We start from the raw sequence: 60,948 nt of genomic DNA, 5'->3' as shown, positions 1-60,948 counted from the left end.
AATTGAAATAAACCTTCGCAGTGCATAATTTCTTTAAAAAAGTGGAAATAAATGATATTTATTACGAAGAAATATTATGTAGGCTAAACAAACCGGAGATAAAGACATTTCTCTTAATTACCACTGTTTGAATTAAAAAGTATACTGTAGCCTATATTTATTTACTTATTTATGTTTTCTTTCTGTAATATTAGCATGAAAACTAAACTGGTGTACGCACGCTTGAATTCATCTGCCATTGTCAGTGGACTCAAACAGTTAAGAGCTGCCGTGAGTCAAACAGTTAAGAGCTACCGTGAGGTAATTGCAAATCGATAACGAATTAAAATGAAGTTATAGCTATGAAAACACGGTCGTAAATGTCGAACCCTGAACCTCTGAGCTTTCGAATGGCATATTGTCATTTCAATAAACACTTTAATATTAAAATAATTTAGTTAATGCAAACAAACAAACATTGGAACCATCGATGGTCTCGAGCAAGTTAATGGATTAAACAGCGCTGACTCGAGATGGAGTAACATTCATCTGAATAATGAGACCGGAGATCTCACCATCAGAATCATCCGAATGAAACAGTCTGGAGTTTATAAGGTGGAGATCAATACCATCCGTTTGATCTTGCATAGGAAATTCGAAATTACTGTTGGTGAGTAGCTTCAATTTTCTGTAAGGTTGTAAGATTTTATTAGAAATTATGTACTATTTTGACTTTATCGTTTAGTAGCCTAGTTTAGTTGCTCAAATGAACACTTACATTTGTACATTTATACTTAATAAAAAAAATAACGTTAAAGAGTCTTTAGCCAACTGATGTCTAGTAAACGGACAACGTGCCTCGACTTGACATTTATTAAAAAATCTCCCTGAGAATTTCACTCTTTCAGATCCTGAGTCTTGGCGAATAATTAGAGAATACAATAAAGTTTTTTATAAAGTATTCTACTAATCTCGCACGAGAAACAACCACGTTCAGTTTTAGAAACTCGTTCATAAGTTGTTTATGCAGTCAGTCTAGGAAAAAAAAAAAAAAATGTACAACCAAACAAAACAAACACTATATATATATAAATATTCAAAATTTAGCATTTTTCTCAAGCACTCCTGTGTAGGTTTAGTAATTTCACTTTAAAGGGATACTCCACCCTAAAATGAAAATGTTTTCATTAATCACTAACCCCCATATCATTTCAAACCCATAAAAGCTTGGTTCATCTTCAGAACACAATTTAAGATATTTTGAAAAATGATTTCTTCATACGGTTGAACCACTGATGGCAGATGGACTATTCTGATGATGTCTTTCATACTTTTACTTGTTAGTTACTTGGCAGTCTATGGGACAGTCACAAGCAGGGCCAGATTAACACTTTGTTGTACCCTGGGCAACAATATTCAAGGGCCCCATCATCACGACCCCAGGATCACCATAATATGGTCATATACAGAATATATTACTTTAATATACAGTAAATATACTCAAAACTTCAAATTCTAACTGTAACCCGGTGTATTTTGATTTACAAATATTGAAATGCTCATAGAACTACAAATGCACTACTATGTCCCCTATCAAAGTCATTCACTCACATATGATGCAATGAAAACAAAACACATCAGCATCTGTATAATCTGGTAAAATTGACCCACTACATTGAGGGTGAAGGAAATATTTCCTCCATTTTCCCCAAAATGAATAAATAAGCAACCACTTTCAAACCATTGTTTATTTAACAACATTTATTCCCAATAGAAATGTATTGAATTGATAGAGCTATAACAGAAGACCACAGACAACACATCAAGAAACATTTTGGTCCTCAGCTCATTTTAAGCAGACCCTGACAGGGTGACCCTGTTTCCTCAGAATTCAACAAGGCAATCAAGTTATTAGTCCAACACAAACAATTTGAAATCTGCCAGTTATCCCTCCACAACAATTTACAGCATTTTAATGAAGCTGGCACCTCAAGGAAAAAGCTAATAGAACAACAACCTATCACAGCACAATTAACCAGTTAAACATTTTAGTGCTACATAAACATTTAGAAATCTGTCAATTTCTCTGAAGAAGACAAGACAGAAATAAATGCTACATAATCTGGCAAAACACATAATTTTAGTCCTAAATAAGGACGAAGTGCATGTTTGAATTTGAAATGCTCTTCGCTCTCTGGGCTGTAAACGTAAGCTGGCGGTGTAGAAAAGTCCTGGCTAGCTGAGTTGTCCTCGTCGTTGACGGAAGCTGACTTAGCATCGTAACATTTGACCCACCTCATGCGGACTGACCGATGAGGAGAGGGTCTTAACTTGAGGCCCTCTCTTCATTGGTCAGTCTGCATGAGACTCTCAGCCGCTCTCAACTCAAGTTCAAAGTCATAGGCAGCGCAGCGTCTCTATGTGCAGCGCAAATTCCCGTGTTGACAGTTTGTTTAATATAAAGCGGGAGATTACCAGATACAGTATTTTGCTTGTGCCCTTGCTGCCCTGGGCCCTTTAGAGGTCTTGGGCCCCTGGGCAATTGCCCAGTTGCCCGTATGGTTAATCCGGCCCTGGTCACAAGCCTCCCGGTTTCCATCCAAAATATCTTAAACTGTGTTCCGAAGACGTAAGTGATACTGTAAGTGAAACTGACTTATTCATTTTCATTCAAATTAAATCAACATAAATATAGGATTCTTAGAAAAATGCTAATTTTGAAGAAATTAACTTTTTTGTTAATGAACTTTAAGAATTACAGCGCAAATTCCAGGCTATAAGATCTGTTGGACAACAGGTATCCTGAGGTCAAAAACATATGACCAACTGCTATAATAAGAGCTAAGAATGCATACGAATGACACAGGACTTGTTGAGAGTGTATCTAAAATATTCCCAAATGAATCAGTGTTGAATGCTCTGTGATATGAATTTAATATCTGAGTCATATGTTTGTTGCTTTGGCAGATGGTATAAAGAACATATCAGTAAAGAAGGGAGAATCTGTCACTCTACGCACTGGTCTTATTGACATACAAAGATGTGATCGAATTTTGTGGAAGTTTGAAGACCATCTCATTGCTGAAATGAATAAAGAGACGAATCAATTCATATTATATGACAGTAGTGATAAGAGATTCAAAGACAGGCTGCAACCAAATGAAAAAACTGGATCTCTCACCATCAGCGACTCTGAAACAACGGATTCTGGACATTATCATCTACACATGAGCAGCAGCACATACACCTTGCAGAGGATCATTAGTGTTACTGTCAATGGTGAGTAGATATATATATATATATATATATATATATATATATATATATATAATATATATATATTTATATATTTTTTTTTGCATGGGTTGGGTTGTTTTGACCCATCAAGTTGGGTTATATGTTTAACCCAACATTTTTAATCTTTACTTACCATAAACTTTCGCTCGCTTCCATCTGAAAAGAGAAAATGGCATGCAGCTTCTCGCACTGGTGTCTTCTGATATAAACGTGACGTGGGTGCTCTCTTTCACGTCTGCTTTCCCAACCCAGCACCGCTGGGTTAAATAAAACAAGACCAACTCAGCAGTTTTAGTGTAGTGCGTTTCTTTGTAGATTTACACATTTACACAAATTACTTTTTTCTTTATCATTGGAAATCCAGGTCTGTCTTCAGTTGTTATAGCAGTGATATCTGTCAGCGTTGCTCTGGTGGTTGCTGTTGCCCTTATGATTTACTGTTGGTGCAGGTCAAGGCAAAGGCGTGAGTATTAGCTGCAATGTTTCTGTTTTTTTAGTTTTACCGGCATTTTAGACATGTTTGTATGTGCTGTGATTTATTTATGGTTGTTCACAAGCATTATTATAAAGAAACACAATTCATATAGAATCATTAAAGACAGTACTGAACATAGTTTAGATTGAACAAAGGTTGAAAAAAGAAAAAGAAAAGTTAAATGAACTATAAGTATAAAACTTAAGAAAACTATTTTTCTGCTTATGTAATTTCAGGATTTACAATGGATTTAAATCTGTGTTTGCTTCCAGGTGACAGAGTTTTGTGATTAGGAGGATCAGTGTGGGTTCGATGAAGATCAGTTGAATCAATATCAGGATCAGCATGAATCCATCTATCCAATGACAGTATAACCACAGTAACAATATACACATAGCTACTGTAAGCTGTATAAATGAACAAGAGCTGTATTTGCTATATGAAGACACTGATCACTGTATTCTTAATCTGTATTTGAAAGACACAGTTTACAGATCTTTGACTCAGACAGTATAATGTGCAGCACTACATGTATGAAAACTTTGCTTTTTTGACCTTTTTTAAGATATTCTTGCATTTCCATTTGTACTTCGTCCCATTTTGGTAGCATAATAATTATATACTGCCATTCAAAAGTTTGGGAACAGTTATTATTATTTTTTTTATATAAAGGAGTCTATTAGACTTATCAAGGCTGCATTTATTTGAACAAAAAAAAATTATATTGTGAAATATTATTGCAATTTCTAATATTGGTTTTCTATTTTAATAAACTTGAATTTAATATACTGAATTTTAATCAGCATCATTGCTCCAGTCTTCAGTGTCACATGATCTTCAGAAACCATTCTAATATGCTGAATGAATTATTATCAGTGCTGTATCTGTTGTGCTGCCTAATATATATATATATATATATATATATATATATATATATATATGTTTAGCATTTGTTTAGCATTGTTTGCTAATTAAATCTGACCCTTTTGCTGTAAATCTGAAATAATAAATCTGAACTGAATGTATACAGATATACTTCTGTTCTACTCTCTGATCATTTCTGCACTCTAGTGAAAAAAAAACACTGCTTAAAATGCATCAAAATCAAATAATATAGTTATTTTTCATTCAGTCTTTATCTTTAAACACAATTCCTGGAGGGCCTGGATCTCTGTAGAGTTTTGTTCTAATCCTGCTCCAACAGACATACCGTTTATTTTTTTTTTATTTTTTTAAATAAGCCTGAAGGACTTAATTAGTTGATTAGTTGGATCAGGTGTGTTTCATTATGGTTTTATCTAAACTTTGCAGGGCTCTGGCCCTCCAGGAATTGAGTTTGACACCCCTGATTTCAACAAAATATGAACACGTAAAGAAAACATATTATTAGTAATCTGAAATTATATATGAATTTCTGTCTTCACAATGTTGATTTAAATGGTTCTTATTTGTTTATTTTGTTTATTATGTATTTGTTATTTGTTAAGCTGTTTACATGGGGATTTTTTATTGGTCTTTTAGTTGCAAAGGGTCACTTCTTTGCCACTAATAATAACATCTTCAGAAGTCTTCAGTATGTCCCAGAGTGTCCAGCGAGCGCCAGTATGTCTCCTCCCGAGGACTCAGCTACAGAATCTTGTCTCCAGCAGTCAGAGCTTGCTCAAGAATAGCAGCAGGTTGGCGTGAGAGCATCAGCATGCACAGTGAGGCCAAGACTTTTGGACAACAGCCTGGTGTCAAGAAGGGGAGCAAAGAAGCCACTTCTCTCCAAGAAAAATGTCAAGGACAGAAATTCTTCAGGAAGTACAAGGATTGTACAAAGTTATTTTCTCTGACGAAGCTCCCTTTTGACTGTTTGGGACAGCTGGAAAATGTATGCTACCATGAGTCCTGTGTTGCGCTAACAGGGAAGCATCCTGAGACCATCCATGTGTGGGGTTGCTTTTCAACCAAGGGAGGGGGCTCTCTCATAATTCTGCTAGAGTAATTAGTTAATTTACTTTCCTTACAAATGGGTGCATAGTACTTTATTATTATTTTTATGATAATTATGCTTTAAAAGTTGTCCATATGATGGCGAAATATGATTTGTCTTTTGAGTTCACCCTTCAGATTAGGCTACTGCCCAGCCGGCATTTCAACGTTGAAACAACATCAGGTACCATGGTTGAATCAACGTTGAATAATTTCGATTTTGCAAATTGGATCAACGTTGAAATCACGACGGGGATTCACCGTTGAAATCGCGACGCTGTTTCACCGTCTTCCCTGCATTATGGGTGAATTAGGGTCGTGCTGCAGTCCTGGGAAGAAAGCTGAATGAGCTGTTGATTTTGAAAAGTTAATCAGCGTTGATAACACGACGTTGTTTCCCCGTCGTACCTTGCACCGTGTATAAATACACCTAGATCCTAGTTGGCATTTAGATCAACATGGTACATGCAAGGCTAAAAATCTAATGACTGGCAGCAATGGCTTTACAAACAACTTCAATAAACTACCACATGCTCAAAATTGTCAAACAGCAGTTACATTTTGGAAACATACTGTATAAAACAGATGAAAATAATCCCACACTTTATTATGCAGAGTATGCATGGAGGTAATGCTAAAAACATGTAGTAGAACAATCCAAATACAATAATATTTAAAGGTTTTTGTAAAATAATTTGGCACAAAAATGCATATTTTTTGCAGCACTTACAAGACAAACCCTTGTACCTTTATGACTGAAACCAGTGGATCTTTCATTTTGGTGGAAAGCTACAGTTTCTGTCAAAAACATGTTTGAGTAATGTGTCTCATTACAAGTTGTGCACATTTGTGCAGTGAAAATTTAATATAAATAATTTAAAAGCTTGTTAACCTTTTTCTACCATTTAGCATTAAACATTTTTAACGTTGTTTCATTAAAACAACTGGCCTTATTTCAACCATATTTCAATGTTGAAAGTTGGTCATGTGCTGGAAGTTTTTCAACAGTTCATCTTTAATCGTTGAATCAACGTTGTTTCAACGTTGAAACCACAACTGACCTTATTTCAACCATATTTCAACATTGAAAGTTAGTCATGTGCTGGATGTTTTTCAACCATTCAGCTTTAAACATTGAGTCAACGTTGTTTCAACGTTGAAACCACAACTGACCTTATTTCAACCATATTTCAACGTTGAAGGTCGGTCATGTGCCGGCTGGGTGTAGTGTTAGCCTACTTGTTTAGGATTCAAAATGTTATTTGCTTTTAATTTATGTCATTTATGTCCTTTTTGAGCAATCTTCTTGTATATAATGAAATGTAAAGTTTGTCAGTTAATCTTTTTTGTATCTTATAGCATTTTATTGTTTGTAGTGTGATCAACGTTTGCGTAAGTACTAGATGTGTTGGGGAACTAACACGTAACATTTTAATTACATTTTGCTAAAATGAACGAAATAACTTGGGAAAAAAAGATTCGTTCATTTTGCTGAACGTGACTCAAAAGTCCGAGTCGGTATAATGATCCGAACTTCCCACTACACTGTAAGTTGCTTTGAATAAAAGTGTCTGCTAAATTAATACATGTACATTTGGTGATTATATGTGACTTGTCCGTCATGATGGAGCACCATGTCACAAAGCCAGAGTCATAAAGAAAAGGCTCAAAGATCATTACATTGAAATTTTGGATGTGTGACCTGGCAACTCCCCGGATCTCGATCCCTTAGAGAACCTGTGACCAGTCCTCAAAAAGCAAGTGGACAAGCAGAAGCCCACAAATTGTGATCAACTCATAAGACAAGAATGATCGCCATTAGTCATAATTTGGCCCAGGAGCTCATATCCAGCATCATGCTACAAATACTAAAGCAGCAAACTTTGCAAAACACAACATTTATGTCACTGCCAAAACTTTTGGCCATGACTGTATGCTTACTGGAGTGCTTCCATTGTGTATTGACTGGAATTTTCTGAAATTGCCAGAAGCATAAAGAAAGATTAGACTGGTGTTTACATGTCTTACCACTAGTATTTGCTCTTTTACCTATACTTTTTTAATATAATCTAAATAGCACAATGTTTGCATTATACTATAACACTGACATAAATCATAAAAAAATACTGAGGCAGTAAGGAAAAGAAACAGACTGTTTATTATTGCTGTACAATATGAAGTACATCAGCGTTTCATTGTCTGTGTTCTTCCGGTTCTTCTGATGTCATTAACCAGGAGAACAACAGCGGTCACAGCAGCTACACTTATCAAAGCAGTGACGACCAGTCGGATCACAGCTTCAGGAGCGTCGAAACAAAGGTCGCAGTCTGAGGAAACACACTAAATCAAGCACTAAAGAAAATGCATTGTTAAATCTATTTCACAAAAATGCACAAAACTGGATTTAGACTACCTGAATGTATTTGACAGAGTTCGCTGATGTCCAGATGTGTGGTCAGGTTTGTGATGGGATTGTTGATCACACAGCTGTAGGTGTTTATATCCTGATACTCCACCTCCAGAGGTAGAGAGAGACTGATACTGAGATCAGACACACTGATGCTGGACAATAAACTGTTTCCTTTGTACCAGGAGAGAGTCACGTGACTCACATTGAACACTGAACACAGGAAGATCCTCGAAGATCTTTCAGATGATAAAGCACATTGCCAAATATCACTGAAGATTACAGGAATTGGCACAGGAGCTGGGAAACAAAGGGGACACATAAACAAAACTAGAATTTTTTAATTTATATTATTTACAACATCTACATCTCCATCTCACCGTAAACACTGACAGCGAATCGCTTGGTTGACTTCTTATTCCTGATAATGATGCTCAGCTGATAAACTCCAGTGTGTCCATTACTGATGTTTGTGATGGTGAGATCTCCAGTCTGTCTGTCGAGCTGCAGTCTGTCTCTGAATTTCTCCTCACTGTATGTTGTAATGTTTCCTGCTGTTATTCTGCTTAAACGAGTTCTGCTCGATCCAAACCTCCACTCGATCTCATCATCTCTCAGTATTTCTGTGAGACCGGTTCTGAGAGTGAAAGAATCTCCCTCCATCGCTGACACGATCTCATCGGTCTCGGCGCCAAACACTTCTGGGGATGCACGACGCAAGACGTAAACATGTAGATCTTCTAAATGCTTTAAATGCTAAAAATCGCAACCCTTCATGCTACAGACAGGTCAAAAGTTTATTAGCTACTTACCAATCAGAGGAACAAAACATAAAACGAACACAACGAGCGTGTGAATCATTTTCTTCAATCGTCTGAGATAGAAAATGATTGTGTGTGTATGTGTGTGCGTGTCTCTCTGCGTGTGTGTGTGTGTGTGTGAATGCACCTTTTATATAGAGGAGATAAATGCATCTAAGTACAATTAATAACAACTTTCATGCAACAAGTCGCGTCCTGAATATGGGCCCATTATCTTAGTTGTGTCTAGATAACTTTAGAGCCAAGAAGAAAAAGTCTTCAGGTAGGCTATCAAGAAAAAAAACTCTTCATTCTGCGCGTCTCCGCGAAGCGCGTCTCGAGATGATGTAGGCTAATACATGAACGCGCAGCTACCAAAATACTGATGTTGCGACTCAGTTTCGAATCCTAGTTTTAATTCCTCGGCTCTTAATAAGATCACAAGAAAGTAACCTCTGTAAACGTTTATCAGTTGTTTTCGTGGATATGGGTATTTAACTACAATCAGTTCCAGGGAGTGGAAATCTGACTTAAAGGAATATGTCCATTTACCCATCACATCAGTCAACCGCACACATGCAATTGTGAACAGGTGCAAGACGTTTGACAACAGATACCACATTTTTTGGGGTCATTCTGCCATTAATCTGGTCTGAATTAAAGTCAGACCACAGCGGCTTTCACTATGACTCAGCAAGAGTCACAGAATCAAACAGTGGAAACAAGACGTTCCTTACATTAGAAAAAATACACCTTTATTTAGGCTTACTGTTTATATTTTTGAGCTGTTTTGGGAAGTCTTACCTTTAGATCCATGCCAACGCTCACACTTTTCTTGTTCTTGTGTGTCTTTTCCGCTTCTTCATTTGGCTTCTCATTTAAACAATCATTACAAACTTGAATGCAATCCACTGAAGAACTGACTTGACTCATGTGTGCACAAGTGGTTGGGTTTTTTTTTTCCCACTGCTTGATTTTTTATTCATTTCGTTTATTATTCTGTCACTTTGAGCTCCTTTGACCACATCCTGTAGACATTATCTCAGCAGACTCAAATTGACCATTAATATTGTTATTGTGCATTTAGTGAGATTTTAATGTTTGGATAGTGTATTTATTCCCTAATTATATTAAAATCACTTAGTCATAATATTCTGCACTATTTTTTTATTTTTGTTGAACTGAATTATTATGATCTAGGCCTATATTTCCGAGGGGACAACACTGTTGTTATAGTTTTATTGTGGTTTAAAATTTTATGAAACTACATTTGGTATTTTTACTTCTGCATTAAGACCATTGATTCAGACACTTTTTTCCTTTTTCTTTTTTTATACCTTGACTGGACGCTGACCTCGCTCCTGGAGCGTCCCCTAGTGACTAAACATGAAAACATATTTTCTGCAAAGTCATTTTTTTAAGTGCCATGTTGCTTTTGATTCCTGTAGAATGTGCCCCGTTTAGAGACATTTTCACTTTCATTTTAAAACCAGTCATCTGCCCTCTCATTTGCCCTCAATACCTGTGTGCGCCGGAACCCAAGTGAACTGTAATATTAGATTCTGTATAGCTATCCCGAAAATCATCTGATGAACTTCATCTAAAAGATCCTGTCTCCGTGCAGATTTCCCAGTCTGAATGCTAGTTAGGAAGGACATAGAGTTCAAACAAAATTTGGTTTCACTTCTTAGGTATACTTGGGGGTTTTACCTGCAGGTTCTTTGTATGCATCTGTAAATATCTGTACTGTGTCATTATACATCACTTCTAGATACTGCTGTACACTTCGATACAATCCTGTCTTGATTATATTTTTTGCTTTCAGGTTAACTACAGGATAGCAGAAAAACCAAGGTGGAATTGTGCTCAAGTTAACATTTTTTTGCTGCAATAATACTGATTCCCATGTCATCTGCCGCTTTATTGCTGTTCCATCCAAAACTGGTGTTCACAGTGCGACCATATTCCCAGCATTCTTCTAACACCAGTTTTGTAGGATGTGTAGTTTCATGCCCTTGTAAGTTTACCCAATATGCTAGGGAAAGTTTTAACCTCCTAAGATTTAAAGGCATCCCCCCTGCTTCTACTTGCAGTGCTGGGACAGGTGATGTTCGGAAGGCTCCACTACACAGCCGGAGAGCTTTGGCCTGCACCTTGTCCAGTTCAGCTAATGTAGCTTTTACTGCTGTTTTGTATACTGTACATCCATAGTCAAACACTGATCGGATTATTGCAATATAAATTCTTTTCAAAGAAGAGCCTGACACCCCCCTGTCGCTGAAAGGACAAGTGAGTGTGTTTAGCTGTGTCTCAATTGTCTCCATCCCTAATCAAACACACCTGAACATAATCAGGGTCTTCCAGATCACTTCTTGTAGACAGGTGAGTTTCATCAGATCCTTGGATCCTTAAAAACACATTTCAATAAGTGTCTTTAAATTCTCCAGATCCACTAAATCAGTGTGTTTTTCTGCAGTGTATTGTGAGATCACGGGTTGAGAAGATGAACGCTCGAGTGTGCTGCTCGTTGATCGCTGTCTTGTTGTGTCTCTCTGTGTGCTTGAGCACAAAAGATGCCCAAAAATGTGCCATAGGTGAGTTCTTTTAACTTCATCACACAGTATGAGTGTATATAAGAACTTATAAAAATAGATTTGAGGCACGTATCAGAAATGTACATTAGCCTACCAGACGTCCAGTGAAAGTTAAGCTTTGTGTTGTAGATTAAATGCTGATTTATTTTTATTTTTATTTTTTTTATATATATTTAGTTTGCTTGCAAATTAGCATCAGGGGCTGATCATGATTTGTGAGCCTCTTATGCGTGGTGCTCATGGTATAATTACTTTGTGTGTGTGTATAATATTGAATTAAAATGGACTAATGTCCATGTTTTGTTAGCATTACTAGACACAACCAGTAATGTCACTCCTTGCTACTTTGGTTTGATACAGATGAATAAGTATGTTTTACACTTAAGTTTGATACATGCAAGGCATTCAGTGATGTGTGTTCTCCATCTTGTGGTTCTGTAACAGAAAAGCCAGGATCTTGTCCTAAACCCACTGGAGTAGGACTATGTGCTGAGATGTGTTCTGGTGACGGTAGCTGTCCAAACAACCAGAAATGCTGCAGCAATGGATGTGGACATCAGTGTATGGATCCATATCAAGGTATTTATATTGTTATAATAGTGTGCATTAAATGAGCCTATATCTTCTTGTACAGCGAGGCATTCAGTGATCCGGTTTCTCTATCATGTGTTTGTGTAGCAGTAAAGCCAGGATCCTGTCCAAAACCTGTTGGAGCCGGACTGTGTGTTGAGAAGTGTTCTGGTGACGGTAGCTGTCCAAACAATCAGAAATGCTGCAGCAATGGATGTGGACATCAGTGTATGGCTCCATGTACTGGTGGTATGTTGTGTTAGTGTGGGTCCGCTTGCTTTCTGTGTGGAGGGGGGTATTTTTATTTTTATCTTCAGTCAGTATAGATGTTCTGTCATGTTTTGTGTGTCCGCTGGACCAGCAAAGCCAGGAGTGTGTCCTAGAAACAATGGTAAAAAAACAATGGTAGGAGTGTGTGCCGAGATGTGTTCCTATGACTGTGACTGTCCGGATGATCAGAAATGCTGCAGCAATGGATGTGGACACCAGTGTACGGCTGTATCTAAAGGTATGATATTAATGCATTGTCTGCTTTTTTGGAGTCATTCAGTCATCTGGTTTCCCTGTTGTGTGTTTGTACGACAGATAAGCCAGGAGTGTGTCCAATGAGTTTCCTTGGAAAAGGATTGTGTAAAGAGTTGTGTATCAATGACGGTGACTGTCCGAATGAAGAGAAATGCTGCAGCACTAAATGTGGGCATGAATGTACATCTCTACCTAAAGGTATTTGTTATATTGATGCGTGTTTCCCCATGCACAGACTTTACCATTAAAAACAATAGAATGTTTAAGTACATTCATTTGGCCCATAGGACCATTTCAAGCATATGGTTTTTCAAAATCCTAGTGAAACTTGGAATGTAATCGTCTGTAAAAGACTTGTGGTTCATGCTTCGTTTTGTGCTGTTTGTCACTAAATCTGTTTTCATGCAGTGAGGCCTGGTCCATGTCTCAAACCAAGTGTATGATGATCCGTAACCTGCCAGACAGAAGTGTTGCCCAACCACCTGTGCATGCAGCAGACCATGCCAGTTTAACCATTGGGGCTGGGGGAAAGCTATTATACCATGTTTGAGGTCTTCTACATTCACCAAATAAATATCATAGTTTAGCAAAACTTGTGTATAAATTATGATGGATACATTGATACTTTTGACTCATCCCTTTTCTCAAATATTCTAATAAATATATATTCTACACTTCAGTCTTTAAATCTTATTTTAAGTAAAATATTTGAAACTGGAAACCGTGACACAAGTGGACGAGTAGAAACCATACAATACTTGTGAAATGTGACGCATATGGAAAAAGCTAGATTTCTATTAATTTAAGCTTTTTGCAAATAATTTTGTCACTCCAGGTTTCTTTATTACAAGATCAATTTTTTTTTTTACACATTTCCCAACTTCCCAGTAATAACTCCACCGTCCTATCCACTTTAAGGTAAACCGATCTGATTCCCTTAAATATTAAAGTCAAGACTGAACATTGTGTGGAGGAATCAAGCTGTAAATATGAAAATAATAAACGAGACACCGAACATAATCAGTGACCAAGGGAACAGAAACTAATGCAAAGCAACAGACTGTAATGTATACACGGTAAAAGGGAATCTATTTAGTGGGTCACATAGTTTGTCAATGAGTCTGTGCTCAAAGCTGCAGATTGTAGCATTTGGTGGAAAAGGTTTAGAAATGTGATCGAATCTTCGCTCATCAGAAACCTATGGGTGATGTCACAGACACTATCCATGTATGTATGCGCTCTCTCTTTATACAGTTACATAAAGACATGTGATAAAATGTATCCATTTTTTGTATGTGCATGTTTTTGGACTAAAGCCCATGTTTTGTGCTGTATTATAAATCTGCTGCTATATATTATAAATATATACATCTGCTGTGTGTGTGCGCGCATTTGGATGGGTTAAAGGCCGAGCACCAATTCGGTGTATGGGTCAGCATACTTGGCAGATGTCACGATTTTCACTCACTAAATAAGCATTAATACTTGGGGTTTTAAATCTTTATGATCAGTGGTAGGCAGTAATGGAGTAGCTTTACCTCGTTATTATACTTAAGTACAATGTTTGCATAAAAGTGTAATTTTCCCTTAAACTTAAGGGTGTTGTTGAAAATTAACCATAAAAAGCTTTCCAGACTGACTTTCTCCAGTGTGGATACTCTCATGTACCTTTAGATGTCCTGATTGTTTAAATCTCTTTTCACAGTGTGAACACTTGTAAGGTTTTTCTCCAGTGTGGATTCTCTGATGCAGTTTCAGTACGGCAAGAGTAGCAAACGCCTTCCCACAATCAAAGCACACGTGATCCTTCTCACCGCTGTGTGTTTTCTGGTGTAATTTAAGAGCTTCTGCTTGTATAAAACTCTTCCCACATTCGTCACATGTGTATGGTTTCTCTCCAGTATGAGTTTTCATGTGATACGTAACACCTTTCTTGGACAAGAAACTCTTTCCACATTGAGAGCAGCTGAAAGATTTTTTCCACATTTTTAAAAGGAAATTTTAAAAACACTGTACAAGTTAATAAAATCAACTAATATATTGTTTTGAGACTGCATTTAAGAGAAAACACATTTAAAACAAAGAAGTTTAATGGTACTGTATTTGAATGCATTATCCCAAAATAGCACATGTACATAAATTATATTTTAAAGCCTACTTGATCTAGAAAATCTGAAACATTAAGAGGAATTTAGTTTTGGGTGTTGAAAGTTGGATGGCAATTTTTCAATGTCAATTCAGTGGATTCTGGGATCCGGAAGTTGAATTCCTGTTTTTGAGGGACAGTTAATCATTCGCAGTAACACACAAATGCACACAGACCTTTAAACAGATTTATTTGTGGAAGACAAAAAAGACCTGAAGTACAAGATTGGGGGTGGCTTTTTCCAATGGTTAAATTGTCATGTTCTCTGCGTGTCCACCGGTGTCTGGGACACTTCTGTCTGGAAGAACATTAAATCATGGAAGAGTTATCAGCACACATTTGGTTTGAGACACAGACCAGGTTTCACTGCACAGAATTAGTCCCTTCATTTAGAGGCATTCAAACCCACTACAGAAAACCACGCACGCAACAAACTTTACTTTTCAAAATCGATTCATAATACTTGGAACACAAAAGCCATGCAATTAAAATGGTGCAACAGTCCAAATTCAGTTACTTCGTTCTGTTGATGCTTTGGTCACACACACCGTATTTTTATCAATTGAAATGTCAAATACCTTAAGATGCAGGTGTACACATACGTCCTCCACAAAAAGAGCTGCAGCACTTCTCATTTCCTGGACAGTCAAAGTCACTGACACACAACTCTTCTGCACACAGTCCTTTTACTCCAGCGAAAGACACTGGACACACTCCTGGCTTTTCTGTTACATACACACACATGCCCCATTACTAAACTCCACACTGCACTTGTAATAAAAAATAAAAATAAAAACCCCAACCAACACATTGTTTTCCAAATTCTGTTGTTTTTAAGCATTTATATTAATGAAACCCGTTTACTGCACAAGAATTGCGGTCATATTATTGGCCATCAATCATTTGAAGTTAAAGCTAACTATCGATCACTGGGACTTGTAGAAGTAGAAGATACAATTTATAAATTGTAACACTTAAGCGATCTATCTGCTAATTAAATAATTTTACTGTTCTAGAAAACCTTGCACAGGTCCATCTATGTTGATGCCAGAGCAGTCATTAAAAGGCGATCTTTGAGACAATACTCTGACAAGAACCAATCCAGCAGTCAGTGCAAATCAATCCAGCTATAAATCTTAAAGATCAAAACACATGGTCATTAATACCTTTATATGGAGACATACACTGTCGTCCACATCCACTGCTGCAGCATTTCTGATCATTCAGACAGTCATCGTCTAGGGAACACGACTGAGCACAATCTTTAAGATTGGTTTTTGGACACACTCCTGGCTTTTCTGTTATACAAACACATGATAAAGGCGGCAGATCACTGAATGTTTCATTGGATTTAAATACACACACATGCATAAAAAAATTTACACCACTATAGCAATATGAATACCTTTATATGGAGGCACACACCGATGTCCACATTTATTGCTGCAGCATTTCTGATCACCCGGACATTGACCGTCTTGGGAACACAACTGAGCACAATCTTTAAGATTCATTTTTGGACACACGCCTGGCTTTTCTGTTATATAAACATGATTGAGAAAGCAGATCAGCGCCTCACTCCATTTAAAAATGTGAACTAATTTAATTTACATTAATATAACAATATATAAATACCTTTAGATACAGCCGTACACTGGTGTCCACATCCATTGCTGCAGCATTTCTGATCATCCGGACAGTCACAGTCATAGGAACACATCTCGGCACACACTCCTACCATCGGTTTTTTAACATTGTTTCTAGGACACACTCCTGGCTTTGCTGGTCCAGCTGACACACAAAACATGACAGAACATCTATACTGACTGAAGATAAAAATAAAAATACCCCCCTCCACACAGAAAGCAAGCGGACCCACACTAACACAACATACCACCAGTACATGGAGCCATACACTGATGTCCACATCCATTGCTGCAGCATTTCTGATTGTTTGGACAGCTACCGTCACCAGAACACTTCTCAACACACAGTCCGGCTCCAAGGGGTTTTGGACATGATCCTGGTTTTTCTGTTACACAAACATGATCGAGAGAGGAATCTATGAATGCCTTGCACGCGTCAAACTTAAGTAGAACAGACAAATGTATCTGTATCAAACTAAACTGGTTTAAAATAAGTAAATCCACCAAGCTTCATTAAAAGGTTCACAAGCCGTGATTAGTCACAGATGCTAAACTGCATGCAAAGAGAATACTTGGAAAACAATAATAAAGGAGTTGAGGAGAGATAACATACATAACATCCTGGCAGCCAAACAAGTTGATTTACTGTAAAAACATACATAATTTTGGAGCCATAACAATAATACATCTTGCTCATCGTTTTTCCTGTAAAATCTTGTAAAGTGGAAAAACTTAGTATTACTGACTTTTCTTTTTTTACTTCCACTGGACGTCTGGTAGGCTGATGTATATCAATACATTCTGATATGTGCCTGAAGTCCTTTTTTATAGAAGTTCTTATTTACATACACATTTCTTCATACTGTGTGATGAAGTTAAAAGAACTCACCTATGACACGTTTTTGGGCATCTTTTGTGCTCAAGCACACAGAGAGACACAACAAGACAGCGATCAACGAGCAGCACACTCGAGCGTTCATCTTCTCAACCCGTGATCTCACAATACACTGCAGAAAAACACACTGATTTAGTGGAACAGGAGGTTTTAAATGCACCTTTTGAAAATGTGTTTTTAAGGATCCAGTGAGGCCTGGCGTAACCCAACTCTGATGAAACTCACCTGTCTACAAGAAGTGATCTGGAAGACCCTGATTAGGTTCAGGTGTGTTTGATTAGGGATGGAGACAATTGAGACACAGCTAAACACACTCACTGGTCACCATCCCTGGAGTAGCCTAATTATGTAACCTGCACAAACTGACACAGAAAATAATAATAATAATAATAATACTAATAATAATAATAATAATAATAGTTTACAGTTTTTGAGTCATTTCTCAAACAGCCAACGTCTGCAAATCTGAATTTGGTCAATTTAAAATTAAAGTTCCTATAAAGATGATTAAATAACATTTAGCTTATAACTATACGAGTAGGCTAGGCTATACATTAAGAAAACCAGCACTCATAGTAAAAAAAAAAAACGGTTTTAAAATAAGTGAATAGGTCTCTAAACAATAAAAAAATGCCATTGCAGAAAATATGTTCATGTTTAGTCACTAGGGGACTAAATGCAGTGCAGTAAAAATACTAAATGTAGTTTCATATAATTTTAAACCATAATAAAACAATAAGACTTATCAATACAAATAATAAAATAAAAACTGTACAACAGTGTTGTCCCCTCGGAAATGAAAGCTATTATTAGGCATATATCAGAATTCAAAACTTTTTTTTTGTTTTTAATGTGCATGTTTTGTGCGGTTCTGTATTAGAAGCAGAAACATGCATTACTGAATACGTGCGCGTGTCCTCTTTTTGTGTGAAATAACGGTAATACCACTTTAATTTCCCACAATTAATGTGCATTGCTGATATAAAGGAGGTAATTTTTTATCAATGTATCACGTTTTATTGTAAAACAGCTGGAACACTGATACTAGGGGTTTTAAATCATTAAGAAAAAAAGCCAACAAATGGCCATTTTTATCAAGTTTCATTTTACATAATCGACCAATCACGGGTTCTTTATGTGAGAAGGTGAGTTCTACAGGTCTGAGTTGTCTACGGTTGAGGATCGCGGCTGATTTAGTCTCGTCACAGTGGAAACACTAACGCAGTTTGTTCTCCAGTTTAAGTTTTTTCTCCAGTGTGAATTGTCTGGTGCTGTTTCAGTTGATGATCTGAACTAAAGATCTTCACACCACTGTGTGTTTTCTGGTGTACTTTTAAATCATTCAGCCATATAAAGCTCTTTCCACACAAAGTACACATGTGAGGCTTCTCCTCTGAATGAATTTGTAGGTGCTTCTTCAAGTATGAGGCCCTAGCAAATATTTTACCGCACTGATCACAGTTATATCCTCTTTTTTCTGAATGAGACTGCTGATGTACTTTAAGACCGTATGCTTGTGTAAAACTCCTCCCACACTGATTGCATGCATACGGTTTTTCTCCAGTGTGGATACTCTCATGTACCTTTAGATGTCCTGATTGTTTAAATCTCTTTTCACAGTGTGAACACTTGTAAGGTTTTTCTCCAGTGTGGATTCTCTGATGCAGTTTCAGTACGGCAAGAGTAGCAAACGCCTTCCCACAATCAAAGCACACGTGATCCTTCTCACCGCTGTGTGTTTTCTGGTGTAATTTAAGAGCTTCTGCTTGTATAAAACTCTTCCCACATTCGTCACATGTGTATGGTTTCTCTCTAGTATGAGTTTTCGTGTGATACGTAACACCTTTCTTGGACAAGAAACTCTTTCCACATTGAGAGCAGCTGAAAGATTATTTCTGCCACATTTGTAAAAGGAAATTTTAAAAACACCGTACAAATTAATATCAACTAATATATTGTTTTGAGACTGTATTTAACAGAAAACACATTCAAATACAGTACCATTAAATTTCTTTGTTTTAAATGCATTATCCCAAAATAGCACATGTACATAAAATATATTTTAAAGCCTACTTGATCTAGAAAATCTGAAACATTAAGAGGAATTTAGTTTTGGGTGTTAAATTGCCATCCAACTTTCTTCAATATCAATTCGGTGGATTCCGGGATCCGGAAGTTGAATTCCTGTTTTTTTAGGGACAGTTAATTATGCAAGCAGACATCAATACTACAGACCCAGACATCATTCATTCGCAGTAACACACAAATGCACACAGACATTTAAACAGATTTATTTGTGGAAGACAAAAAGACCTGAAGTACAAGATTGGGGGTGGCTTTTTCCAATGGTTAAATTGTCATGTTCTCTGCGTGTCCACCGGTGTCTGGGACACTTCTGTCTGGAAGGACATTAATCATGGAAGAGTTCAGCACACATTTGGTTTGAGACACAGACCAGGTTTCACTGCACAGAATTAGTCCCTTCATTTAGAGGCATTCAAACCCACTACAGAAAACCACGCACGCAACAAACTTTACTTTTGTATTATTAATCGATTTTGAAAAGCCATGCAATTAAGATGGTGCAACGGTCCAAATTCAGTTACTTTGACATTTCAAATAATAAAAATATGGTGTGACCAAAGCATCAACAGAACAAATACCTTAAGTTGCAGGTGTACACATACGTCCTCCACAAAAAGAACTGCAGCACTTCTCATTTCCTGGACAGTCAAAGTCACTGACACACAACTCTTCTGCACACCGTCCTTTTACTCCAGCGAAAGACACTGGACACACTCCTGGCTTTTCTGTTCCATACACACACATGCCTCATTACTAAACTCCACACTGCACTTGTAAAAATAAAAACCCCAACCAACACATTGTTTTCCAAATTCTGTTTTTAAGCATTTATATTAATGAAACCCGTTTACTGCAAGAGAATTGCGGTCATATTATAGGCCATCAATCATTATAAGTTAAAGCTAACTATCGATCACTGGGGCTTGTAGAAGTAGAAGATGCCTTGTATAAATTGTAACACTTAAGCGATCTATCTGCTAATTAAATATTTATATTGTTCTAGAAAACCTTGCACAGGTCCATCTATGTTGATGCCAGAGCAGTCATTAAAAGGCGATCTTCGAGACAATACTCTGACAAGAACCAATGCAGCGGTCAGTGCAAATCAATCCAGCTATAAATCTTAAAGATCAAAACACATTGTCATATTAATACCTTTATATGGAGACATACACTGTCGTCCACATCCACTGCTGCAGCATTTCTGATCATTCAGACAGTCATCGTCTAGGGAACACGACTGAGCACAATCTTTAGGATTCATTTTTGGACACACTCCTGGCTTTTCTGTTATACGAACACATGATAAAGGCAGATCGCTGAATGTTTCATTGGATTTAAATACACAAAAAAAAATACAATTCACACCATTATAGCAATATGAATACCTTTATATGGAGGCACACACCGATGTCCACATTTATTGCTGCAGCATTTCTGATCACCCGGACATTGACCGTCTTGGGAACACAACTGAGCACAATCTTTAAGATTCATTTTTGGACACACTCCTGGCTTTTCTGTTATATAAACATGATTGAGAAAACAGATCAGCGCCTCACTCGATGAAAAAATGTGAACTAATTTAATTCACATTAATATAACAATATATAAATACCTTTATATGGAGCCATACACTGGTGTCCACATCCATTGCTGCAGCATTTCTGATCATTCGGACAGTTACAGTCATAGGAACACATCTCGGCACACACTCCTACCATCGGTTTTTTAACATTGTTTCTAGGACACGCTCCTGGCTTTGCTGGTCCAGCTGACACACAAAACATGACAGAACATCTATACTGACTGAAGATAAAAATAAAAATACCCCCCTCCACACAGAAAGCAAGCGGACCCACACTAACACAACATACCACCAGTACATGGAGCCATACACTGATGTCCACATCCATTGCTGCAGCATTTCTGGTTGTTTGGACAGCTACCGTCACCAGAACACTTCTCAACACACAGTCCGGCTCCAATGGGTTCTGGACATGATCCTGGTTTTTCTGTTACACAAACATGATTGAGAGAGGAATCACTGAATGCCTCGCACACATCGAACTTAAGTAGAACAGACAAATGTATCTGTATCAAACTAAACTTGTTTAAAAAAAAAGAGATTAAATAAATCCACCAAGCTTCAGTAAAAGGTTCACAAGTCGTGATTAGTCCCAGATGCTAAACTGCATGCAAAGAGAATATTTGGAAAATAATAATAATAATAATAATGGAGTTGAGGAGAGATAACATCCTGGCAGCCAAAGGAATTGATTTACTGTAAAAACATACGTAGTTTTGGAGCTATAACAAAACATCTTGGTCATTGTTTTTCCTGTAAAATCTTGTAAAGTGGAAAAACTTAGTATTACTGACTTTTCTTTTTTTACTTCCACTGGACGTCTGGTAGGCTGATGTATATCAATACATTCTGATATGTGCCTGAAGTCCTTTTTTATAGAAGTTCTTATTTACATACACATTTCTTCATACTGTGTGATGAAGTTAAAAGAACTCACCTATGACACGTTTTTGGGCATCTTTTGTGCTCAAGCACACAGAGAGACACAACAAGACAGCGATCAACGAGCAGCACACTCGAGCGTTCATCTTCTCAACCCGTGATCTCACAATACACTGCAGAAAAACACACTGATTTAGTGGAACAGGAGGTTTTAAATGCACCTTTTGAAAATGTGTTTTTAAGGATCCAGTGAGGCCTGGCGTAACCCAACTCTGATGAAACTCACCTGTCTACAAGAAGTGATCTGGAAGACCCTGATTAGATTCAGGTGTGTTTGATTAGGGATGGAGACAATTGAGACACAGCTAAACACACTCACTGGTCACCATCCCTGGAGTAGCCTAATTATGTAACCTGCACAAACTGACACAGAAAATAATAATAATAATAATAATAATAATAATAATAATAATAATAATAATAATAATAAAAGTTTACAGTTTTTGAGTCATTTCTCAATAAACGGCCAACGTTTGCAAATCTGAATTTAGTCAATTTAAAATTCAAGTTCCTATATAGAGATTAAATAACATTTAGCTTATAACTATACGAGTAGGCTAGGCTATACATTAAGAAAACCAGCACTCGTCGTTTATGAAAACTGGTTTTAAAATAAGTGAATAAGTCTCTAAACAATAAAAAAATGCCATTGCAGAAAATATGTTTTCATGTTTAGTCACTAGGGGACTAAATGCAGTGCAGTAAAAATACTAAATGTGGTTTCATTTTCAATTTTAAACCATAATAAACAATAAGACTTGTCAATACAAATAATAAAATAAAAACTGTACAACAGTGTTGTCCCCTCAGAAATGAAAGCTATTATTAGGCATATATCAGAATTCAAAACTTTGTTTTTAATGTGCATGTTTTGTGCGGTTCTGTATTAGAAGCAGAAACATGCATTACTGAATACGTGCGCGTCTCCTTTTTGTGTGAAATAACGGTAATACCACTTTAATTTCCCACAATTAATGTGCATTGCTGACATAAAGGAGTTCATTTTTATCAATGCATCACGTTTTATTGTAAAACAGCTGGAACACGGATACTAGGGTTTTAAATCTTTAAGAAAAAAAAAAAAATAAAAGCCAACAAATGGCCATTTTCATCAAGTTTCATTGTATATAAAATCGACCAATCATGGGTTCTTTATTCTTTACAGGTCTGAGTTGTCTACGGTTGATGACCGCGGCTGATTTAGTCTCATCACAGTGGAAACACTAATGCAGTTTGTTCTCCAGTTTAAGTTTTTTCTCCAGTGTGAATTGTCTGGTGCGGTTTCAGTTGATGATCTGAACTAAAAGGTCTTCACACCACTGTGTGTTTTCTGGTGTAATTTAAGAGCAGCTGCTTGTATAAAACTCTTCCCACAGTCGTTACATGTGTACGGTTTCTCTCCTGAATGAGTTTGTGATATGTAACCCCTTTCTTTAAGAAACTCTTTCCACACTGAGAGCAGCTGAAAGAGTTTTGTCTCTTGTAAATGGGTCTTTAAACTGTACAAATTAAGCAACTGATATTGAGACTGCACTTAATTCACATTACCTCAAATACAGTACCTTTTTTAAGTGCATTATCCCAAAATAGTTTTAAGATTAGATCCAGAAAATCTGATAAACATTAAGGATGCATTTAGTTTTGATGTTCAATTATCATCCAACTTAGTCTTCAATGTCAGTTCAGTGGATTCTGGGATCTGGAAGTTAAACTCCCAATGCTGAGGTACAGTTAATCATATACACAGACAATACAGACCAAGAAATCTCATTCACAGTAACACAAATTCACACATAGACCTTTAAACAGATTTATTTGAGGAAGACAAAAAAGACCTTAAGTACAACATTGGGGGCAATCAAGGGCTTTTTTTCCCCAGTGGCTAAACTGGCATGTTCTCTGCATGCATGTCCACAGGTGGCTGGGACACTTCTGTCTGGAAGGACATTAATCATGGAAGAGTTATCAACACATTTGGTTTGAGATATAGACCAGGCTTCACTGCACAGAATTAGTCCCTTCATTTAGAGGCATTCAAACCCACTACAGAAAACTCAACGCATGCAAACATAACTTTTAGAGATAGTTGTATTCCAAATATTATAAAATCTAGTTTAAAAGCCATGCAATTAAAATGGTGCAATGAGCCAAATTCAGTTACTTTGACATTTCAAAAATTAAAGTGGGTGCGTGTTGGGGACCCAAGCATCAACAGAACAAATAAATACCTTAAGATGCAGGTGTACATATACGTCCTCCACATATAGAGCTGCAGCACTTCTCATTTTTTTTCGGACAGTCAAAGTCACTGACACACAACTCTTCACACGGTCCTTTTACTCCAGCCAAAGTCATTGGACACGTTCCTGGCTTTTCTGTTACAGAAACACATCAGGGAAACCAGATCACAGAAGAACTGCAATGGAAAAAAAAAAAAAAAAAAAAAAAAAAAAACCTGACCAATGCATCTGTAAAGCTTACCTTTAGGTAGAGCCGTACACTGATGTCCACATCCATTGCTGCAGCTTTTCTCATCATTCGGACAGTCACCATCATGAGAACACAACTCCGCGCAAACACCTTTTATTCTGGGAGTTGTTTTTGGACACACGCCTGGCTTTACTGTTACATACATAACTCATTAGGCTACTAGACTCCTCGCTGCACTTTGGGGAAAAAACAAAACAAAAAAATTTATCCCCAGACCCACACATTGTGTTCCGAATTCTCCAGGTTTCGTGTATTGACTGTACAGAATTGGCACTGCCACAATAGTGCACAACCTGCACAGTTGCAGAGCCTATGCGGTTTAATAGACGGAGAATAAGCTAAGCGCTATAGAGCTGCATCAGACGTTCTGACTGGGAAGTTCTCTGGATTGCTCGCATTATAAAAGGATATTATAGGAGTAACAGACAAGTCCAGTGTTAGATTTGTGACCCATACTCTAAATTCGTACTCTTCATTTAACCCATCCAAAGTGCACACACACCCAGAGCAGTGGGCAGCCATTTATGCTGCCGTGTCCGGAGCAGATTGGGGTTCAGTGACTTGCTCAAGGAGACCCAAGTCGTGGTATTGCCAGCCCAAAACTTGAATCCACAACCTTAGGGTTAGGAGTCAAACTCCAACCACTAGGCCACGAGAACCGCACATTAATGTATAAATACCTTTATATGGAGCCATACACTGATGTCCACATCCATTGCTGCAGCATTTCTGGTTGTTTGGACAGCTACCGTCACTAGAACACATCTCAGCACAGTGTCCAAATCCAATGGGTTTTGGACACGATCCTGGCTTTTCTGCTACACAAACACATGATAGAGAAACCAGATCACTGAATGCCTCGCTGCATATGAAAAAGGTAAAGGCTCATTTAATGCACACTATTATAACAATATAAATTAACTGTAATATGGAGGCATACTCCGATAGCCACATCTATTGCTGCAGCACTTCTCATCATGGAAACACATCCCGACACACACTCCTGATGTGTTGTGATTGTTTCCAGGACACACTCCTGGCTTCTCATATAAAAACAAATCTCCATCAGAATTTTGAGATTAATTCAATGGGTTGCTTGCGGTTTCTCTGAAATAATTTGTGTTAATGCGCGTGCACGGTGCATGTATAAAGACATTTTCAATGGATCGCCGATTTCACGAGTCAGCATGGAAACTCAAAGCGGAAAAAAAGAGAGCGGCGTAATTTCACAGAGGCGGAGTTGGAAGTTTTAATGCATGCTTATGAGGAGTTTAAGCCAATAATATTAAAAAGAAGCAATACAGCTACATCGGCTAAAGCAAGAGAGTTGGCTTGGCAAAAAATAACGGACAGAGTAAATGCGTGAGTGTATTAAATTACAAATTTGGTATTGGCTCCCGTTTTATTGAAATGCTAAATAATGAAGTATGACTTATACATCCTTTTGAATATGTTAAATCACTATGAAAGCATTTACTTTTACTGCCATTTATTTCTTTAGCTTGAAATAATGTATATTTCTTATTTAATAAGGTGTAATCCTTCTGGAGCCACAAGAACTTTAAGCCAAGTCAAAATGAAACACAAAAACATTCTGCAAAAAGGTAATATTTGATTACACAATTACTTAACTATTATTATAACAGGATTTAGTATATTCATTCTGTCATGCAGCTAACAGAAAGAAGACTGAAGCCCGTCTAACTGGTGGGGGGCCACCACCACCTCCCCTCACCCCATCTGAGGAGCTGGCTCTGTCCCTTAATAAAGGGCGACCAGTGGTTGCTGGCATTCCAGGGGGCAGTTCATCACACATACTATGCACCACAAGTGATGGTGAAAAATGGTGACATGTAAGTTTACCTCTATGATTTGTTTTCATTTTTTGTCCTGATAAATTACTATCTCTGTCACTTAAAGGCTTTTTGAACAAGATTTTATGTAGGCTTATTTTATTTAACTGCATATGATGTATTATTTTCTTTGATAATATTGAGAATTTAATGGGTTGCGTGTTCTTATAGATACTGATGGACGGATTGTATTATTGGACTCTCCAGAAAGAACACAGTCTGTCACAGTTGTAAGTGATTTGTTGTCGGGTACTTTACGTTTTTTTTTTTTTTTTTTGCCAAATAATGTATACTTGAATATTTGTCTTGTAGGATGAAGATGATGATGATGATGATGACGATGAAGAGACCACATCTGCTGTGACAGAAGTGGACAATGCTGGTAGATCCACTGAAGTATGATGCATACCATTATGATGTATGGCCCCTTTTTGCATTAGAGTAACAAACTGTCATTGTCCTTTCATAGTACATACCTAGGGATTTGCCCACAGATGAGGGTCCTTCAGCCTCAGCACACAATCTAAGCAGGGTAAGAATTTGTGTCCATGTGTCCATATTTGAATTTTATTGTCTGACCAAACAATCTCATTTATTACATTTTTCCACCTTAGTTGCCAGCAAAGGAGCTGTATAAGGTCCATCTTCAAAAACAAATAAGAAAAAGTGACATGGAGATGGACCTTATACAGCTTCAAATGGAAGAGAAAAGGCTCCTCATTAAAAAAGCAGCACTTGAGATAGAATTACTTGAGAATCGCGAAAATTACTTAAGGTGAGAACTTGTCTGAATATTAATCTGTTGCATGTTAAAAGTGGTCGGTCTGTCTGTCTGTGTAAAGCAATATAAAAAAAAAAAAAAAACATTTTAATGAATTTTACTTTTATTGTTTTTCAGGAAATGAAGAAATAAACTGCCTGGCAGACCAGTGCAAAAAATAAATAAAAGTAATTTTGACAAATCCTGTCTCTCAAAAGTCTTCCGTCTCTGTTGGCCTCTAAAATCTGACTGTGTTCCTCTGGGCCATCTTCCTCAATACAAGGAGGGTTGCTCTCTCCTCTTATAGTGGCAATATTGTGAAGCACAACACAAGCCACAATAATGTTGCATGCCCTCTCTGGACTAACCCGGAGCCCACGCAGACACTGAAACTGAGATTTGAGGATCCCTATAGTCATCTCCACCTTGGCCCGTGTTCGGCTGTGAGCCAGGTTAAACCGTGTCTGTGGTCCAGGCTCAGGTTCAGGGTAGGGTGTCATTAAATAGGGCAGACAAGGGTATCCTCTGTCTCCCAGCAAGTAACCATTGTACTGTCCTGTAATGATTGAAGTGTACAACACAAATATAGTAAAAACAAATATATGTACACTCATAAAGCAGAGATGTTCACGTGAACAGTTCATGCGCAGTGTTAGCGCACATACATAGTTTGTATAGGTTTATACTGGACACCCATTTCCACTTATATAAGTAGTTAGACCTGGATTGTTATATTGTCTGTTATATTTATCTCCATTGAACAGCCATTTTCAAATAAGCTTTATTTAAGTTGTTGTTTGTATACATTTAATTTCATATCTATGTTTGTATTTTATATTTTCAGAACCACAAATATATGCACATCTAATAAAGAAAATGTGGATTATTCAAGTGAGACATCATTGTTCTGATCGGGCAAACTGTAGCCATCATCCAAACCCGGACTAGCAATCACCACCATCCACCACCATCTAGCATTACAGCGCACTGCCGAATTGATGGATGGTCAAAACAGTAGCAGTGGAGACGTGAAAGCTTTTCGGATGTTTGGACTCCAAGTGCGCTCCCTGGTTAGTATGCTGGAACAGCTGGGCCAGAAAGGTAACGTTGAGCTGGAGTGTGGGTCACATGTCTCCAGATTGAGGAGTAAACTGCCACATGACCTCAGGTCCAGTTTCAAGAGGTACACTCACCCTCTTCATGTCAGCATCCCCACCTTATTGGACTTTGCAGATTGGCTTGAGTATGAGCTTCAGGTGCAGGAGGAGCACACTGACTATTCTAGTCAGCCCAAAGCTTCATCACTGTTGAGAAAGGAGATGAGAAGAGACTCTAAACAACCTCGTAAATCCACTACCATCCTCCTTGGTATGGAGAACCCAAAACCCAGCCCAACCACACCAGCACATCCACCCAAACCAGTCGCTGTTAAGAGAGAAGGTGTGAATGCTTACTGTCCATACTGTGAAAACAACAGACATTTCTTGAATGGCTGTGAGAACTTCAAGCTTCTCAGTAAGTAACAGAAAGTGACTTGGATTAAAGGTCAAAATAGATGCTGGCGCTGTGGGCGTGGTCATCATGCCGCCAATTGCACACTAAAAGCCCTTTGTCCAACTTGCAACAGGAAACATCTACAGGCACTACACAATGTAAATGAACAAGGTAGAGTTACAGAAGAAGCAGTTACATCCAGTGCAGTCTTATATGTGGATCGTCCAACTTGTGACAACAAAATTCTGCTGAAGGTAACCAAAGTTCTGCTCCAAAATGGCCACAAATCCATGGAGGCTTATGCAATTCTGGATGATGGGTCAGAACGGACCATTATCCTACAAGAAGCAGTCCAGAAGTTGAACTTGAAGGGACAGCCAGAAGACTTGGTTCTTCGCACAGTCAGGCAAGACACCCAGACCATTCACGGGGCGGCTGTGACCTTCACTGTGTCTTCAGTAGCGTACCCAAGGAAGGCCTTCAGGATACGGAGTGCCTTCACCGCCAACAGCCTGGGCTTAGCAGAACACACACATCCAGTCAAGGTACTCCAGAAAAGGTACAAGCATCTTGAGGGCCTGCCACTACAGCACCTTCACAAGGTGAAACCAGTGGTTCTCATTGGCTCTGACTGCCCTCACCTAATCACGCCAATCGAACCAGTTAGACTGGGTCCTCCTGGTGGCCCTGCTGCTGTGAGAACACGTCTAGGGTGGACACTTCAAGGCCCAGCGCTGGAAATATCCAGCAGGCTTTCCCCACAACAGTGTCTCTTCACCAGCTTGCGGCCTAGTAATGACATTTATGCGAATGTGGAGAAACTGTGGAAAATGGACATTCTTCCATATCAGAATGAGAAGGTACTGACAAGGTCAAGGCAAGACCAAGAGTGCATCAAACTTCTCCAAGACAAAACAGTGAGAGTGGATGTTAACGGAATCCAGCGTTATGCTACCCCTCTTCTACGGACAAATGGTATGCCATGTCTACATGCAACCAAAGAAGCTGTCCTGCCACAATTAAGGGGAATAGAAAATCGGCTCAACAAGAATCCTGAGCAAGCTGCAGCCTACAAAGAGGAAATAGTCAGGTTACAACAAGCTGGCTACATCACCAAACTCCCACATCATCTGGCGGAACATAATGGAAAGAAAAGGGTCGTCTTCAACTGTTCATTTGCTTACCAAGGTCACAACCTGAACGAGTACTTGCTCCCAGGTCGCCCACTCAGTTCTTCTCTGCTGGCAGTTCTCCTGCATTGTCGAGAGCATTCCATCACCATTAGCAGTGACATTCGTGGGATATTCCACCAGGTACGGCCATTACCTGAAGACAAACCATTACTGAGATTTATTTGGAGAGATCTTCAGAGAGATAAATCACCAGACGTGTACGAATGGCAAGTTCTACCTTTCGGAACCACATGTAGCCCTTGCTGTGCAACATTCTCTCTACAGAAGCATGTCCTGGATAACAGTGAGTCTGAAGACACGAGGTTCTCAATAGAGAAATATTTCTACGTTGACAACTGCCTTAAGAGTTTCACCTCAAGTGAAACAGCAAAATATTTTGTTGACAGACTCAGCAACCTCTTAAGTTCAGGAGGCTTTGACTTAAGAGAGTGGGCGAGCAATGATCCATCAGTCATCAGTCACCTGCCAGCTGATGCTCGATCCCAAAGCAATATCCAGTGGCTCAGCGAAGGCCATCAAGACTCCCAAGAGTCAACCCTCGGGCTACATTGGCATTGCTCATTGGACTCTCTCTCCTATAAGCAACGTTGGATAAATCACCCACTTCCAACTATGCGGAGTATATACCATACCCTCGCTAGCCAGTATGACCCCATTGGCTATATTACACCATTCAAAACACGGGCCAAAGTAATTGTACAGAGGCTATGGGACAAAAAAAAGAGACTGGGATGATACCAGACTGCTTGAGGAACTGTTGAACTTGTGGAAAGTGGAAGTAGCCTTTGTCACTGCTAGATCTCGGGTAGCCCCGAAAAAACAACAAACCATTCCACGTTTGGAGTTATGTGCAGCAGTGACTGGTGCCCAGCTCGCAAAGACTCTGAAGACAGAACGGACTTTGCACATCCACAGTGTCACCCTGTGGTCTGATTCCACAACTGTCTTAAACTGGTTGCTATCACCCATCTGTCGTTTTAAAGTGTTTGTAGGCACCAGAGTGGCAGAAATCCAGGAACTCACCAAGTCTGATAAGTGGAAGTATGTGCCATCAAAGGGGAATCCTGCAGATGACATCACCAAGGGAAAATCTCTCGGTGACAAACCAGGAAAGCAGATGGAACAAAGGTCCCAAATTTCTCAGGGAAACCACTGACCACTGGCCAGAGATGCTGCTGTTTCTGGCCATTGATCAAGACTGTGAACTAAGAAAGCCAGTCTTCTGTGGTCTATCAACATCCTCCCCACCCATTCCTTATCCACAGAAGTATGATACACTTCCAGAGATGCTAAAGGCATACATCCAGCAAGTCAATGGGGCAGGCACTAACATCCCAACAGCAGACGATTACAAAGAGGCAGAACTTGCTGTCCTTCGTCAAAGCCAGTACGAGTCATTTCCAGAGGAACTGTCCTGCCTTAGAGCAGGTAAACCCTTGCCAAGAAAAAGCCGCTTACTGTGCTTAGCTCCGGTCGACTTCGTCAAAGCAGCCACCTGGAAGATGATGCTGTACATCCCATTGTCCTCGAATCACGTCAACCTCTCACCAAACTAATAACCAAGGACTATGACAACCAGTTACATCACCCAGGGCCAGATAGGGTGTTCGCTGAACTTAGAAGAAAATACTGGGTGATACGTGGACGGGCCACCAACCAACCAACGACAGTGTCCAGAGTGTCAGAGATGGCGGGGACAACCACATCCCCCCAGAATGGCAGACCTCCCACCTTCTAGGCTAAGGACACATCAACCTGTCTTCTACTCGACAGGTGTGGATTGCTTTGGACCGTATACCATAAAGGTGGGACGTAGAACTGAGAAAAGATGGGGAATCATCTTTAAATGCATGACTTCACGTGCAGTTCACATTGACATTCTCACCAGTATAGACACCGATTCCTTCTTGGTGGCTTTACGGCGATTCATTTCAAGACGTAGTAAACCCTTTGAGGTCCTAGCAGACCAGGGTACCAACTTTAAAGGAGGAGAAAAATTACCAAGAAATTCATTCAACTCCCTTCACCCTGACCTCAAACCCAACTCGCCAGCCAACAGATCAAATTCATCTTCAATCCACCCAGTGGTGGATGTTGGGAAAGAGAAATATGCTCCTTAAAGGCTGCACTTCAAGTCACCATTGGTGCCCAAACAGTTACAGAAGTACTGAGAACAGTCTTCATAGAGATAGAGGGCATCCTCAACTCCAAGCCCATTGGCTATACCTCTTCGGACATTGCCGATCCAGATCCTGTGACTCCAAATATCTTGCTGATGGGGCGGCGGGATGTCTCATTACCACAAGTGGGATATCAGGACACTGAGCTCTTAAGCCGTAGGAGATGGAGACATAGCCAGGTCTTGGCTGACCACTTTTGGAAGCACTTTATCCGCCCAATCTCCAGATAAGACAAAAATGGAAAATTGAAGAAGCAAACTTGCAGATCGGTGACACAGTCATGATCATGCAATAGAGTGCAGATTAACAAGATTTTTCATTAATATAACACAAAAATACCTGTATATGGAGGCATACACTGATGTCCACATCCATTGCTGCAGCATTTCTGATCATCTGGACATTCACGGTCACCAAAACACTTCTCGACACACGCTCCTATCATGTCTTTGTCATCAGGACACACTCCTGGCTTTGCTGATTTAAAAATAAATAAATAAAACAAATAAATTTAAATAAAGTGTCTCTTTACAATGGAAAAAAGAAACGTTAGAACATATGACTTAAGATGTAAACTTCATAACTACACCATCATAGAAATTATGAAGTTAAAAGACCTCACCTCTGGCCTGGTATTTGGAGTCTGTTGTGCTCAAGTACACAGAAAGACACAACAAAACAGCAGTCAATGAGCAGCACACGCGAGCATTCATCTTCTCAACCTGCAATCTCACAATACACTGCAGTAAATGCACCTTTTGAAATGTGTTTTTAAGGATCCAGTGAGGCCTGGCTTAACCCAAATCTGATGAAACTCACCTGTCTACAAGAAGTGATCTTGAAGACCCTGATTAGGTTCAGGTGTGTTTGATTAGGGATGGAGACAATTGAGACACAGCAAAACACACTCACTTATAGCCATAAAACAATAAGACTTATCAATACAAATAATAAAATAAAAAACTGTACAAAATTGTTGTCCCCTCAGAAATGTAAGATATTATTAAGCATATATCATAATTCAATAATAATTAAAAAGTGCAGAATATAATGACTAAGTGATGAATTTAATAAATTAGAGAACACAATCCAAAGTTTAAAATCTCACAAAATGCACAATAACAATATAAATGATCAATTTGAGTCTGTTGAGATAATGTCTACAGGATGTGGTCAAAGGAGCTGAAAGTGAAAAAAAAAAAACACTAAAAACTAAATAAAACATAAATTATTTTGGCATAGTGAAAAAAGTAAGTTAAAAAAAACAAACAAAGTGCAAACTTGAGTCAAGTCAGTTTTTCAGTGGATTCCGTTCAAGTTTGGAATGAGGGAGAGAGGCGTTACACTTGGCTGACCACTTTTAGAAGCACTTTATCCAGCACTACTTCTCCAGATCAGAAAAAAATGGAAAACCGAAGAAGCCAACTTGCAGATCGGCGACACAGTCATGATCGTGGACCATCAACTACCTCGTTCACTTTGACCATTACGCAGAATTGTTCAGGTCTTTCCTGGGTCTGACCAAAGAATTAGATCTGCACGGATCAAAGACAAGATTTACACCCGAACTGTAACCAAGATTATTTGTCTGCCCCCACACCCTGACTAGCAAAGACAATATAAGTTGATAAAATTCCAACTGTGAATTTGGGGCGGCTATAGAATGTGTTCCTCCTTAACACATGGACTATTCCAGTCACCCCTGTCATCCAGTGTGAAATGGACTATTCCTGAACTTTCCATCGGAGTTCGAGAAGTGAAGGAGAAGAGAGCAGGTGGATGAAAACGGCAAGACAAACTGTCTGAATATTGTAGATAGTTTGTAGATTAAAAACGATCTGTAAAATATGTTGTCAGTTTGTGAAAACCAAGACTGGCAAAACAACCAACCTATTCCATCACCTAAAGTAGTATCAAATGTGGGTTGATGTTACTCTGTCAATAAGCAGGGCTTCCAGCAGGGCTGTACTGATGCAAAAATCGATCGTGGCAATTACCCCCTATAAAAAGAGTTCCAAAAAGAGCAAGGATATAACCAGGGCCCTAAACACATGTGGAACAGGTCAGGTTTAGGAAATTTAGTTAAAGTTCTTGACTCCCGGTATGAAATCCCCGGCAGAAAATACTTTTCCAAAACTGCACTGCCTCAGCTATATGAAGAGTGCCACGAAAAGCTGGAAAATAATCAAAGGAACATGAGATTTTTTGCCAATACTTTCTGAGCTATGGTCAAGCCGGACATCTGAGCCATATAAGAGCCTCATAATTCATAACACTGACGAGGAGTGGGGTCTGCAATCAAGATGATATCCAGACATCGTCAAGGCTTCTTACTTAAAAACTGGACTCGTCAGCAATGTTTAGGTCACTGGCTACATCTAGCCATTGGTAAGTTAAGCATCTAAAAAAGGTAATGGTTTTAGTGCTAAAAACAGCATTTGAGTATTTAAAAAAATATCTTAATGGATACACAGCATTTAAGGCTGTCATGTTTGACTGCACAATTTAGAAAATGCTGTTGTATTCGCACTGCTCTAACAAACACCAAATTGCGTGTGGTTGTGTGCTGTAAAGGCAGGGATAAATAGATAGATAAATGGTCTATTAGCTCTCCTCAATACTATTTGATAAATATGCATGTACTATATATTAAGCATGATAAATGCCGTTAATGTTTTAAATTGTAAGTAATGCATCTATTCCTCTAGAATAATGTGATAATTTCTCATAGTTTGTAAAATTTTGATTCAGTTACGTTTCTGTTGGCATTGAAGTTGTCATGGCATGCTTAAGCCATTAGCCGCGTTTCCACTGTCGGGCCAAAAGCGGGTGTGCTAGTGTGTGCCAGGGCAATTTGCGTTTGCACTGTCACTTCCGGTGCTTAATCGTTCCTCGTCTGTGCTTCTTCGGTAGGGTGACCAAACATGCCATTTTCCCAGGACACGTCCTGGCCAGGATTTCTATATTGCCTAAAATATCCAGGTTTTGGCTTTGGTTTCCTGTTTTTATTCTTAATGAAGGAACATTGTACATAATCGACCAATCGTGGTGCGTGACACAGAGGGATCTACAGAGAACGCTCGAAGCGATGCAAATATGTGTAAATATTTGTGTTAGACTTGGAGCAGCACTGGGCCAGCTGGGGCTAGAGGAGTGGTTATGTAGCTACAAAGGCGGAGTTTCTCCACCTCTGGAGAGCTCATTAAAGCATTAAAAGCAGCATTAAAGACTTTAAGACTTTTAAAATAAGCTGAGCTCACAACTCACTTTCAGTCAGCAGCGAGTGTTATATTCATAACGCCTTATTTCTGTGTGACTAATTTTAAATACTGATAAATTAATTATGATCAGTGTATCATGTATTATACAAAAACATTGATGCTTTCGGATGTAAAAAAACAAAAAACAATCCATGCAAACAAATGACCGCTTTTATCATGTTTGTTTTGTGATTGCGCTAGTTCCAGTGACTTATTACTTAGTAGTTTTCTGATAACTTCTCTTCGTTGGTGAAATGATGGGGTTGCATGACGTTGTTCCTGAGAGGCGTGTGAAGGGCGGGTTTAAAGTAATGATACTTCTATATTCTTTATTAACATGTAATCATTTCCTCATATAAACTTGTTTGTCTTTATCCGTTTTGCTAATATCGCAATAATATCTAATATCCTCATTTGTCACAATTACACTATTCTGTGCAAAAAGTGTAGCAGAAATGAGTCGAACCAGACAAAATTAAAGAGTCTAAAAGCTGTGTGCATTGAAACACGAGAGCTGAATTCCTCAAGAAGTCGTAACTCAGTTCGAGTGCCACAAGAACCAAACAAGATGACCAACCAACTTCACACAACAGCTTTGAACATTAACACCACTAGAGCAATTATTTACAATTTCAATTCAAAGAAGAGAAATTTGGTGTCAAATTTGTTGTTCGTAATTGAAATGCAACGCTGGACATCACATGGAAACCCATGAGTTAAACACTTACATTGACTTCCCCCCCACCTAGCAGAACCAGACTGAAATTCCTAAGGTGGGGGAAGGGCTTTAAACCTCTATCTTCAATGAAAAGTCCTTTGCCAGAGAATGCCAAAGAAACTGCTTTTGTACATATCTATGGACCAGAATGAACTCAAAAAGACTCATAAATGAATCAGTCCATCGCATCACTCCATATTCATTTATGTGTAACCCACACATTTGACTATCATGTTATAATCATTTATTGTGTATGTTTTTTTAAGTAACTATGGTATAGCTGAAGGGTACATAGTAGTGTTTGATATGTGTGTGATTGTATTTTCTTGCTTGATATTGTCCTGACAATCATTTATTTGTAAAATATATCATAATCGTGTTATAGGAATCATGTCGAAAATTAGACCCTGCCAGAGCAGGAACATTCGGACCACATGCTTGGTAAGATAAACAAATGATTTACGACACCTCCGAGCCAAGACAATATCTGATTGGTCAAGACAATATTTGAGGCGTGGCCAACAGGCCTCTTTAAATACTTTGGACACCATGAAACCATGCTTTTAGTTCCAGCTTTTAGCTTGTGCTATCAGTCATGCCTTGCTTTTAGTCTGCTTTTAGTTCTAGCCTTGCTCGTGCTATCATGCCTTGCTTTTTAGTCTGCTTTCAGAGTCTGCTATTAGCCATGTCTGTTTCTAGTCTCTAGCTATGCTTCTGCTAGCTTGTAGCTCCTAGCCATGCTGTGTAGTCATCACCGTTCTTTGAGCGCGGTTCCAGCGTTCCTGCCTGCTGCTACTATGCCACTATGAGAAGGAACACAACCTAGTCTCGTCAAACTTTATTTTCTTTTCCGTTTGAGAGTTTCGTGTTCTGAGTTAAGTTTTGTAACGTCGACCTCGTCTGTGCGTTTCAACTTCAACCAGCCACACAACTCCAGCTTCAGCCAACGCCCAACAACCATGGGCTTCCCAAGACGTCACTTCAGCGACTGAACTTCCAGCCAATCAACGACCTCGGGAAAGCCCTTTCACCGAGGCTCCCTCTTTCACAGGAGACGCAAGTAACATTACCTCCAGACTGTGACCTTTACTGGTGTATCTAATATAATTTTAACCTCACTGAGGAACTCAATGCGAGGGCTAATTACGTGATTGATGGTTGTTCATGTCTATGCAATTTAAAGTATTGCTGTGAACTTGGGATTCCATATTTCCATTCTCTTAAACTCATCTTTCCCTAACTTTCGATCTTCCTGCAACTTGTGTGAATGTGTGTGTGCGTGCGTTTATGTGTTAGATTAGTTTATATGTCTTAGATTTATCTAATAAAGCCTTATTCATATTGAAAAGAGAAGTATCTTGTGTTTTGTGCTTACAAGTTAATGCCTTAAACTGCCGATCTTGTTACTGTGCTAATTTATAGTGTTTCACTATAGTTTGGATATTAGTATCCAGCGCAGATTTGATGTTAAACGGCTCGTTCACTGACCAGCCATGAAACAGTGATTCTGTTCAAATTCCCTTAAAATCTTAAATGATTCCCTTTGAGCTAAATAGACCTGTTTCCGTTACAAAAGTAATTTTCTCAGTCTCTACTATCATATGATATTATAGATATCTATCACCCCCAAATGTCCTGGACTTGGTATAAACCCCCTTATCTCACTTAAATTTCCTTTTTTATTTATATTATTGTTAATAATCTCTTAATTTCTGCTTTACTTTTGAAACCTTGATTTCATCTAGTGATTGTTTCAATTGCTGGATCTAGAACATCCGATAAACATTTAATTTGGACGTTTAATTATCTAACTTAGTCTTCAATGTATCAATTCAGTGGATTCTGGGATCTGGAAGATCAATTCCCATTTTTGAGGAACAGTTAATCATTTTCACAGACAATAATACTACAGACCCAGACATCTCATTCATCCTCTTAATGTTTGTGGTGAAATACTATATATTAGGCATTAATAGTTACAACATGAAAAACCCCCAAACAATTATGATATAATCATGTAACAAATCGTATACAAGTCGACTCAGTAGGCAAAAAAAAAAAAAAAAAAAATATATATATATATATCCCCCAACACAAACACACACAAAAAAAGTTAGAATTTAACAAATGCACACACAGAAATTTAAACAGATTTATTTGATGAAGACAAAAAGACCTTAAGTACAAAGACTTTCCCCAATTGTTAAATTGGTATGTTCTCTGCATGCATGTCCACCGGTCTCTGGGTCACACTTCTGTCTGGAAGAACATTAAATCATGGAAGAGTTATCAGCACACATTTGGTTTGAGATATAGACCAGGCTTCACTGCACAGAATTAGTCCCTTCATTTAGAGGCATTCAAACACATAACAAAACACTCAACGCACGCAACACAAACTTTACTTTTAGAGATCAGCGATGAAAAGCCATGCAATTAAAATGGTGTAATGAGCCAAATTCAGTTACTTTGACATTTCAAATGATAAAATACTCAATGTGTGTGTGTTGGGGACCCAAGCATCAACAGAACAAATACCTTAAGATGCAGGTGTACATATCCATCCTCCACATATAGAGCTGCAGCACTTCTCATTTCCTGAACAGTCAAAGTCACTGGCACACAACTCGCCACATGGTCCTTCTTCTCCAGCAAAAGTCATTGGACACATTCCTGGCCTTTCTGTTACACAAACACATGACAGAAACCTCACACACCTCACTGTACTTGAAAATTCAATAAATAGACCCACATACACCCCAGATGAATGGGGTATCAAAAGAAAAAGAAAACATTTTCACCAAACTAACAGTTGATTGATCACGGTAAAAAAAATAAAAAAATAAAATAAAAAAAAATAAAATAAAAAAAAGTATAAAAAATTACTGAAATGTTCCGTTGAAATATGCAATTTATCCTGTCCTAATTTTGAAAGTAATATTGGGAAAACAGCCTTCAAAAGACACGTACTGTAATAGAAGTCTACAGACAGAAATAAAGTGCTATAACAGAAACATTTAAAGGTGCATTTTGGATGTTTGCTTTCCATTATTCTGGGGAAGAAAAAAAAAAAAGTTTATGCCAGCAGTCTCACTTTAATATAATATAAATAACTCCACTCCAATAATGCTAATACAAACATGGACATTGGTTAATATTTTAATATATGTTAATAAAGAATCATAACAAACACTAAAGTTTCTTCAGCGGTTCTTTGGGGTGGTTGAGGTTCTATATAGCACTGTTACAATATAAAGAACCGGTTAAGCGCAGAATGGTTCTTCAGTGGTTCTTTATGGCAGTGCTGCTATAGCACCTTAAAGAGCCAGTAAGATGAAAATTCTAAGCTTCCTATCACGGTTTATAAGTCCTGTACAACAGGTTTAAATCCATCCAAGGTTAAAAAACATTGTCATTTTGTCAAAATATCTTTTTAAAATTTCGTTTAATTCTCAGAGATCCCCAAACGGTTCCCGCGAAGCTGTTCAAAAGATTCAGTTTCCTTAAACCCCACCTTTCGGTAGCATACTGTGTTCTGATTGGTCAACTAACATAGTCAGTTTTGATTGGTTGTTCCACACACAACTTCATGGTAAACAATGCGTTAGCATCTTTTTGGGGATGAATTATGTCTTATTCCTCTCATCGCGAAGCAAACAGTAAAATAAAAAACTTGAACAGTCTCGCTGCTTTTTCTTCTGTGTGGGTGTATTCAAGCCGCACGCTTCAGTTTGAATCTGAATAGCGCGGGGGCGTGGTCACATTAGCTTTAATGAAGGGAGACGTGAAAAACGGACATCGCGTTGTTTTCATATGGATTACTTTATCACAGAATATCTGTTAGCAGCAGTTGTTACACTTCATTTTAATGACGTGTTTGTAAATGAAGATCAGCACAGACGAAGGCTGCAGACAGCACACATACTGATAAGACGCTCGGGAGAAAACAAACACATAACTTTATAATCATACTTCGCGTTGTGATTCGGAGATGCTTGTTAGTCTAAATAAAGTTGGTAATGAACCCTCTTTTATGGCCAAACGCTTTGAAAATCCCGCCTTGTACTCACCGAGATTAGAAAAACAGTCATCAGTGAAATGTTGTGAACACAACAGAAGGGATTTGTTGTACTGCTCTGGTATTGTGGTAAAAATGAATTTTAGCCATTGGTTCTTCTGATCTTCATTCTTTGGCAGTGAAAATAAAACAATTAAAAACACACTGTCTCCTTGACATGATGCTATCACACCAACCAGAGCGTCTGTGTGTGGGGGTGGGGCAGGTCAGAGTTCGTTTCTCCCAAGACGGTAGGCGGAGATTATTATGCAAAGTGTTCCTAGTGACGTACATAGAGATGGGCAAAAGATTTGAAATCTATAAAGACTCGTTTCAGTGATTCAGTCGACTCCTTACTTTAGAAGCCAATTACTTTATAAATCGTGTACTTTTTGGTTTAATTACTTTGCACATGGTTTACACAGATGGACAGCTACATCATACGCTGTAATACAGGTAATTTTTGATTTCCCATCTGTGTGGCTCTTTAACTGCCCCAAAGACCCCATTAAACGCCTGTATAGTTCCTGAAATGTTCCTAGTTTAGTTGGGGAAATGGTAAATAAGACATTAAAATACAGTGTATTGCTGAAGAAAACCTGGTTCTAAACCTTTTTGTCCCCAAGGCCTTTTTGATCGCAGTAAAGCACACGTGATTAAAAACAGCTTTTACCTTTGTAGTAAATTCCTATTAATATCAAACATATGAGAGTGGAGTAACACATCTTAAATCTGAGGAGAACGGGGCTGGTGGGACGCAGCAAGACAGTTCAGATACTGAGAGACGTCAGATACAGTTTAAATTGTAAGAAGGAATAAAATCCTATTTGACATCTGCATTTTTATCTGCAAGACAGGTTTTTTTTTTTTGAGTGTTTGCTCATCTAAAATTGGATGTTTCCTATTGTGAAATGGACATTTAGAAAATGCCTTTAAGATCTTTATGATTTAGAATGCATGTAAAACTAATATCTGAAAGCTGACTACGTGCAAGATATTCACTTGGACAGACTCCTGCTTTTCTGTTACACAAACATGAGAGAAGCCTCATCACAAACCACCTCACTATATATCTAAAAAACAAAAAGACCACATGTTAATATGAAATAAATACCTTGATATGGATCCATACACTGATGTCCACATCCATTGCTGCAACATTTCTGGTTGTTTGGACAGCTACCGTCACCAGAACACATCTCAGCACACAGTCCTGGTCCAACGGGTTTTGGACAGGATCCTGGCTTTTCTGCTACACAAACACATGATAGAGAAACCAGATCACTGAATGCCTCGCTGCATATGAAAAATTAAGGTAAAAGCTCTTTTGGTTAACACCATTATAACAATATAAATATTTTTATAAGGAGGCATACACTAATATCTAGATCTATTGCTGCAGCATTTCTCATCATTCAGACAGTCACCATCATGAGAACACATCCCGACACACACTCTTGATATGTCGTCTTTAAGATTGTTTCCAGGACACACTCCTGGCGTTTCTCATTTTTAAAATAACATACTGTAACTGGAAAACCATAATCGTCAAATTAATAAAAAAAAAAAAAACTGTCCATCTCCATCAGAATTTTAAGATTAATTGAATGTGTTGCTTGCAGTTTCTTTGCAATTACTTGTAAAAGTTACTAGCGATTTTGTAAATAAAAAATGCCCCCTGCGTTTCTTTTGAAAGACCTCTAAAATCCTACCCCACTACTGGTGTTGTTTACTAATGCATATTAATAAATCGTGTCCATCCCTATTTTAATGTTAATAAAGAATCATAACAAACACTAAAGGTTCTTCAGCGGTTCTTTGAGGTGGTTGAGGTTCTATATAGCACTGTTACCATATAAAGAACCGGTTAAGCGCAGAATGGTTCTTCAGTGGTTCTTTATGGCAGTGCTGCTATAGCACCTTAAACACCCCAAAGACCCCATTAAACCCCTGTATAGTTCCTGAAAGGTGTGCTGTCTTGGAGGATGAGAGAAAGCCAAGACGTGATGCTAGTGTTTGAATGACTATGAAAACTAATAAGATGCTCGACCTTAGGAGGTGTTTGTGATGTCACAGACTTCATTAAAAAGACTATGGGACTCATTCATGAAGCTTGCAGAAATAAGAGTAAATTCTGTGTAATCGAACCATTAAACGAAAAATGGTTCATTAACCACATAATGCGTGTCCAGGAATGTTGTGGAACATTCTCAGGGTTTCTCAGTTTTGGCTCCTTTATATCACATAAATGCAAAACAAACAAAGAACCACACAATTAATATAATATAAATACCTGTATATGGAGGCATACACTGATGTCCACATCCATTGCTGCAGCATTTCTCATCATCTGGACATTCGCGATCACCAAGACAGTCCCTGACACACGCTCCGATCATGTCTTTGTCATCAGGACACACTCCTGGCTTTGCTGATAAAAAAAAGTCACATAACAGAAAAACCATTAAACATTACTGGACTTCTCTGTGGCTCAGTCATTGTACAAGTAAAGTGAAAACGAGGTATTGAAGGTGTTGTATAGTGCATTTAAACTGGTTCCCCGATTACAAGCCAATGAACTACTTTTAGTGATACTTAGCACCTTTTTTATTAGAATGTACCATCACAACCAAATTTTCATACACAAGAAAAAAAAAAACAATCTAAATATAGTAACAATTTTGTAGCAAACACATGCATGTGATCAGACTATTTGAATATTGGGCTTGTAAGGTAGTACTTCATTAATGACTTCGTTATAAACAGATGCATGCTAAATCTAATCGAGTTGTTAAAACTGCAAAGTACCAAACATTTGGAAAACTTCACAAAAAGACTTCAGTAGTGATTGCATACATACCTGGTGACAAACGAGCATTTCGTTTTCCTGTTAATAAAGAAAGAAAGTTGAGCTTTACAAATGGAAAAAATAAACAAATTAGAACTTATGATTTAAGATGTAAGCTTTATTTAAACTACTCAACATACAAAGTTTAATGAAGCTAAAATATTCTCACCTCTGACATGTTTTTTGGCATCTGTTGTGCTCAAGCACACAGAGAGACACAACAAAACAGCGATCAACGAGCAGCACACTCGAGCGTTCATCTTCTCGACCTGCGATCTCTCACTGGACAATGTGCTGAATTGGTGAATCAGGAGGGTTTTATAGCACTTTTCGAAAGAGCATTTTTAAAGAACTAGGAGGTCTGGCGCAACTCTAACCCTGAAACTCACCTGCCCGTGGGCTAGTGGCCTAATCTTGAAGACCCTGGTTAACTTGTTCAGGTGTGTTTGAGAACAGGTTTTTCAGAGCGGACCCTTTGAAAGCAATTCAAATGGTTTCATTTACTTTTGGCCAAAATCTAAGTTTTTATGGTGGTGATTAGGACACTTTTAGATGAACGTAAAGTTTAATCCATATACTGCTATATGATAATTATTTTTAATTATTTGACTTTAATTTGTATCTGCAGTATTTTCCACTGTGCTTATTAAAAAGTTTGTTGTAGAATGTTTTCTCTAAACTTCAGCGTGTTATTTGTTATATCTGTAGATAATCCTGTTGAATCGAGTCGGTCTTGTGGAGGCTGGTTTGGGGATTAAAATTATTGAAATTATTGATTATTGATTGTCAAGTATTCAAGCAAACATGGTTCCAGTGGTGCAATTCCTGTGGCGGGCGATGGGGATCTTCAGTTTTATGCTTTATTTTTGACTATACAATCTCTACATCCTTCTGAGAAGTGGCTCAAAATATAACATATTAAGTCAATGTTAATGCATAAATGCCAATTGCATTGAATTAATTTTAGGAAGTGAATCACTTTGCGGAAACCCTAAAAATACAACTAACTGAACTCTCACCAATGAGTTGCCATCTGATGTACAGAGAAGCAACATTAATATTTCAACTATATTTCATTGGTAGAACAACAGATCCCTAATTTCAATGTTTGTGGAAAATAAAAATGATGTTTGAACACATCGGACATCATAACCATTGCTTCTCAGCTAGTAAATACAAACCCTGAAAGCACCATTACTTCTGCAAAGCATGTTCCACTTTCAGATATAAACTTTTCCATTGTAGTTAGCGCTGATCTTGAAAAACAGACGTCTAAACATCTCCCGCTGATACTAAAGGGTCAGAGTCCAGAGTCCAACACCAACCAGTTGCACCAGACCTGGACGTCTAGTCATCCTGAAGACCTCGATTAGCTGGTTCAGGTGTGTCTAACTGGGCTTGGAGAAAACACTGCAGGTGGCCCTCCAGGAGCTGAATTTGACACCCCTGTACTAAAAAAATTATTTTTGTATCTTTTGTTTTTTCTTCCAGAGTTTTAAACAAGACGATAAGGTTGTGTAAGGGGTTAGCACATGCATTGATTCAGACCACACTGAATCAAGCTGCGTCCCGAATGACAGCATTATTTAAAAATGACCGATTCATGCAACATAATGCATTTGTTTGTATTTACCTTTACCTGTAATCCGCTTGAATTGAATGAATTTACTGATTTAACCCTTGTGCACTGTTCGATTTCTGTGTACACCCTTTATGGAGCGGGTCAAATTGACCCTAATTGGATTCAATACAATTCCTCAAAAATCACACTATGAAAAACAACAAAGATTCAGGTACAAACTGTAAACTTTTATTATTAACATTTGTCAAATATTCCCCCCAAAATATATCTGAAGGTATGATTTAATGAAAATGTTTTTTAACCATTTTTAAAGATGTTTTGTTTTGACAAAATTTGAAAATAAACAGTATGTTGACTTGTTTTGCAAATACATTATTTTTTTCTTTTTTTTTTCTTAGAACATCATAACTGAACAATTAAATGTAGCTGTATAATGAAAATATTTATTTTTCTTAAGTTTTGTAAACTCAGTTCATAAAGTCAAGAAGTTACTTTTGACATGATGAGCACACAGCAAGTGTGTGCTTTTCTCATATGAATTTCTTGCACTTCACACACATGGTGCTGGTTTTGTTGTCGCGCTTGGATGGGCACACCTCACATTTCTTCCGTTTTTTCCCCCTATCATCTGTGTTCACTCCTTTATTTTCTGTGGGTCTGACTCCAGATGCATGTTTCTGCCCTCCATGTTCAGAATCTCTTTGGGTAGCTCAGGTTTGTCATTTGTAATTTGCCATTAATTTGGAACACAATGATTTAGCTTTTTGAAGTGTGTTTGGTTAGGGTTAGAGCACTTTTAGATACACTTACATTTTAGCACTGGAGTTGATGCCTGACATACATGAAATATTTTTTTTTTTTAATTTTGTGTCTGTACAGTTTCTTTTGAATGGCTGTCTATGAGGGTCAAACTGACACACAAACATCACAAATGTAATATTAATTTTGTAAAAAAAACCAGCATGTTGAAACTTTGCATGCATGTCCATGATGATAAATGAGAAAAAGTCACAAAATATCAATAAAAGAAAAAAAGTTTCATATTATTTCAGGTAGCTTGAAAAAAATAAATGATAGGTATTTTTTACCATTTGAGGCTTACAAAATATATTTCTGTATTGAAATAAGTGTGGAAATCCAATTTTTTTAGCTTCATAAAGTAGTAAATTAATAAAATAACAAAATATAACCAAGAAATGTTATTATTTTGGGTCAGTACAGTTTCCTTAGAGCGTTAAAATATGCGGGTCAAATTGACCTGCGAACATCACGAACGTAATAGTAATTTTGTTTGTATATGTCAAAAAACACCAGCATGTTGAAACTTTGCATGCATGTTCATGATGATAAATGAGAAAAAGTCACAAAAAAACAAAACATACGTTTACCAGTAGCCTATTTCCAACAACTAGAAAATCGAAACGGGTCAAATTGACCCACAACGAGGGTTAAAAAGACTTTGGTTTGGTTTTGTTCATTCTCTGCGCTCGTCACTCATCACCCAACGCCGATGTCGAGAAGTGTTGGGAGGAACGAAGCTTTTCGAGGCATTAATCAATTTAAATGAATCTGGCGGCACCGATGTCGGCAAATTAGGTCATGAGCGGAGTCAAAATTTGGCACAACACCAATCCAATCCAAAAAAAAAAAAAAAAAAAAACCCCTTAATCCATCACACCTGAGCCGTGCTGATCAGGGGCTGATCAAACACCTGAGTCTCGGGGCTGGAGTTATTAGAGCTCCTTGGATTTCTGCTCCATCAACTCGTTTTCACTGAGATAACCGGTCGAGAAGATGAAGGCTCGGATGTGCTGCTCGTTAACTGCTGTTTTGCTGTGTCTCTCTGTGTACTTGAGCACAACAGACGCCAAAGGACGTGTCACAAGTAATTGGTCTTTTAACTTTACACCACGCGAAGAAAAGTATGCTACAAAGACAATAAGTTTACGTTACCTGATAAACTTCATGAAAATTCATGAAACCGTTTGTTTTCAAGATGATAGTTGGTACGGTGTGCAAAAAGGATTGACGTCAGTATTACACTACTTTTATAATTTTGTTTTTAACCCTTTTCCTAATTAAACTAAGAGTTTGAGAACGTTTTAAAAGCTGTACAGGGGCTTAATGCAAAGAATTGCTGAAGGATAATTGGCTCAAGCTGTATACTGTAGCTGTTTTCATTCAAAAAGTGCTATTAACTTACACAAGCAATTGTAAAGAAACTGTGTTTGTATAACAGAAAAGCCAGGAGTGTGTGTAGGTGACAACACAATAGGAATTTGGAGTTCTAGATCAGTGGTTGAGATGTTCCCTTGATGTAAATTATTGTGTGTGTAACAGAAAAGCCAGGAGTGTGTCCAAGGAACAACATAATAGGAATTTGTGTTGTGAGGGAGAATAACTGTTTCAATGACGGTGACTGTCCGAATGATCAGAAATGCTGCAGTTATGGATGTGGACGTCAGTGTAGGAGTCCATATAGAGGTACTTGTATGATATTAAGGATATATATATATATATGTGTATATTATGTGTGTGTGTGTTTTTTTTTTTTTCTTTTTCCCCAGACTAATGAAGAAAAAAAAAAAAACATCTAAAATACACCTTTAATTGCTTCTTTTATATTTCTATTACACTACATGTCTCTGAAGGCTTTTTATTTATTTTTTTCAAAATTAGTTTTTTCCTCCTGCACGGAGTAAAAAAACTTTTGTCTGAATGTTTTTTTTTGTTTGTTTTTTACAGAGGGTTTTGTTCTCTTTTTTTTTTTTTTTTTTTTTTTTCTTTTTTTTTTTTTCTTGGCGGTTATGGAGCGATACAGATCCAAATCTCCTCTGTAAAAACCTTTTGAGTCTAATGTCGATAGAATGAGGAGAATTTCGACCTAATACAAATTCTTATTTTTTTTGTCTAGAAGTGGATGCATATTTCAATTCAGCGTTTCAGAACACTTTTTTTTCAAACCCTATTCACCTGGGTTGTCTCTCCTTGTGGGTCTATTTACTTATTTTCAAGTGCAGTGAGGTGAGATTTTTGTTATGTTTGCAATTACAGCAAAGCCAGGAGTGTGTCCAAGCAAAACCCTTGGAGTAGGACTGTGTGTCACGTCGTGTTCCCTAGATAGTAACTGTCCGAATGATCAGAAATGCTGCAGCAATGGATGTGGACATCAGTGTATGGCTCCATATAAAGGTATTAATAAGGCAGTATGTGTGTGTTGTGTGGGTGTTTTTTTTTTTTTTTTTTTTTTTTTTTTTTTTTTTCGTCTCCAAATGCAGCGAGGAGTTTAGTGATCAGGTTTGTCACATGTTTGTAACAGAAAAACCAGGAGTGGTGTCCAAAAACAACTACCATAATAAAAGGTGTTTGCGCGGAGTTGTGTTCTCATGATGGTGACTGTCCGAACGATGAGAAATGCTGCAGCAATGGATCTGGACATCAGTGCACGGCTCTACCTAAAGGTATGCTTTACTGATGCATTGGTCAGATTTCCCCATTTCAGTTCAATTTTATTTGTAGAGCACTTATGATGCAAATAATTTTACAGAAAAAGATTCAGAAAAATTAATACAAGATGTAGTCAAACAGACGATGAACACTACTGAGTGCAATTATTATATGATGTAAATCCCGTGGCAAAACGTAGAACCAAATAGAGATATCATTAGCATAGCTGCTGTTACAACAAAGAAAAAAGTTTAACCCAATCCAAAGAATAAGAACGTGCATTTGATCAGATGCAACTGCAGGCACAATTTCAGAGATGCATTAGTCATTCTGTGATCTGGTTTCCTTGTGTTTGTGTAACAGAAAAGCCAGGAACGTGTCCAATGACTTTGGCTGGAGTAAGAGGACCGTGTGAAGAGTTGTGTGCCAGTGACTTTGACTGTCCGAGAAATGAGAAGTGCTGCAGCTCTATTTGTGGAGGACGGATATGTACACCTGCATCTTAAGGTATTTGTTCTGTTGATGCTTGGGTCCCCAACACACACACAAACGCACAAATTGAGTATCTTATTTGAAATGATAATGAAAAAGTCAAAGTAACTGAATTTGGCCCATTAAACCATTTTAATTGCATGGCTTTTCAAAATAGATTTCTAATACTTGGGGAAACTACTATCTCTAAAAGTAAAGTTTGAGTTTACTGTAATCTGTTTGAATGCCTCTAAATGAAGGGACTAATTCTGTGCAGTGAAGCCTGGTCTGTGTCTCAAACCAAATGCGTGCTGATAACTCTTCCATGATTGATGTCCTTCCAGACAGAAGTGTCCCAGACACCGGTGGACATGTATGCAGAGAACACGCCAGTTTATCTACTGTAAAAGGTCTTTGATTGCCCCCCCAATGTTGTACATGAGGCATTTTTGGCTTCCTCAAATAAATCTGTTTAAAGGTCTGTGTGTGCATTTTGTTGTGTGGCCATTTTATTTTTTTTCCTCCGTCATCAGAGTCTGCCTGAATTTAATTTGTTAGTCTATCATGATTAATATTGGGGTTTTTCATGTTGTAACCCTTCATGCCTAATAAATTGTTTCACCCCAAACATTACTGAATGAGATGTCTGTAGTATTAGGCTACGTTCACACTGCAGGCTGAAACGACCAAATTCCATTTTTTTTTTTTTTTTTTTTTGCCCCAATGCGACCTGTATCTGATCTTTTCATGACCGTTTGAACGACACCGATCCAATCTTTTCAAATGTTACCCAGGCCACTTGGGTATGTGGTCCTGAATCCGATACGTATCCGAGCTTTTGAGATGCGACCTCCGTCTGAACGGCCAGGCCACATGTATCTGACCTGTACGTCATTTGATTCCCTACAAACTTCATAATTCTGCGTTGAAGTAGGCGGGAATGAGAAGAGCCACTCACATCAGTATCCCACAGGCGGCAAGGAAGTCGACCGGAAGTTGAAGTCGGCTGCGTGCTGCCATCTTGTAGCAGAACTTCACTTGCGTTAGCATTCCCATTGACCTCCCAATCATTTTGGCGTCACTTTGACAGCGAATAACTTTACATCTGAGGCGTTTAAAGACTCCGTTTGTCCATTTTATTTCTAAAGATACACGACAATGTATAAAGGGCTCCATTACCTTCTATGTTACATTATGGCCCCGTAGAAACAGTTTTTGTAAAAATAGGCTAACGATTGCGTCATAACCACTCCACTCTGTCGCACAGTAGAGAAATTATCGTAGAGACAGGAGAAGCTAGCAGGCAATTAACTTAATATGGCGTACTGGCGTTACATTTTAAAATACTATACAAAATAATTAATCAGAATACTAACTCCTGCTCATTCACGCCAAAGAACTCAACCCGCTCAAGCTCGCCGTCTCTGCAAGATTAACGATGGCAGTTTGCACGCACAGCTACTAGAAGATTAACATCTGGCAGACCGGTTGCTGACGTCATCAAGCTTAGTTTGAGTCTGCGCATCAGAAACTGAAGTAATTTAATTGGAAATGTGAACGGCCTTGCAAAAACATTGAGCATTAAGCCCTGCAGTGTGAACGTAGCCTTATTGTCTGTGTACATAATTAACTGTTCCTCAAAGGAATTGAACTTCTAGATATAAGTAATGTGTAGTCTGTTAAATGCAATCTCCAAACAATAATTATTAGTTAATCTGGTAATTTTATTTTATTTTTTTAATCCTCATTTACTAAATTCACTTGCCATTTACCTGAGACTCACTCCAAAGACCACATTGAAACCATCACAAAATTGAAATCAAGAAATGAAATCAAGGTTTTAAAAGTAAAAGCGGAAATGAAGAGATTAACAATAACCTATAAATAAAAATGGAAATTAATGTGAGATAAGACGCTTATACCAAGTCCAAGACGTTTGGTGGTGATAGATTTATAGATATGATAGTAGAAGCTGAGAAAATTACTTTTTTTGCACAAAATAGGGCAATTTTGACAAATGAGGACACCCAGAAACAGTAAAGTTTCTAAAATGTATTGCATATGAAAAGAGGACTTCAGCTATCTCAACAAGGTCTGATGAGAATTATGTCATTCTAAGTGATATTAGCTAAACGAATAAAGACAAACAAAATTATATGCGGAAATTATTTCGTTTAAGTTAACAAAGAATATACAAGTATCATTACTTTATTAAACTTTCTTGCTGACCAGTAGGTGGCGCAAATTCGCGTTTTACTTTGGTTTCCCAGACCGCCAAAACAGAAGAAGAAAGAAGAGGCGAGGGCCTGTATTGTGAATGGGTCAGCAGCAAAATCTGTATTAACTGAATTGGATGTTGTGCAGACACAAGCTTTAAGAATATGTTTAGGGGCAATCAGAATTTCCCCAGTGTGTTCATTTCAGGGCATGGGGACAATCGTTGTGGGGATGTCATGGCCCAATGGTTAGAGAGTCAGACTCCCAATCGAAAGGTTGTGAGTTCGAGTCCCGGGCCGGCAGGAATTGTGGGTGGGGGGAGTGCATGTACAGTTCTCTCTCCACCTTCAATACCACGAGCAAGGCACCGAACCCCAAGCCCTGAACTGCTCCCAGGGCTTGTAACAGTCCCAATATAGTAACAGTCCCAGGGCGCCGCATCATAAATGACTGCCCACTGCTCCGGGTGTGTGTTCACTGCTCTGTGTGTGTGCACTTCGGATGGGTTAAATGCAGAGCACAAATTCTGAGTATGGCTCACCATACTTGGCTGAACGTCACGTCACTTTCACTTTCATCATCCAACAAAAAAGGTACAAGGTTGGACAGGAGATTTGAAAAAGAATGATGAAAAATAATTTGCTCGTGCTGACTAACAAGCCAATCTGGACAATGGAAAATACAAAGGTGGACATAGAGCTGTTAATAGTAAAAGTCTGCAGTAGGAGAACAGATATAGTCAGTGAATATTATACATATATGGACTATACAGTCTTGTTCAAAATAATAGCAGTACAATGTGACTAACCAGAATAATCAAGGTTTTTAGTATATTTTTTATTGCTACGTGGCAAACAAGTTACCAGTAGGTTCAGTAGATTGTCAGAAAACAAACAAGACCCAGCATTCATGATATGCACGCTCTTAAGGCTGTGCAATTGGGCAATTAGTTGAAAGGGGTGTGTTCAAAAAAATAGCAGTGTCTACCTTTGACTGTACAAACTCAAAACTATTTTGTACAAACATTTTTTTTTCTGGGATTTAGCAATCCTGTGAATCACTAAACTAATATTTAGTTGTATGACCACAGTTTTTTAAAACTGCTTGACATCTGTGTGGCATGGAGTCAACCAACTTGTGGCACCTCTCAGCTGTTATTCCACTCCATGATTCTTTAACAACATTCCACAATTCATTCACATTTCTTGGTTTTGCTTCAGAAACAGCATTTTTGATATCACCCCACAAGTTCTCAATTGGATTAAGGTCTGGAGATTGGGCTGGCCACTCCATAACATTAATTTTGTTGGTTTGGAACCAAGACTTTGCCCGTTTACTAGTGTGTTTTGGGTCATTGTCTTGTTGAAACAACCATTTCAAGGGCATGTCCTCTTCAGCATAGGGCAACATGACCTCTTCAAGTATTTTAACATATGCAAACTGATCCATGATCCCTGGTATGCGATAAATAGGCCCAACACCATAGTAGGAGAAACATGCCCATATCATGATGCTTGCACCTCCATGCTTCACTGTCTTCACGGTGTACTGTGGCTTGAATTCAGAGTTTGGGGGTCGTCTCACAAACTGCCTGTGGCCCTTGGACCCAAAAAGAACAATTTTACTCTCATCAGTCCACAAAATGTTCCTCCATTTCTCTTTAGGCCAGTTGATGTGTTCTTTGGCAAATTGTAACCTCTTCTGCACATGCCTTTTTTTTAACAGAGGGACTTTGCGGGGGATTCTTGAAAATAGATTAGCTTCACACAGACGTCTTCTAACTGTCACAGTACTTACAGGTAACTCCAGACTGTCTTTGATCATCCTGGAGGTGATCATTGGCTGAGCCTTTGCCATTCTGGTTATTCTTCTATCCATTTTGATGGTTGTCTTCCGTTTTCTTCCACGTCTCTCTGGTTTTGCTCTCCATTTTAAGGCATTGGAGATCATTTTAGCTGAACAGCCTATCATTTTTGCACCTCTTTATAGGTTTTCCCCTCTCTAATCAACTTTTTAATCAAAGTACGCTGTTCTTCTGAACAATGTCTTGAACGACCCATTTTCCTCAGCTTTCAAATGCATGTTCAACAAGTGTTGGCTTCATCCTTAAATAGGGGCCACCTGATTCACACCTGTTTCTTCACAAAATTGATGACCTCAGTGATTGAATGCCACACTGCTATTTTTTTGAACACACCCCTTTCAACTAATTCAACTAATTGCCCAATTGCACAGCCTTAAGAGCGTGCATATCATGAATGCTGGGTCTCATTTGTTTTCTGAGAATCTACTGAACCTACTGGTAACTTGTTTGCCACGTAGCAATAAAAAAATATACGAAAAACCTTGATTATTCTGGTTAGTCACATTGTACTGCTATTATTTTGAACAACACTGTATGTACAAAGATAGTATTCAGATTTTTACAGATGGATCAAAGGATTTATAATCTGAGGCAACAGGATCTGCTGTATATATATATAGTCATAATGTTGGAGTAAACAAAAGAACTTCTGACAGCTTAAGTATGTATACAGTCGAGTTGTATGCAATATTACTAGCATTAGAATGGACTGAACAATCCGGATAGGACAACTTTGTAATATGTAGTGATTCTGTTTCTGCCCTCATGAGTATAAAGTCTGGTGTGACTAGCAACCATCAGGAATTACTTTATGAGATTTTATTTTCAAACTCAAGAATAAGTAGACAGGGGACAAACATTACATATTTATGGGTACCAGCACATGTGGGCATACAGGGAAATGAGAGAGTAGACAGACTGGCGAAAGAAGCAACAAAAAAAGAAAATATTGAAGTCAAAATTAAATTATCAAAATCAGAAGGGAAGAGTTTAGTGTGGAAAAAGATAATGGAAAAATGGCAGCAACAGTGGGATAATGAAATCAAAGGGAGACATCTGTACATGATACAAAATAGGATAGGTATGGAAAGTAAGAAAGGGGGAATAGGAAGGAACAAGTCATAATAAACAGACTGAGGATTGGACATTGCAAGTTAAACAAAACTCTTCATATTATAGGAAAAACCCAACAGGATTATGTAATGAATGTCAGGAGGAGGAAACAATTAATCACATCTTTATATCATGCAAGAAATATATTTTAGAAAGGCAAGAGTTTAAGAATCAGCTACGGGAAATAGGTATATTAGAATATAATGTAAATAATATAGTAACATATGGAAATAATGACCAAGGACGGAGATAATCTGTTTAATTTTCTAAGGAGAACTGGACTGGAAAGACGAGTTTAAATAAAAGTGAGTAAGCTAGAGTGAGACAACAGATGGCAGTAATGCAACACTTTGGATGCCAACTGCCGAAAAAATCCAACGAAGAAGAAGAAGAAGAAGAAGAAGAAGAGGCGCGCTTAGAACTGCTGTTACAAAACAAAGGATTTTCATCGTTTTTGAAGCGACACCGATCAGTTTTTTTAAGACAAACAGTATTTTCATCTTCAAGACATGTATTCAGAAGACCAGGAAGAAAATAAATCTGTAAAGACGGAGTTTATAGAAGATTACAGTGAGATCAAAGGTGATCCAGAGTCCTGCAGAGTGAAACATGAAGATACTGAAGAACCAATAGGTTGGTGTTTATTCCTGAATCTAAAGTAATGATGTTGTGAAATTTAGCATCTCTCTCTCTCTCCAGTCCCAATATAGAGTTATGATATTAACAGTGATACAGTGAAGCTCCAGAACCAAAATCCTGAGTTAAATATGAATATCAGTCTGGTATAAAGAACACAATGACATATAAAATGTGACAAAATAAATGGGCTGTTCGATTTGGTAATAGTGTCCATAGCCTTTTGCATCATATATAAATAACATAATTCTGCCTTATTCAGTGATGATAATCCACATCGTATCGCAAACAGAAGTTATTTCAAACACTTATTGCTCTCTGAAAGAGATTTTACAGCTGAGTGGCGTTAAATGTCTAATGTTGATGTTAGCTGATCGCTATATGAAATGATCAGCAGCGTTGATCCTCTTCATCCTGATTTGGTATTCGATAACCAAAACACAGAGAAAGCCCTGGAGTATACTGTAGAAATGTGACTGAGCCTGGCTCACACTAGCATGTCCAGTATTGGAAACACAGATTATCATCATTTTGTGTAACAACTGTAGCAAATGTCCTTTAGTTTCACATTTAGATCATGTTTTTATGATTTACTTGAAATGAAAATTAACTTTGAATATTAATTTAAATTTATGGACACATTTTTCTTCATTGCATTTAGTTAACAGTCAAATACAGAGCTAAACGGTTTAGAGAATCCGAGAAAGAACTACTAATAATAAACACTATAATAATGCATATCATATGTAAGCTTACATTGTGTTTCTTCTTTGACCATAGGCAATGAAAAACAACATTCTATTTAAGAATAGATAATAGTGATCAATTGTGTAAATAATGTTTAACATTTGAACATCTTATTCAAAATCGTTTTCATATTTTACAACTATTACATACAATGAAACCCAAATGTTTTTTTTTTAGCCAAACTCAGCCAACTTTAGCCAAACTTCTCCTGTCGCTTACTGAAATTAATATCCTCTGAGATTAAAGTTAATATTTCATTAATTTTAACAACACTCTTTAATATTGACAGTTCTCTGATGTGTATTAATAGTAACATGACATGCAGGTTAACAAATAACATGTTATCTTTAAAGTGTTTTATTTTTACTGTTTAAAATTATACTCAAAAATATTATATTGTAGATCAAATATATATTACATTCATTAGATTGATTACAATATTAACATTTTAACTGCAAGAAGAATGTTTCTCAGTATGTATGTATGTAGCTTATTTAGGTGACAGAAACACTGGCTACATACAAACTAAACAAGAGTTTATAAATGACACATAGTTAGCTTATAGCTAGGCCTATATTTATTAAACATATAGGTTATATTTGTTTCAAGCATTGCTGTGAGCACACTGCAGTTATAGTCATCAGTAGCCTAACTATAGGGTAATCAAACTATTCAAACTGAATTTAATGCCCCACAAATTAAATGTATAAAAAGCTAAACGCATAAAAAAATAATTAACTATATCACCCAAGGTTAGCATAGGTTATTCGCTTATTGTTTTGCTGTGTGCCTGGAATCAATCAAGCAAAATAACTTACAGACGATTGATCATAATTACACAAACTGCATTGTTTTGACACTGGTGAAGTGCTTCAATGCTTGAAACTGACACATCATTACCCATTCAAAATAATCAATTAAACAAGTAGCGATTTGATTAGCGTGCACTGATATTTTCAGTTCCATTCGTTTGTGCGTCTTGTTAAGGACACGCCCACAACAAGGGAAGTAATGAATATTCATGTAAACTCCACCCATGGGACCAGTTTTTTCACAGAAACTGAATATTACAAATCACTGGCGCCAGACAATAACTAACAGTGGGGCCCGCAATCAGCAACTATAACTTGCGAAACCAAGGCGTAAAAACAACCAATATAGTAAGCGCACACACATACAACTGGTACAAAATTCAGCTCATTTCCCATATAAAGTGAAGAAGAAAAACACAAACTAATCAGTGTTACCACAATCACATCGAAAAAAAAAAAATAGATTGACAATTATATGCTATTAACATTCTAATAGCCATACTCAACATTTAAGCTTACGTAAATTAAATAAACGCAGAACTTACCTTTTAAAAAAAGCTGAAGGCAGCGCGTGTCTCATTAGCCTTAATCTCTGAGTTTGAGCCAACCGGTGTTTGTATAATGTCAGAGTGTGTAGGCAATGCTGGATGAGAAGGCAGGGTGCTAATAAGGCTTTGCAGAAGCAGAACTGACGAGCCATTTTCTAATATCCACATTTTAAGCGATCAATAAAATGCTGTGAAAAAACTCAATGCTAGTAGCATTAAGTCACATCAATATGCTAAAGTCGTAATGACGCATGAGATGCCGCAATGCAACCAATCAGAGGAACAGGTCTATTTTAATAAAAAATAAAAATAAATAAACTACTATATCAACTATATTTTCAAATTTTTATTATAATAAACAACCTCTTTGACCCCGGCCCTGCCCTGCCCTGGGGTCTCATTTATAAAACTCTCCGTAGATTTCATCCTAAAAGTGTACATATGCACAAAAGCTAAATTTTGTGTACGCACTAAAGTTTTCAGATTTATAAAACCATGCGCATGCCAGAACCTTTGCAAAAATCCCATTATAAATCCCAGTCATTGGAAGATTGTGCATACGTGCATGTCCACCCTGACTCCTCCCCGAAATCACCATATATGGAGCTTACAACGCCTTGTTTTACTATGCATTACCTATTCTGCATATCATTTACATGCATATTCACACGCATCTGACACCACAGCAAAAGTAGGGAAAGAGTATCCTTGCTATGTTTTGGAATAAATATATGAAAATATCCATAAAAACAAAAGTAGTTCTCAGATATATTTGAGATGATCTCATTCTTTTACACTGGCCAAATTGAATTTCAATTATTTCATATTAAATGTATGCAGTTTTGCTGATAAGATAAACATTTAAGCTATTTCAGTTAAAACTGTTAAGCCCATATTTATTGCAATGTATTGTCTGATTCGGCTCATCACTGACAAAAGTGTTGTAAAAAGGAATCTTACCGTTTTCTCCTAGTTATGTCTTTCAAATATAGTGGAATTTTCGATAATGTTGTAGAGATGAATTTACCCGACATTAACACCTCCGTGGAGCTGTAGTTGTACAGTAATCCAGCAGTGTCCGTCATGATATCGCAGTAAGTGTGCATCATAGATTATTATTTTCGCTAAAATATTTCTCATAACATGTGGTCTGTAGTTTAGTTTAAAGATTAATTATTGTGCCCCTATAGCACTCCTCGCTGTCATTAAAAAAATAACATCACAGGAAAATTATGTTTATTGTTAATTAAATTATGTAATCATGTTGTTTGTAAGTTTAAATCACCATGTGGTCTTGAGAAACATTTAAATGTAACAGCATCATGTGCTCTTGTAAAAAGATTTTAGTTTAGCTAAAACACTCTGGTCCTGACATTGAACCACACAACTTTTTCTGAGAATAATTTAATGTGAAGAACTTGAATAGCAGCAACTCGATTTATGAGTTGGTCAAACAACTAAAACAAACAACTGGAACGACTGCTTTGTACCAATCTTTATTTGTGTCTAGTTCCTGTCTGTTATTTTCTTCATTTCCAAAGGAATTTTCTGTCTCACCTAATGAGGATGTTGGGGTTAGATCTAGAAGTGATTCCTCTTGCTTTTTTTTCTGTAATATTTTGCTGAATTTGTCTTCCAATTTTTTTTTTCTCTCATGCGGTCTACTTGTGAGGTCCTGAGGTGTCTTAATTTTACCATTTTCTTTACATTTCCGATACCTGAAAAAGAAAAAAAAAATCATGAAAGGTGAAATGCAGTAAGCACTGACATAAATACAAACTTTGGATTATGATCAAAATTGCACACAATTTTTCATTTAGGAATGGTAGGTGTGTGTGTGTGTGTGTTTGTCACCCTGTCCCCTGACCTTTCTCTTTCCTTTCATCTGTACTCATCAAGTAACACTGGATTACTGTATATTTTTCCCTATGCTTTGCCAGCCTGTCTTTCGCTGATGCCCTTTTCTTTTCAACTGATGCTTGCCTGTAAAAAAATATACAATATCCATCTTGATTGAATGTAACATTTCGTAAAAAAGACATATAGATGCATTGTTTTACAGTAAAAATATTAAATAATATTACATTTATAGTAGATGGCCTATACTGTTTATTGTGGAAGCACTTAATAAAAATAAAAAATTAGTGACCCCTGCTGCGGGGGTTGTAATATCTATTTTGTTTACGCAATCTGTTCAAGAAGTGTTTAAGGCACATATCAAGTTATATTGAAATTAGCAAGATTTTTAGTGCACGTTCCTCCTTCATAAGTCTGTTTCTAATTTCCGAAACATTTAGTATCTCCATCGCAACAGGCCCTAAATTGTTGCGGTGAATGATAATGGTGTTGAGGATGAGCGACCTTAAACATTTTTGCTTACTGTGGAAACTAAATGAGGGTTAGCTAAACTTTCCCCCTCTTTTTATATTTAGACCATAATGGGGTATATAGTAATCAAAATATTTTAATGGCAACATTTTTTTAAACTTCACAAACTCATGTTTCGGTAATGAGAACTAAAAAGTTGTGTAGGTACTATGACAAACAAAATGTTAACTTTTATCTGGAGAAAAGAAAAAAAAGAACTGCTTACCTGTTAGCCATCTTGAGTGTCACAGTCAATTATGTCCCTTCCAACAAAACTCCTTGAAAATGTTACTTCCTTGACGACTTAAACAATGATTGAAAATTGTTGCGGAGGATGAGAAAATTGGTCTTGGACACATTTATATGCCTTATTAATTTTACTACATTTACCAATGATCACCAAATACCACATGTTTATTTACTGTAAATGTTTATAGTATAACATGCACTGAAGCTTTTTATTATTTATATTTTTTTATTATAAAAAATTCCACCTCAAACCCAAATCCAGTCATGGACACGTTGCGGTAATGAGAAATTTTCCCTGAAATGTGAAAAAAGAAGTTGTTATTTATGATGTCATTTGAAATCATGTGCAAAATAGTAGATGAAGAGATGTTTATAGCTGTATCCTTTTTATTTTGATAGCATTTACTTTTAGCATCAAAATGTTTCATGACGCCTCATAAGTCTAAATTCGCGAGAATCACCCATATTATGCCATTTTGTGCATACGTAAGGTTTATAAATGAGACCCCTGGAGTTTACTGTAGAAATGTGACTGAGTCTGGCTCACATAGGCATGTCCACTATTGGCATGAAATGCACATAATCATCATTTTGTGTAACAACTGTAGCAAATGTCCTTTCCTTTCTCATTTCTATCATGTTTTTTTTATTTTTTTAAACAAAAATTAACTTTGAATATTAATTTTAATTTTAGGCTTGAAGGAAGAGAGTGAGGAGAGCAAAGAACTGAATGAAGCAGAGGAGAAACATCAAGTCGAAACTGAAGATGAATCTTTGAGTTGCTCACAGCAAACAAGAGGCAAAAAATCTTTCAGCTGCTCTCAATGTGGAAAGAGTTTCTTGTCCAAGAAAGGTGTTACGTATCACATGAAAACTCATACTGGAGAGAAACCATACACATGTGACAAATGTGGGAAGAGTTTTATACAAGCAGAAGCTCTTAAATTACACCAGAAAACACACAGCGGTGAGAAGGATCACGTGTGCTTTGATTGTGGGAAGGCGTTTGCTACTCTTGCCGTACTGAAACTGCATCAGAGAATCCACACTGGAGAAAAACCTTACAAGTGTTCACACTGTGAAAAGAGATTTAAACAATCAGGACATCTAAAGGTACATGAGAGTATCCACACTGGAGAAAAACCGTATGCATGCGATCAGTGTGGGAGGAGTTTTACACAAGCGTACGGTCTTAAAGTACATCAGCAGTCTCATTCAGAAAAAAGAGGATATAAATGTGATCAGTGCGGTAAAATATTTGCTAGGGCCTCATACTTGAAGAAGCACCTAAAAATTCATTCAGAGGAGAAGCCTCACCTGTGTACTTTGTGTGGAAAGAGCTTTATATGGCTGGATGATTTAAAAGTACACCAGAAAAGACACAGTGGTGTGAAGATTCATGCGTGCTTAAAGTGTGAGAAGACCTTTAGTTCAGATCATCAACTGAAACAGCACCAGATAATTCACACTGGTGAAAAACCTTAAACTGGAGAACAAACTGCGTTAGTGTTTACACTGTGACAATATTAAATTAGCCGGGATCATTTATTCTGCTTGTAGTAAAAATTATTTCATTAGGGTGAAAACCTTATTTTACCCCAAACATGAGTGTAGTGTCAAGTCCACATGTACAATACATGCATAAGAGAATTGAAATTGCGTTACTATCTGGCCTTTGTGCATACTGATACCTTAAATACAGATAATAAAATACAAACTATACAAATATACAAATAGGTTATGTAAAAAGAAATATAAGTAAAGCAGCATGGCAGATAAAATGCAAACCAGTGACTCAAACAGTGCAGATATAATGACTAATGGAAAAGAGCTTATTCAGTCTGATTAAATTGTCAAAAATCTCAGAGAGCAGTTCTTTATTTAAATTGACAGAAGAGGTAGTTGGATGAGGTCATTTAACTGCTGAATGAGGTAGTGAGCAGACCAATGCTGCACAAAGTGTCTGGTGCAGGTCCCAGTGTGTTAGTGGGAGCTGGGGACTGAGGTTTAGAGTTCAGTGGTGCATGAGAAAAAAGAGGGAAGTGGGGCAAGGCGCAGTCTCCTCCCTGATGGCAGCAGACTGAAGAAGCTCTGTGTCGGGTGGGTGGGATCACCTGCG

The 60,948-nt window shown here is 37.7% G+C and overlaps 4 protein-coding genes and 5 long non-coding RNA genes across 14 annotated transcripts in view; 5 read left to right on the top strand and 4 right to left on the bottom strand.

The window, feature by feature from the left end:
• Positions 1 to 7,863: 7,863 nt before the first annotated feature.
• On the bottom strand, positions 7,864 to 9,042 carry LOC113099143 (uncharacterized). The gene is made up of 4 exons (XM_026264232.1): positions 8,945 to 9,042; positions 8,513 to 8,833; positions 8,139 to 8,432; positions 7,864 to 8,052 (listed from the first exon to the last, which is right to left on the bottom strand). Exons 1-4 carry the CDS (start codon positions 8,991 to 8,993, stop codon positions 7,910 to 7,912), a joined length of 807 nt encoding a protein of 268 aa, XP_026120017.1. The 5' UTR covers positions 8,994 to 9,042; the 3' UTR covers positions 7,864 to 7,909.
• Positions 9,043 to 11,366: 2,324 nt separating this feature from the next.
• Positions 11,367 to 12,359, top strand: LOC113099152 (WAP four-disulfide core domain protein 18-like). The gene is made up of 3 exons (XM_026264241.1): positions 11,367 to 11,526; positions 11,971 to 12,105; positions 12,205 to 12,359. Exons 1-3 carry the CDS (start codon positions 11,436 to 11,438, stop codon positions 12,357 to 12,359), a joined length of 381 nt encoding a protein of 126 aa, XP_026120026.1. The 5' UTR covers positions 11,367 to 11,435.
• A 98-nt stretch (positions 12,360 to 12,457) lies between these two features.
• Positions 12,458 to 13,142, top strand: LOC113099120 (uncharacterized). The gene is made up of 3 exons (XR_003289297.1): positions 12,458 to 12,604; positions 12,682 to 12,819; positions 13,030 to 13,142. It is a non-coding gene; the product is annotated as an uncharacterized LOC113099120 (long non-coding RNA).
• Positions 13,143 to 14,939: 1,797 nt separating this feature from the next.
• On the bottom strand, positions 14,940 to 43,265 carry LOC113099114 (perlwapin-like). 5 transcript variants are annotated; one of them, XM_026264200.1, is made up of 10 exons: positions 43,166 to 43,232; positions 42,946 to 43,070; positions 42,789 to 42,815; positions 32,233 to 32,370; positions 20,782 to 20,913; positions 20,549 to 20,680; positions 16,173 to 16,304; positions 15,934 to 16,065; positions 15,346 to 15,492; positions 14,940 to 15,065 (listed from the first exon to the last, which is right to left on the bottom strand). In XM_026264200.1, exons 2-9 carry the CDS (start codon positions 43,034 to 43,036, stop codon positions 15,347 to 15,349), a joined length of 930 nt encoding a protein of 309 aa, XP_026119985.1. In that variant the 5' UTR covers positions 43,037 to 43,070; positions 43,166 to 43,232; the 3' UTR covers positions 14,940 to 15,065; position 15,346. The 5 variants fall into 5 exon arrangements, with proteins under 5 accessions (XP_026119985.1, XP_026119986.1, XP_026119989.1 ...); XM_026264201.1 differs by having other exon boundaries at positions 14,940 to 15,061; XM_026264204.1 differs by lacking the exon at positions 20,549 to 20,680 and having other exon boundaries at positions 43,166 to 43,265.
• LOC113099117 (uncharacterized) lies at positions 16,522 to 16,796 on the bottom strand. Its single transcript, XR_003289293.1, has 2 exons — positions 16,662 to 16,796; positions 16,522 to 16,558 (listed from the first exon to the last, which is right to left on the bottom strand). It is a non-coding gene; the product is annotated as an uncharacterized LOC113099117 (long non-coding RNA).
• Positions 25,721 to 26,491, top strand: LOC113099121 (uncharacterized). The gene is made up of 3 exons (XR_003289298.1): positions 25,721 to 25,775; positions 25,947 to 26,017; positions 26,088 to 26,491. It is a non-coding gene; the product is annotated as an uncharacterized LOC113099121 (long non-coding RNA).
• On the bottom strand, positions 38,010 to 38,479 carry LOC113099119 (uncharacterized). The gene is made up of 2 exons (XR_003289296.1): positions 38,410 to 38,479; positions 38,010 to 38,130 (listed from the first exon to the last, which is right to left on the bottom strand). It is a non-coding gene; the product is annotated as an uncharacterized LOC113099119 (long non-coding RNA).
• Positions 43,266 to 46,133: 2,868 nt separating the features above from the next.
• Positions 46,134 to 48,757, top strand: LOC113099118 (uncharacterized). 2 transcript variants are annotated; one of them, XR_003289294.1, is made up of 6 exons: positions 46,134 to 46,243; positions 46,699 to 46,842; positions 47,413 to 47,550; positions 47,678 to 47,819; positions 48,169 to 48,312; positions 48,621 to 48,757. It is a non-coding gene; the product is annotated as an uncharacterized LOC113099118 (long non-coding RNA). The 2 variants fall into 2 exon arrangements; XR_003289295.1 differs by having other exon boundaries at positions 48,554 to 48,757.
• A 5,121-nt stretch (positions 48,758 to 53,878) lies between these two features.
• The window catches only part of LOC113099116 (zinc finger protein 239-like), a 7,441-nt gene continuing 371 nt past the window's right edge, over positions 53,879 to 60,948 (top strand). The window contains exons 1-2 of the mRNA XM_026264207.1: positions 53,879 to 54,103; positions 59,524 to 60,948. The exon at positions 59,524 to 60,948 is cut by the window's right edge and continues 371 nt beyond it. Coding sequence (XP_026119992.1) covers positions 53,980 to 54,103; positions 59,524 to 60,314 — 915 coding nt within the window. The 5' untranslated portion in view covers positions 53,879 to 53,979 and the 3' untranslated portion in view covers positions 60,315 to 60,948. The remainder of the gene's footprint in view (positions 54,104 to 59,523) is intronic.

This window comes from Carassius auratus, unplaced genomic scaffold (genome assembly GCF_003368295.1).
Source record: "Carassius auratus strain Wakin unplaced genomic scaffold, ASM336829v1 scaf_tig00216865, whole genome shotgun sequence".
NCBI lineage: Eukaryota > Metazoa > Chordata > Actinopteri > Cypriniformes > Cyprinidae > Carassius > Carassius auratus.
Note: the sequence above shows the minus strand (reverse complement) of the source record. Positions and strands in the feature narration are given on the sequence as shown.

Excerpts from the sequence above, each read along its gene's own strand:
- LOC113099143 (XM_026264232.1), bottom strand. The coding sequence starts at position 8,993 with ATGATTCACACGCTCGTTGTGTTCGTTTTATGTTTTGTTCCTCTGATT. Across the intron at positions 8,433-8,512 it reads ATTCGCTGTCAGTGTTTACG|CTCCTGTGCCAATTCCTGTA; the intron begins GTGAGATGGAGA and ends TTTGTTTCCCAG. Across the intron at positions 8,053-8,138 it reads ACTCTGTCAAATACATTCAG|ACTGCGACCTTTGTTTCGAC; the intron begins GTAGTCTAAATC and ends GTGTTTCCTCAG.
- LOC113099152 (XM_026264241.1), top strand. The coding sequence starts at position 11,436 with ATGAACGCTCGAGTGTGCTGCTCGTTGATCGCTGTCTTGTTGTGTCTC. Across the intron at positions 11,527-11,970 it reads TGCCCAAAAATGTGCCATAG|AAAAGCCAGGATCTTGTCCT; the intron begins GTGAGTTCTTTT and ends GTTCTGTAACAG. Across the intron at positions 12,106-12,204 it reads GTGTATGGATCCATATCAAG|CAGTAAAGCCAGGATCCTGT; the intron begins GTATTTATATTG and ends GTGTTTGTGTAG.
- LOC113099114 (XM_026264200.1), bottom strand. The coding sequence starts at position 43,036 with ATGAACGCTCGAGTGTGCTGCTCGTTGATCGCTGTTTTGTTGTGTCTC. Across the intron at positions 42,816-42,945 it reads TGCCAAAAAACATGTCAGAG|GAAAACGAAATGCTCGTTTG; the intron begins GTGAGAATATTT and ends CTTTATTAACAG. Across the intron at positions 32,371-42,788 it reads AAATGCTCGTTTGTCACCAG|CAAAGCCAGGAGTGTGTCCT; the intron begins GTATGTATGCAA and ends TTTTTAAATCAG.